At 35.2% G+C, this 72,089-nt stretch overlaps 3 protein-coding genes across 3 annotated transcripts; 1 reads left to right on the top strand and 2 right to left on the bottom strand.

The window, feature by feature from the left end:
* Positions 1-38,252: 38,252 nt before the first annotated feature.
* LOC104889444 (probable methyltransferase PMT7) lies at positions 38,253-47,928 on the bottom strand. The gene is made up of 7 exons (XM_010674667.4): positions 47,617-47,928; positions 45,153-45,567; positions 44,347-44,636; positions 42,971-43,354; positions 41,063-41,309; positions 40,817-40,955; positions 38,253-38,846 (listed from the first exon to the last, which is right to left on the bottom strand). The coding sequence occupies exons 1-7, from the start codon at positions 47,768-47,770 to the stop codon at positions 38,688-38,690; spliced, it is 1,788 nt and encodes a 595-aa protein (XP_010672969.1). The 5' UTR covers positions 47,771-47,928; the 3' UTR covers positions 38,253-38,687.
* A 2,895-nt stretch (positions 47,929-50,823) lies between these two features.
* Positions 50,824-56,772, bottom strand: LOC104889443 (pentatricopeptide repeat-containing protein At5g27110). The gene is made up of 4 exons (XM_010674666.2): positions 56,691-56,772; positions 56,166-56,339; positions 55,506-55,839; positions 50,824-52,738 (listed from the first exon to the last, which is right to left on the bottom strand). Exons 1-4 carry the CDS (start codon positions 56,770-56,772, stop codon positions 50,824-50,826), a joined length of 2,505 nt encoding a protein of 834 aa, XP_010672968.2.
* Positions 56,773-59,345: 2,573 nt separating this feature from the next.
* On the top strand, positions 59,346-62,507 carry LOC104889442 (hypothetical protein). Its single transcript, XM_010674664.3, has 2 exons — positions 59,346-59,965; positions 61,997-62,507. The coding sequence occupies exons 1-2, from the start codon at positions 59,579-59,581 to the stop codon at positions 62,156-62,158; spliced, it is 549 nt and encodes a 182-aa protein (XP_010672966.1). The 5' UTR covers positions 59,346-59,578; the 3' UTR covers positions 62,159-62,507.
* Positions 62,508-72,089: the final 9,582 nt, after the last annotated feature.

Genomic DNA, 72,089 nt, shown 5'->3' with positions numbered 1-72,089 from the left:
GAAGTAACGTTCAGAAAATGTATTAGTATATATAGAGGGGGAAACAATCTGGGTAGCATAAGCTTTTGCATTGCTTTACATTCATACATTCTCTTCTATACTTGCGACATTCACAAGTGTACTTAGTACAAGCTGCTAGCTGCTAGCTATAAATTGTAATTCTCTCACATAGTGGATTTGGTGGACTCAATTCCACCAGCGGTTTTTACCCTTTTCCTTGGGGTTTTCCGCGTCACCATTTCTTGGTGTCTTGTCTCCTTTTTGCATTTGTTTACTTTCGTAGCTAGCTTCTTTTATTGTTCCTAGCTGCATTTGCATTAGCTGTAGATCCTCAGCTAAGTTCTGCCTGATCAGAATTTGGCATAAACAGTCACCATCTCTTCACTAAAATACCATTTGTAGTTGTAATAGTCCTCAAAATTAAGCTACGTAATGAAATAGGGTATGGTGACTTATGTGTAATTTTTTTCCCGCATGGTCTAGACTCTAGATGAGTTAAAAGCTTTTAAAGTGTTTCAATGATACTTGAGGTTGCTAACTATAATGCCTAAAATATGAAGGGAACTTAAAAAGTGTGAAATTATGTGGTTTGAAGAGGTCTGAATTGAGACTATCTCAGTAAACGAGTTCTGTCATTTTAATTTATTGGTGTTATCAATATATGTATAATAGTTATCAGTTTATACATATATGTCATCAATTTAATCATATATGTTATTTGTTTATAAGTTTATACATATTTTTCATTGAGTTATAATATTTCATATCAGTTTATATATATTTGTTATGAGTTTATATATATGTATCTTATATCAGTTTATGAACTGATATAAAAACAAGTATAAACTCATATAAAATATGGATAAACTGATAGCAAACATGTATAAACATAAATATTAATATAAAAATATATAAACTAATAGCAAAAATGTATAAACTGATATAAAATATGTATATACTGATATAAAAATATGTTTAAAGTGTTAACTTATACATGGATTGATAACATATACAAATAATTTGAAATTGGTAGAAATCTCACTCAGATATTATCTCAACCTGCTTTTTCGATGTTGGCCTATGACGGTTAGAATGTTTTTTGTTAAATCCAGAAACCCATCCCACTAACTCCTAATCAATTTTGTTTTATTGGAACTAAACTTATATAGATCTAATTCGCAAATCGCAATTGTGTTAAGAAGGAGCTTCAATTGATATTTTCTTTAGCTAAACAAGTTGCATAGCCTTTTTAGATATCAAAGGCATGAATTATTACTACGCAAGTACGCAAGGAGCTTGAAGATTACTCCCTTTGTCATTAAACCAATGCCCCCATCTTCTTTTTTACGATCTCCAAAATTAAAATATATTTGACCATTAATATCACTAAATACATAATAGTAAAAGTTATAAAAATATGATTTCTTTTAAACGGTAAGTCATGAGAAATCTAATATATATTTGTGGGTTATATTGTCAAAAGTTGAAATTTCATCCGTCCCAAAATATAATTCTCAATTCTATTTTGGCTGTCTCAAAATATAGTTCCCATTTTTCATATTTAGTTTCACATTTTTTTGTAATATGTCTAGAAAAAATGTGTCCCATCATTTATTTGCTTCTTGAATTTTATTTTTTTCTTTGTTTATGCGACCAAAATGTTACAATTAAGGCTCTTTCACCAATTATTCTTCATTCTCTCTCCTAAAATCATCTTTTTTCATACAACGATTTAAATAAGCAAAAAATCTTTTTCGTAGATTCTACTTGCATAAATTACCGTAAAAAAGGAAAATGAGAACTATATTTTAAAACGGAGGGAGTAAAATTTAGCTCAAAAAGATATGGGGCATAAATTCACAGATGGAGGTACTAAGAACTAAGGGAACAATTGTAAATGTTTATATCAGGTGATGTTGAAGACTAGTTAGACAAAAAGCCATAAAACACCTCTTCATAAGTGTCTAAGGCTATGTTTAGTTCACCTGAAATTTTCTAATGTGAACTTGTCTGATCTGAACTTATTTTTTCTGATATCATCTGATTTAAAAGATCTTATCTTTTATAAATATATTATTACTATTATATTATTACTTTGTAATTCATTTTTATGCAATAAGTACATTATAAGATCTTATTTATCGTATTACTATTATTATCATTTTATTTCTATCACAACTTTTACACAACTTTTATTATTATTAATAATAATAATAATTATTATTATTATTATAATAACAAAAACAATAACTATAATCATAATAATAATAATAATAATTATTACTAAAAATAATTATATAACCCTAGTCATTAATTTATAAGAGCACTTATAAAATGTTTCACACTTTCCCTTAAAAAAAAAGTTTCATACTTGAAAAGTTGGCAGACTCAACTCTTTTTTTTTCATATGAAATAAAATAAGATATACAAACAACTATGACTTGCGCAAGAAAGAAATGGATAGCGTGCAACTTCAAATAGCTAGAGAGCTTTGGAATTCGGTAGGAAGAGGTATATCGGATCTAAATTTATAATATGTATCTCGCACTTAGCTTGTTTTGAAATGTAATCCGAACTTAGTAGTTTCGTTGTCATGAATTTGAGCTATCATAATTTATATATTTTTTTATTTTTGCGCCAATCTTATGTTCTTAACACGTGACTTTTAATTTTCTATTATTTAATAACAACAAAATAACTTAAAATAATGATAACATTGACATTTATAATAATAACAACAAGATTAATGATAATTACCAATATTATTAATTATTAATAATTAATAAGTACAACAACATCAATAATAATCCTTTTGAACAAATGTACTAGTAAATTATAGTATTAATAGTAATAATGAGTTTATATATATAAGCATGATATGATCTGAACTTATTTTTTCTGATTTGATTTGATCTGATCTGATTAGATCTGAAATAAGCAAAAATAAGGTGAACTGAATATAGCCTAAGTGTAAGGACTAATTAGGAGTTACGACAGACGTTTAAACGCAACCATAGTCCTATAATTAGGGGTCTTCGTAAATATTCAATTCACCCCTTTGAAATTCGGATATTTCGAATTGGATATTTGAAAATTTTCGAATATCCGAAACATGCGGGTATTTTTGATATTTTCGAATTTATATAATATTTGGTCTCATAGCCGCATATTCGAAAATATCCAGTTTCATGATTGGATATTCAAATATCTGATGATTTGATTCGAAACTTTTTTTCGAGCATTTCATAGAAAAATTGAAATTTCTTAGTCATCGTATATCTGACCCGATCCAAAATTTCGATATCCGAAATCTTTGGATAAGATCATATTTTCTCCTATCTGAAATGAGTACCCCCTACCTATAACGCTATAACCATCCTCTTTTTCTCTAATTTCGTGAGACATATAAGGAAGAGCCTGGAAGATAACTTCTCTTTTTCTGATTACCACTTTGGACATTTTTGCTATAGTAATTGAACTTATTTTTTGCTTACTTTATTTTACTTCAGTTCTGTCGTTCAATTCAATTCAACTACTCTCTTATATTTAGTTCATCTCAATTCAATTCAGTTCAACTCGTCTCGATTCAGTTTCTTGTTATCCAAAAGAATGGGGACTAAATTGTCTATTATTTAACTTTTTTGTAATGGTAAGATGAAGTCCCTTGTAAGGAAGGGGGGTAATTGGGAATCCTTTCTTGTAAGGGGTGAGACTCGATCCCTTGACCTTTAGAATCGGAGGTGATACTAATACTACTAGGCTATCACCGGTTGCTCTCTATGTTATTTTACTTAATCTTCTAGTCGTTGATAGCCTATGATGTTTGTATGAAAATTGATCTTCTTGAAATTTTATAGTTTACGTGCAGAAATCGCCTCATTTGGCGGTGTAGTTTAGACGTGTGGTCACTGTCACTCTCCTTTGGAATATGTTGGAATTATGGTTGAAAGCTCGGTTTTATCGTTTAGTGTTTTCTACTACTATTTCCCTGGCCATTTAATTGGAATATTGGCCAATATGGTGATAGGCTGATAGCTTCTTAGGGGGTTGATCTTATGAAAGTTTTAGGTGTTTCTAGTAGAGGCTTAAGTGAAGGATGGTCAAATTAGTAAAGTAGCTTCCACTTTATTTTGTTAAACTTGTTCCCAATTGTGTTCTATGTCAGCAAATAACTGTGATAGTGATGGTAATTATCTTTCTAAAATACGTATAATATCTATGAAAAGTGGATATTCAATCTTATGAGTAGATATAGGTAACTCCTAACATGATTAACTAAAGGGCCAAAATTCTGTATTAGATATTGTATTAATTGGTAGTCTAGAAAAACTCTAGCCATTATTCACTCCTCTCCTCCCTCTTTCCTCTTCACAGAAAACTCTCTAGAAGAATTGCCGTGGATGTTTTTATCAGTAAGCCCCCTCTTTCTCTCCTTTTTGCAATATCTAATTTATTTTCTTGCTTTTTTAGTTTTTCTACAATTTTCAACAAGTCCCATCTGTGCGTGCCTTTAGTTTCCTCTTTTCAAATTTTCCTTTATGGGTTTCTTTCGCCTCAGTATACGATCGTGTGCAGTAACTTGGAGTCCCGGGATTTGAGACCTTGTATCCTGTTGAAGGTTGATTTGTTGATAGGATCTTGTACAGAATTGCAACGTTGGTCAGTACTTCACGTGCAATTGATTGAATTAACTATAGTTCTACATCAAAACTGGGTTCTAGGCCTGTCTAGTTCTCTTGTGTTTGTATGTTTGTGGTTTTTGTTGATTCTAATCTTACTTACTTACCAAAAAAAAAAAATTGTACTATGTTATTTGGATTATAGTCTTCTTGCCTTGCAATTTGCATGTGAAAATGCATTTCGCAATTGGTACTGCACATACTTCATATCTTAGAGTTATGGGCAATTGAAGATAGCTTTATGGATTTTTATTAAAATATGTTGACAAAGTTTGGTTGGCAACCAAAGCTTGCTGATAAACTTCACTTGTTGTATACTTGTATTCCATAACTTATCATACCAAGCTCTTGTAAATTAAATAATCATATTCTCAAATGCATTTTATATTTGCATTAATTAATTCCTATTTGTAATTATATGTAGATATCCAATGAAAAATAAAATTATATGGATTTTCGTTTCATGTGGACGATATAGATATGGAGAATGTTTCAAACTGCATAATTTTACACCATGGTGGCAAATGGGTGAGCACTCAAGAATGGTCGCACGTCGGCGGGAAAATTGAAATCTATAACGATATGACAGGACAATTGATAACCTATGATATTGTCAGTTTGGTTTCGAGGTTGGGCTATGATGATGTAATCAGACTTCATTACAATGATCCTTCAATTACAAGGGAGTTCTGTTTCACAAGCTTGTGGTATGATTCTACAACATTCTCTAGGTTTATTTAATAAGTCTCTCGCTTAATTCGAAATATGGAGTCATGGATATTGATGTTAAGCATGCTAAAGAGGAGCACAATGACAATGTAAATGTTGAGCCAACTCAATCTGTTTTAGTGGATCATGTATAGTTAGGCGACGAAGTTGACATAATTGAAAAGTTTGCATATGGTGTGGATGATTCTAGTAGTTTTTTTGACCTTAATAATATTCCATGCAATCCTAATTCTAACCATATTGATTATGATGAAGAGGCAACTAATAATGAAGATGAGAAGGTTATTATTGCTAGGCAACGAAATTATACTTGATAAGAAACAGGATGCTAGATTACCAACAAGGGTTAGGGTTATTACAGAGGGTAGCTGATAGGAAGGGTGTCAATATTTCTTCAGATTCTTATGATGATGTGGAGTGTGGGTACCTTTTGGACACTTCACAGCTTAGAAAAAAACTAATTGAGGGAAACACCTAATACAACTTCCACCGTTGTGGGTATGCATGATGATTACTGCTACTTGGGGCAACAATTTCAGAATGCATTTGAATTTAGAAAAGTCGTGACAACTTATTGCATGTTGAGGGGAAGGGATGTGGATTTCATAAGGAATGATAAAACTAGAATATCAGGGAAGTGTCATGATACTGATTGTCGTTGATATATCTGGGCTAGCTTGGATAAAGGTTCCTTTATTGTCAAAACCTCTGTTCCTACTCACACTTGTGGTAGACTTGCAAGAGTGAAAAAATTGAGAGCAAAATGGATAGCTGAGACATACCATAAGAAGTTTAGTGTCAACCCTTACCTTAAACTCAGAGAGATAGTTGACACCTTGTGGGATGAGTATAAGGTAAAGACATCACTAGTTTTAACATTCAGGGCACGGAGAATAGCTCAGAACAATATACTTGGATCTACATAGATATGTGTTAGAAATTAAAAAGTCTAACCCTATAGAAACAATGTGAAACTGAACAATGGTGTATTTTAAAGAATTTACATTTGTTTTGATGCTATAAAGATGGGTTATTTGGGTGGATGCATGCCTTTTTTTTGGCGTTGACAGGTGTTTTCTGAAAGGCCCTTTTGGAGGATAATTATTGGTAGTTGTTGGCAGAGATGGAAACAACCAAATGTTTCCAATTGCATGGGCCTATGTAGAAGTTGAAGATATAGAGAGTTGGGTTTGGTTTTTGGAAAACTTGGCGAGTGATCTGGAAACAAGTGATGGAAATGGGTTTTTTTATAATGTCAACCAACAGAAGGGGTTCCTTGCTACTGTTTTTGAGGTATTTCTAATTGCCTGAAAAGAGATTATGTGCTAGGTATGTATACATGAACTTTAGATCGATTTTTGGTGGAGGATTAGAATTCAGGAGGATTTTTTGGAAAATAGCTAAGAGTACCACTGGAAATGATTTCAATACAAACATGGAAATATTTAGTGGTCTACCAAAGTTAGTAGAACAAGATTTAAGGAAAATAAATTATAGAAAGTGGGTGAGGGAATATCAAAAGCCTTTTAGCAATTGTGATAACATAGACAACAACATGAATAAAGTTTTTAATTCGTACATTCTTTTTTCTAGGCATAAACTACTTATCACTATGTTGGAGGACATTCGAGAAGGCATAATGGAAAAGATTCACAAAAATAGGGATTACATTGCCAACAAACAAGTTTATTTATGCCCTCGAATACAAGATAAACTTGAAAAATCAAAGATTTTTGCAAGGGGGTGGCTTGCATTTTGGGATGGAAATTTCTCGTATGGGGAAGGCAAGAATCGACACAAGTCAGGTATGCTGTGAACTTAGGGAACAAGACATGCAGTTGTAATGCTTGACATCAGTTAAGTGGTATTCCATGCAATCACGCCATTGCAGCAATTTGGAAAGCAAATGAAATTCTAGAGCACTATGTGGCAGATTGCTGCAAGAAGGTTAATTATTTGAAGGCTTATGCATTCCCGTTGGAGCTTGGTCCTCAAGTGTGACCAGACTCTCCTTATACCCCATAATTGCACCTCCTTTGAAGAAGTTGAGAAACAGACCAACAGAAGACGAAGCCATCAATTGGGGAAGTAGATGCTATCAAGTTGAGTACAAAGGGTCAAACACATAAATGTGAAAATTGTGGTGGACAAGGCCACAACAAGGAAAACTGCCCAAATCCACAAAAGGTGGTCCAACTAAGACTGCCACAACCACCAAAAGGAGCCAAACAACCACAAGGACGTTGTATATCAACACAACAACAACAAGCAAACAGACCAATGCACAATACAGGAGTTAGTATGTACACTTATGAAAATAGATATCATAGACAAGCTGTGGTAAATTCAATTACACACTCGATTTTATGAATAATCCATTTGAGTGTATGCAAATACCTTTTTTTTTGTTTTTGTTGCAGTATGCGAGTAATACTACTGTCACAACAACACAAAGTTGAAGAATAAACAATCCTTTGAATCTCAATTTGTGATTCAGTATGTCTTAAACTTATCCGAAAAAAAGTGCAAATTAATTACACACAATAATGTAAATATAACTACTTTTCGAAAATAAAACCCTTGATTATCGATAGCTAATTCTGATTTTTGTGAATATTGCAGGGGTTCAATGGTGGATTATGAATTTTTGGCATTATGGATAGAACGATTAAAAGAGTATAACAGTGGCTTTCGGATTTTTATGGATTGATTGTTGTTTTGTGAAGTAGTTATTTTAACGGAAGGAGATGAATTTTTATTTTATTCTTTGGATGAAAACAACAATTCATATGTAAAGAACTTTTTTGTGTGTGTTTGATTAATGGATGAAATTGAAAGAGATGGAAATGATTTTTTTTTCAGATGAAAAATACCTGCTCAGAAGCATAATTATATTTTATTAGTTATCAAGCATTAAAAAGTTAATCATGATTAATAAAAACAAACGTTAAGAAATGAATGTTTAGCTTTTATACGTTAGTGGACAAATTAATATTAACAAACCCCCAAACATTAGGGGAAAAACGTATGCTTAACTCTGATCTAACTAGGAAATATGACCATTTTAAGTTCCATAAGTAGTTATACTTCCTCAATTAGTCAATCTATCTTAAATTCATTGTTTTCCTAATACGAATAAACTTACCACCAATGACGAACATAGAAGGCGGGCCAACGGCTCGAAAGAATGTCTCCTACGTCCTAAATAATAAATCGGGGATTTATAAAGTTGTTACGAATAGAATATTTATTTATTACAGAGAAAATTCAGGAGGGACTAAAATTTCTTCACTTTAATGAAGCATAAGGGGGTCCTATTAAAAGCAAGTTGCACCTTAATCTTCAATGTCGATGAATCAGATCAATTCCATTAATATCCTGGGTCCAGCCACATTCCCCACCCCAAAATGAAATACTATTAAAATTCGCGTCAATGATTTGCTAAATTTGGATTATAAGAAAAATAACCCATAACAAAAAAAAAATGTGAATAAATTTGGCTCGTCATAAAGTTGATATAAACAACCTAGATCGATTAATAACTTTGGCCTATTTCTAAATAAGCTAATCTCTCTTTATGACTTTCTTGAGCTGTACTATTTCGATTTTAGTATGTGTTATGTAGATCTCATTCTTTTATTAGAGTTGTAAATCTAGTTTTTTTAACTACAATAATACAAACTGTTGGTAGTTCTATCACAATAATTCAAACTTTTAATTATTATTTAATAATACAAACTTTACATCAAAATTCTCTCAATAGGTAAAAAGAATTTTAAAAACCTCAAAATCTCCTTCTATCTCCTCCCCTCCCCTACCAACAGAAACCCCATCCCTCCCCCTCCCCCTCCCTCCACAGAAGAAACCACCAGTCCACCCTCATCACCCCTCCCCCACCACGAAATCACCCTCCTAGTCACGACATGTCCCTCAAACAAACACAACTCCTCTTTCCGCCGCCAAAGCTCCCCCACAACAAGAATCTACGCTTTTACCGTCCGAACTTTACCGTCCGTCTATAAAACAGACGGTAAAACACAAAATGTTGTCCATTTTTAATCTAACGGTAAATAGCATCGGAATTCCTAAATTTATCGTCCGAACAATTTTCCGACGCTATTTACCGTCCGCTCCATAATATTTACCGTCCGAAAATCGAACAATAAAGTGAGCTATTTACCGTCCGCTTTCTGAAATTATCGTCCGAAAAAGCGGACGGTAAAAGAATTTTTTTTCATTCATTTATTAGCCTTATCTGTCGTTTCTTTTTCATTCTTTCACTCCCTCCTTATCTCTAACCTTAGTTGATCTTCTCTCTCATCCCTCAACTTTAACTCTCAGTTCTCTCTCTTTACTCAATCATCTCTCCTTCTCCTTTCTTTTTCTCTTCTAGATCTAGAACGACATCTGCGGTTCGTCCCAACGCACCACCTCATCGCTGCTTTGTCCCCCACGCACCACCACCACCGTTTCCTCCCCATGCACCACCATCTCTTAGATCAAAGGTTAGTTTAGTGCAATTTTTTTAAAAAAATTTATTTTCCTTTCTCAATTTCTGTTGTTTTTTTCTTTTTTTTTCTTTTTCTCCTTCCTCAAATTATGAAATTCATTATTTTTATTTTTTTCCTTTCTCAAATTCTGTTGGCTTTTTTATTTTGTTTAAATTCGTTTTCAATCTGTTTTTTTTTTTTGTTTAAACTCTTCAAATCTAGAAAGTAAGATGGGGGTGGTGGGGCTGGGACTTTGGAGTTGTGGTGGGGCTGGCGGTGCTTGTGGGGTTGGGCTGGATGGGTGAGGGTTGCAGGTTTGCTGGGTTGGAGGTTGTGGTTTTTGGTTTTGATTGTTTTTCATTCGATTTCTATTTTTTTTTCAATTCGTTGTTTTCAACTTTTTTAGATCTAGGTTTTTCTGGATTTGGGTGGGAAAAATGGGTTTTTTTTTTCCATACTAATTCTGAATTTTTTTTGGAGGGTTTTCGATTTTAATTTTGATGGTTTTTGGTGTTTTTTTTTGGGAAATTTTGATTTATTTCTTTCTATTTCTTGTTTTTCGATTTTTTCTCTATTTTTTGTATTCAACTTTTTCAGATCTGGTTTTCTTTTTATGTTTTATATGAGAATTGATTTGATTTTATGTTGTTGAATTTGTTAGGACAGGCGGCAACGGTGGTAGGGCAAGGGCAGCAGCGGTGGTTGTAAGGTTGGGCGAATTTCTGGGTTGAAGTTTAGATTTGTAAAATGTAATTATTTTTTATTTTTATTTATATTTGGTGTAAAGTTGTAGATTTTAGTTTATGATTGTATTTATTTTAACTTGTATCAAATTCAGAGTTAATAAAATTGAAAGTTTTATGTTTTATATGAGAATTGATTTGATTTTATGTTCTTGTTGTTGTATCATTATCAGGTTAATATTAATTTGTCAGCAAAAACTGCAAAGGAAAAAAAATCTGTACAGTATTTACCGACCGCTAAAATTAATTAAAAAAATATGATCAATTAGCGTCTGCTACACTACCTGTAGCGTCCGTTTCCTCGGACGCTAATTAGCGTCTGATATCAGCGAACACTATTTAGCGTCGGAATTTGCGGACGTAAAATACCGTCCGACACATGTGCAGACGCTATTTACTGTCTACTTATATTCGGACGCTAAAATCGAAATTTCAGACGCTAAATAAATTGGTAGGCCACCTTTAACACCTTGGAATTCGCCTACTGAGTAATCTCCGCCTAAAATAACCAATAGAATTTAAAATCTATACTCTAAATAAACTCCATCAACTTTAAAATACTTTAAATTCCCTTTAAAAATATTTAAAACTTGTTTTTATCATCAAAACCTCAATTACTTATTTTACCTAGCATAGTACTAATATACTAGTCATTAAAATCCATAAAACTCCATTAATAACAACCTTTCTTAAATTCCAGCAACTTATAAATTTTTAAAACTCTCTTTAAACATACTTAAACATGCTTAAATTCATAAGTTAAATCAATTTCATAGTTTATAACATGCTATTATGATTTTCCAATTTTTAACACCCTAAAAATTCATGCTTTGATAATTAAAAACTCAATCTAAAGATAATAATCAAATCTAAAATTTTATTCTTTCAATACATAATTTATATAATCATAGACTCATCATTAAAACATTAAATTATAGTAACTAATCATAATTAGTACTAAAACAAAACATGAAAATATAATTTTTAATCAAAACTTAAGGAAGAAGAAAAGAATTAAACCAACAAAATCAAAAGGAGCAAGAAAGGGAGAGGCGTCGGCCTAGGCATCAACAGCATCAGCGCAGCAAACAGTTGGCGATGGTGTGGTGATTTTGGTGTTGTGACGTTTCTTGATGGAGAAGAAAGTGTTTCTTGAAGAAGAAGAAGAAAGAAAATAGGAGAAGAACAAGAAAACGTGAAAGAAGAAAGAGAGAGAAGTAGGGCATTGGTTTGGTGAGTGTGAGGAGAGAGAAAGTTTATGTGGGTAAAATAATTGGGTTCAAGATATTTATATGTAGGCTTTCCTTTTAGGATTAGGAAAATGCAATTGAGTTTTAGTAGAGTTTTATGATGAGTAAGATTGATGATTTAAAACTCCTAACATCAATAGAAATCATTTTCCTAATTTACTTGGAATTTGGGTTCCTCAAGCCCATTTAAACTTCTTTTCCAGATCCAATTAATATTTCAAACATTTTTCAAAGCATGCCTTAACAAAACATTTTAACTTCCTTAAATCCTTAAAATAATTCCTTTGACTTTCAAAATTTGTCAACATTGCTTCTTTAAATTAATAAATCATTTCAACTAAATTATATTTAAATATAAATATATAAATACTATAATATATTTATAAAATTCATAAATTTACAAGGTATTACACATATCTTTGATTTGAAGGTCATGAGTTTCGGTGTCTCTCACTCTTCTCGGATGATCTTCCATTTTGTACTTACAGTTATCCGGATGATCCAAACTATGAGAGGGGTGCTGATTGTGATGGAAACCGCAGATTAAGTCCCCGATATGACTCTAATAAACTTTTTGATGAATTTTCAGTTAAGCTAAGGATCGCATACTAAACCCTAATTATCGAAGATCTTCAAACTGTTTACGGTGGTGAATCTGAGAGTACTAAAAATGGTGATGATGCTAGAGGTACTTCTACCGTTGTTATTATTGAGGAAATTGAAAAAAATGATGTTGAGGACTTTAAATGTGACACTTCTGATGCTGAGTCTAGTAATTAAGTAACCTTTCTTTGTATTTTGATTTTAATGCATGTTATGATGATATTATGATCAAATTGTGGTGTGAGTCATGAATAAAAGTATCCCCTGTTCAATGAAATTTGCCTTGAAATGTGATATTATGGTGAAATTGTGGTGCGATTCATGAATAAATCCATTCCCCTTTTCACTAGTAGAAAAAGGACGATTTGCGTCCCCTGATTTGCATCGCACAGACACGGAAACGACGCACAGTTAGGATTTGCGTCGCATGTAGGGAGCTGTGCGACGCAAATCACAAAAATTTCTCCAGCAGGTGCGCAGAATAAGTGTCACACCATCCTCACATGCGATGCAAATTAACAATGTGCGTCGCTTGTTGCGTATGTGCGACGCATATTCCACGCACCAGTTGGAGAGATTGGTTCCCAATGTGCGTCGCACAATATAAAGGTGCGTTGTAAAAGGCTAATGTGCGTCAGACCCCTTGGCCCATCCGACGCACATCAGCCCACCCAACTCAATTATAGAGCCTCTCCCTCTCCTTTTAATTTTCCCAAACCCTAAAAAGACTCCAGCCGCGTCTAACATCTTCCCCTCTCTCTCTCACCCTCTCGCGTCTCTATCTCCCTCAAACCCTAAAAAAACTCCAGCCACTCTCTCACCCTCTCGCGTCTCTATCTCTCTCCCTCTCGCGTCTTTCTCTCTCCCACTCAAACACGCAGCTTCTAACATTTGTGATACATCCAGTTCTGAAGTTCCTATAACAAGCAGAAACTCTGCTCGCCATTGCAACTGTTTGAAGAAATAAAAACCTTGGGAAGCAGCTAACCAAGCATAGAGTAGATGACTCAGTAAAAAACACTCTTCGTCGACGGTTTGGACAACAAGCCCAAATAAGGTAAAAAAAATTCCACAATACTAAACTGAAAATTCCAAAACATAATCTTTCTACAGAACAAACAGAGCCTCTTCGTCGACGGCGTATAATCAACTTCGTCGATGGCGTATAATCAACTTCGTCGATGGCGTACAACAGAACAACGAACTCTCCGGCGACTTGGCTTTTATGGATGAAACTCTCCAGCGACAGGTTCGTTTTTTTTTCAAATTTTCAATCTGATTTTATAATTTCCACGTCTACAATTTTCTTTTTTCAGATCTACATTTTCGTTTTTTCATTTTTCATTGTTTAGATCTAATTTTTTTTCAGATCTACAATTTCTGTTTTTTTTTACGTTTTATATCTGATTTTTTATTGACTTTTTTTTTCTTATTTTCATTTCCAGTTCTGTTTTTGGTTTTTCTGGAAGTCTTCTTCATCGAAAATTGAAGGAAATTGAAGTTTTTGGTGCTTTTGTCTTCCATAATCAGTTTCGTTTTGTGTAGGAGTTGTAAATTATGGAATTTTGGTGGTTTATTGTTTTGTATTCGAGTTATAAATTATGATATTATGGAATTATATTTGTTTATTCTGTTGTGTTCGAATGCCTTCTTCTTCTGTTTGAATGCAATATAGTTCGAATTTTGGTGGTTTATGGAATGCAGTAAGCTTGTTCAATATTTTCATTTCATTTTGTTAGTACGCAGATTCTTGTAGTTTGAGATCTCATTCTTGTAGTTTGCACCTCATTCCTAGTTTTTTTTAATTAAAAAAAATTTTTTTTAAAAAAAAAATGCAATTTGTGTCGCACTTAGCCCAAGGTGCGACGCAAATCACTCATCTGCGTCGCACCCTAGGCGATGTGCGACGCACATCTCCCTTGGCTGGATGGAGTTGGGGGCTGGCAAGACCACTTGCGTCGTACCGTATAAAGGTGCAACGCAAATAGCTGAACCATCTGTGTCGTTTCCGCATACGACGCAGATCGTTTCTGAGTCATTTGCGTCGAGGGCTTTGGCGTCGCACCGTAGTCCGATGCAAATTGCCTTTTTTGTACTAGTGTTTTGGGATTCACTGAAATTTTAATATGTGATGCATTTGTGATTTTTAGGCCCCTGTTGTGATCAAATTGTGATGAAATTCACTGTGATGTTGGTCTTACATCTGTAAACACAAATTTCAGTTTTATGCCTACAACATCCTTAATCCTGTATAAGCCACCATTCATGTAAAGGACTGCTAGAGGTTATTTTGGGTTTGCTGTTGAGTATGATGTCAGTTTGAGCATATTGTGCACTAATTCATGGGGACTTCTGAGTTTTTATCACATCAAATCACTGTTACGTCATTTCAAAACTTAACTGATTTTGTCTCGTTTACTTTAACTGATTATTCCCCATTTCAAACCTTTGTTTTTTTAAAAAAAAAGTATATGATGAAAGCTTTATAGTGACATACAAGGCTCTCTCAGAGTTTAACCTCATCAATCTTGCATATGCCAGCACTAGTCCTTAAAAGGACTGATTGAGGCTATTTGTGTTCGTTATTGAATGTGATGTTGGTTTGAGCATGTTGTATACTGATTCATGGGGACTTCAAAGTTTTTATACTTAATTTCACTGTGAGTTCTTTTTAAAGCTTAACCGATTTTGTCTCATTTACTTCAACTCATTCTTCTTTTTTTCAAACCTTTTTTTGTGTTTAATTCTTTGTTAATGTTTCACTTTTAAGCAAACTGAAACAAATCTATTCATTCAAGCGCAAAAAATATTACAACTTCTCTTACAACTTGATTTTCAACTTAAAAAAACAACACACACAAAAAAGTGATTGACTGATTAAAGCACCCTAAAACACATACCTAAAACACACAAAAACACAAGTTGTCCCCCTTTTGATGCTCTATTTTGTTGCTCATGGTTGTTGTGATGTTGATGCTTGTCCATATACTTTATCCCAAGCATCCATAATTTCCCAAATTTGTGCTTTCACTTGATCACTTACAATTCCTTGTTTTTCCAATTTCTTATTCACATGAGGCAAATCATAATCATTGCCACCACCAAACTTGAGGATTTCATTCATCACATATTATAGTGACATTCACATATTGCTTAGTGTCTTGGGATCCAATTCATGAAATGCTTGGTTCACAGCTTTAAGCATTTTGTCTTCATCTAATGACATTTTTTTATGCGTTAATGATTGAATGCTTATGAAAAGACCAAGATCAAGTATGTTTCAATTAGGACTGTTTGGAGGTTGTTGAATTAGAATGAAAGTGAACCCATCTTGCTCATGAATTAACTGCAATTTCTGATCTTCTTGAGTGATATATGCCTTTGCGTTATCTTGTTCTATGAAAATGGTCTTTTGACCTCCATCTCATGGCTATTTCTCCTTTGTTGCTGGAATTATTTGATTAATGAGCATGTTTCTTGTTACCCTTTGATTATCATGGTCTCCTTATCCCTGTTCTTTGACGTTCTATTTGCTGCCGCTTGGTATGTGAATGAGAACATTCCAATCTTCCCATCAAATGTGCATACCCCTACTGAGTTGTACCTTGGTCTTATTACACATGTTGTGAACATCACCTTTGGAATAAACTTGATGTCCTAAATCTACTCCTTTCATTCTTTGCCAAATAGGCCCTCTATGATCTGGTAATTGGATAAAACCATTTTTCATCCAAGTGAATGAAATCATACACGGGATAATACTCTTTAATTGTTTCCGGTATGTTCTCCATTAACAATATGAAAATCCATTTTAATCTATCAATCTTTTCTGGTCCTTTTAAACCCAGATGAAATGGATTAGTGTATGGTTTTATTAGTCTCCTTTTTATCATTCTATGAGTCGTGCTCTTCATTATGTTAAGCATGTTGCTAAGTCCCTAATACATGTCCTTTCACCCATTTTCAGTTTTTAATTTCATCTAATGACACCAGAATTCTTAGTAGAGAGTTAGAGACATTATACCTTTGCATAGCTGTTCTTTGTTTTCTGGACGTGTTCCAAATGTTACTGATGCATCTAACTGATAAGATAAATACAAATATTGCTTTTTTGATTGAGCCCCTTTTCAACATACCTGAATTTGCTCTATTGAGGAGCCAACACCTATTTGAAGCTTGTCCTCTGTACAAATTCATGCCTTGAAGGTTCGTAAAAGAGGAGTTGTCGTTGGCCCGCCGGGTCAAGTTGGGCAATGTCGCTCGACGGGCCGGGGTCGAAGGGCTTAGCAGGGATTAAAAAAGTAGGGAGGTCGATATCATCGGGCTTCCTCACTCGATCGGGCGTGATCACTGAATCACGATCGGGAAACCAGCACGCGATCGGGCCTGAGACCAAATTAGGATTGAGAAAATTAGTCGCCCGATCCGACGGATGTAGCCCGACCCGATTGAATGGTGGCAAATATGACACGGGGAGGCGATTTTGAGCAAGGTTATAATATGTTATTTAACCTAGTTTGTTTTAAGACGTCATTAGTGTGAAAACACATCTGTAATCTGGAATTTCTCAAGAGCAATAAAACTATTCTCTCTCTCTCCCCGTGTACGTAGCTAACACACCATTGGTGAACCACATAAATCTGTGTGTTGTTTATTTCTTTTCTGCATTCAATATTTGTTCTTTCTCACATCCGTTATAACAAATTAGTATCAGAGCTTTGATTTTTGATGTGAGTGAGAAGGAAGTATGGGATGAATGATAAAATCGATAAATTCACTAGGAGAAACAGTTTTAATTTGTGGCAAATCAAGATGCGGGATTTACTAGACCAACAAGGATTGTGGACACCGTTGGCAAAGAAGTCAGCGGATTCAATTACCGATGAGATGACCGTTTTGGAGGAGAAGACACATTCAACAATTATGTTGTTTCTTGTTGACAACTTAATCACTTAAGTTGCAGAGGAGAAAATCGCATCTGGTCTGTGGTTGAAGTTAGAGAGTTTGTATATGACAAAATCTCTAACCAACAAGTTGCTTTTGAAGCAACGTCTGTTCAGTCTGCACATGAATGAAGGTACACCTCTTAGAGATCACCTAGATCAATTAAATACAATTTTATTAGAATTGCGTAATATTAATGTTAAGGCGGAGGATGAGGATGCTGCTTTAATTCTGCTTGTTTCTTTACCATCGTCTTATGAAAATTTTATCAATCTTTCATTGTTCGTAAAGATTCTATGTCCCTAGAAGAGATTAGATCATCTTTGCATACTAGAGAATTGAGCCATAAGGCATGTGGTAGTACAAGTATAAATAATCAGGCTTCTAGATTAGTGGCCAATAGTAGTAAGGGACATGAGAATTATGGGAAAAAGAATTTAAGGAAATCTGAAAATTCCAAATGGTGTCCTAAACCTAATGAAATATGTAATTACCATAAGGAGAAGGGGCATTGGAAAAGGAAATGTCCTAAAAAGAAGCATCATCAGGAAAATAAATTTGGGTCTGGTTCTGCTGCTATTGTAGAAAAAAATTCGAATTCTAATGATGATCTTGCTTTAGTTGCTAATGAACAAACACATTGCAATGATGTGTGAGATTTTGATTCTGGAGCGTTGTATCATATGAGTCCTCGTGGAGAGTGGTTCACTACTTATGAGCAGGTAGATGGAGGTAATATTTCAATGGCTAATAGTGCAGTCTGCAAGACAGTTGGAATACTCTATCAAGATCCGGACACATGATGGTACATTATGCACTTTGAATAATGTTAGGTATGTTCCAAGAATCTGATTTCACTTAGTCTGTTAGACAGTGCGGGGTTCAGTTTCAGAGGTAGGGGTGGAGTTGTCAATGTTGAAGGGGATGAAGTCTTGCACTTTGTATGTTTTGCAGGGTTCTACTCTCTCAGATTCAGCTGTTGTTGCTTCATTTGAAATTCATAAGGAGGATATGATCAAGTTATAGCACATGAGACTTGGGCATATGAGTGCGAGAGAAATGAAAATCCTCTCCAAGGCAGATCTTCTGTGTGGCCATAAGGTCACACATCTTGAGTTTTGTGAGCATTGTGGTTTTTTGAAACTACATCGCAGCAAGTTTCCTAAGGGCATTTATAGAACAAAAGGTTCTCTGGATTATATCCACTCTGATTGTTGGGGTCCTTCACGTGTGGAATCTTCGGGAGGTCACATGTATTTTGTATCCTTCATTGATGATTTTTCAAAAATGACTTGGTTGATTGTTATAAAGTCAAAAGGTGAAGCTTTCAAATATTTCAAGCAGTGGAAGGCATTGGTGGAAAATCAAACTGGGAAGAAGATCAAAAGGCTACGAACTGATAATGGTCTGGAGTTATGTTTTTCTGAGTTCGATGAGTTATGTAAGAATGAAGGGATTGTAGGCATCATACTGTCAGGGTTACAACACAGCAGAATAGGTGTAGCTGAACGAATGAATCACACACTTCTGGAGAGAGCTCGATCGGTGCATGCTCTCTAATGCTAGGATGTAACACCCCCAAAATCCACGCGCGCCTACCACTGCTGCGTCGCGTCGACCTCGGGGGCGTTACCGCCGCGATGGAACGCAAGGCATAATAAGAGTTAACGATAACTTAAAACATTAACTTAAAACTAAAATGCAGCGGAATTAAAATATAAATACAACTCGGGAATCATCAATGACCCCTTTCATTCAAACCACAAACCATATATAAGTCTTAGAAAAACCAATAATACTTATTTAAAATGCTTTAAATGTAAATACCAAGCCTAGTCCCCGTATGCTCGAGATTATGCAGCACACCAGCACACCTAGTCTGCTCCCCATTGTAGCATCAATGGTTCATCGCAGTTCATCAAACACATAATAACACACAATCAGCTATGCTGAGTACGTAATGAACCATTGAATACATGTAAACATAAATGATGCACACATGAACAATCTTAAGCATGATGCTACACTATGTTACATCCTTTAACCTTTAATCTTTAATCTTTAATTGGCATCGAACGGGCACCGTCATCTTACTAGAATCATACGGGCTACTGAATCCTTAACAGACACTAGGTCTGTTAGATGAAATGCAAATACGGTTTCGAGCCGTCTCACACCCATCACCTTAGTATGCATACCCCCAAGATCGAACGGAACCTTCCGCCTACTTGAGTGTCAAAAATATAAGGACACTACTGTCGTCACAGTAGGCCTGCGTAGGAGCGTAGGACAAGTCCCACACTCCCCCCATTGTTCATCACTTGTAGGGAGTCCAGCTACAAGATATTGCCATAATTCATTTTAATATTAACCATTCATTTCATAACCACATTTCTATCTCTCTGTAACACTCTTGTTACACTATGGATACATAGAATCAATTACCTGTTCTCTTCATTAAAATGCTCAAATCGTATCTCTTGTAACAACCTTGTTACACTATGGATACATAGAATCATTTACCTGTCCTCTTATGCTCAAATCATATCTCTTGTAACAACCTTGTTACACTATGGATAGATTAAAAATGCTCTCTTTGAATACTACGATAGAATTACGCATTCCATGCAACATATCAATTTCAATTACAAATGTCTAACCAGACAATCTCAATCAATCAAACATCCTTCATCATGCTTCTAGGTTCCAATAACATAGATTGCAACCTAATCATGATACTAATACTTGGGATTAAACTGTACGCGTACGTACCTTGTAACGGAGAATTTTCGCTGTCTTAATCGAACGTTCCGCTTATGAAATTGGGACCTAAACCGTTAAATAAAAGCTTTAGTGCTACGTCGTTGGTAATATTAACAACTACTACGTAACTAAGACTATACGGTTTAATAATTCGAAGTAAAGATTACTAAACCCCTTAATTAAGAATTTTCGTTACTTTTCTATTATAAAGAGTTTAACGTCTTTTAGGAGTCAAAGCTAGTGAACATACTAATATTGGTTAGTGTCATTAGTCCACTATCTTTACCAAACCAATTAAATATAAGTCCAACCATGTTTTATGTCCAAAATCTTATGTCCAACACTCTTAGGTCCAATCCAGTATTATGTCCGAAAGTCAGATCCGCAATTATACTCAGATCAATAAAATAAACTCATTAACTTGAATTATAATTTTACATAATTATGAAACATAATTTATAATTAAATTTATAATAATATTCAATATATAAAATGTTTTATACCGTTGAGCTCGCCGGAAATCAAATCCCGGCGACCGATTTCCGGCAACGGCGCAACAACCACACTCGAACACGAACGCACAGCAGCACACAGTACTCGCGCAGCCCCAACACGCTCGCAGCGCCTTCGCGAAGCCTCGTCCACGCGAGCCTCGCACAGCCTCGTCGCTCGCAGCTCTCGCACCGGCTTCGTCGCTCGCAGCCTTCGCACGAGGACCTGCTCGCTCGTCTCGCGCACACTCGTCGCACGCTTCGAGCCCCTCGCACAGCGTCGCGTCCAGCCCTCACTCACACACTCGCTCGCACCCGAGCCTTTGAGCACCTCGTCCACCCTCGTCGCTCGCAGCACACGCGAGCCTCGCACAAGCACCGCACTCCTCGCGCAACCTCGTGCGCTCGCCCGTCTCCGCACGCACAAAATCGATTCAGCCCTCGACTCGCACTACCCTTCGCTCGCGCCGCTCGTCACTCCGCACCGCAGCAGCGTCACCCGTCACGCACCTCGACGGTGAAGCGTTTAGGGGGGCGACAAGAGAGCGAGGGAGAGAAGCTGAGGGACGAGCGAGAGGGGTAGGAGGAACAGCGAGAGAGGAAGGAAGAACAGCGAGGGAGAGGAGAGAGAAGAAAAGGAAGGAGATGACGGCTGAAGAGGAGAAAGGGAAATTTAGGGTTTCACAAAGCTTCTCCTCTTACTTTCCCTTTTATACCCTTCTAAAAGTGGTAACCCTAGATTGAGTGAACTCGGTTTAACCTTTATAAATCCGAAATTAACACAACCGACTCGTATTATTATTATTATATTCTTATTATTCTTGTAAATAATACTAAATCCTTTTTATTAACTTCTTTATATTTTATTAATTAATACAAATTAATTCTCAAAAATACGGAGTATTACATAGGATGACTAGAATATTTTAGGGAGAAACCATTAGTACAATATGTGATCTGATCAACCGTGGACCTGACTCAAGAATCAAACTAAAAACACCATATGAGATGTGGTCATGTAAGCCTGCACATTACTCAAATATGCGAGTTTTTGGTTGTAATATTTATTATCATGTAAATGAGGGTAAGTTGGAGCCAAGAAGCCAAAAAGGGAATATTTGTAGGATATAGGGATGCGGTGAAAGGTTATAGAATTTGGTCCCCGTCTGACGGTATGGTTATACTTAGTAGAAATGTTGTATATGATGAAAATTCCATGGTTAATCCTACTGTAAAGTCCATTGTTGGTCCAGATATTGTTAGTGTTAAGGTGCAAGTGGAGCAGCAAGTCACTCATGTTGAGAGTGATGAAACACATGAAGATAATCAACACAGGACACGTTATAAGGAATGTAATCACTATATAATAGGACAGATGAAATAATTGCTAACCTTTGCAATCATAGGGGCATCAATTTCTTAAGCACATTTTCATAACCTTGACCCAAATTTATCTTTCACTCAATCACCCAATTCTTTAGTTCTTTTACAATGTAAACATCTAAAATTCTAAATACGCTCAAGACAACATAAAGGATGGGTGTGTATCTAAACAAGGTATCATGAGTTGTTTTTCCATTAAGGTAGTAATTTGTAATAAGGTTGATAACATAGGCCACATGCATGGCACGTTCCCCTTGAGAAAGGATTGGGTCAGTCCGGGCTTGAACGATATGGGGGTCATATACTGATATAAAAAAATAGGCCCCTATGTATCAAAATCCAAAAGCAATTGTTTTTCAACACTCAATTTCTTTTTACATTGTTCATGCCCAAAATCATATTTTCTAAATTGAAAAGGCATAATTAAAATAACTAAATAATTCTTTGACTTCCTCTTGTCGAATCTGGACTCACTTAACTTCTCTCACTTTATATCGCTACTTCTCTTTTCAAATCCAAATTTTTTCCCCAAAATTATACAAAAATAAAGTGATACTGATAAATCAAAAATTAAATACACCAACATCAATAAGCAAAAGTTATAATTCCAATTTTCAAACGAGTTTAATAAATAAAAATTAAAGTAAGCGAAATAAAATTTCCTGAAATTTTAGATGTGAATTTAGAAAGGATGAAACTTGTAAATTTATAGCCATTATAGAAATTATTTTTTCTTGTTGGAGAAGATAGATTTCAGTGAAATGAAATTTTTAGCTTCATACTTCATAGCTTGTAAGAGTTAAGTTGCAGCCGCCTAGTATTATGAAATTCTAATTTTTGCTGGTTGAGAGAGTACGAAGAAAAAGTCCAGTGATTAAAAGAGTCTTTGAGAGAGTCAGAGAAAAAGTAGTGGTTGAGAGAGTCAGAGAAAAAGTCTAGTTGTTGAGGAGAAAAAATTGGAGAGAGATAGATAAAGTAAGTAGAGAGAGACAAATCTGAGCTGATCAGTTTAAATTTTTTTTTTTAAAAAACTTGAGGCCCCCTCTAATTGTGAGGTCCTGTGCTAATTCCCACTTTGGACCGTCACAGGTTCGGGCCTGGATTGGGTGATTCGTTTAGGAGAGAAGGGGACGAGCCAAATCAACAAAGTGACCATAACTTTCGTTCAACTCGACTATTATGGTATCCTCATAAGATATTTGACACAAAATGTTATGGTTTACATATATTGAACCTTTTTATACGAGTAAAATTATACTCTTTAATCTAATTATAATCGTTCTTATATATTGTAAGCAAGTCATTGAAAATTGATATTTGAGACATTGAGATGGATATTCTAAGGCCCCGTTCTTTTGAATTGGGAGAACAATAAGTCCAAAAGAACAGGGCAGAGATCGTTCTTTTCGACTTGGAGAAACTGAACTGAATTGCAGATAGAGTAACTAAACTGAACAAAACTCAACTGATCTGAACTAATATGAATTGAAAATAAGTCCAAAAAAATAGGACCCATCAACATCTAAAAAAAATAACAACAAATAATCACATAATAACTTATCCTATAAACTATGTGACATGCTAATTATTTGAACTAAACTCTACTTGTGAGAGAAGTAATTCCTTTTTGTTCAATTTCTCTCATTACAAAAGAATAGGCCTTATATCCCTTTGATTGAGAGATCAATCCTCACCAAATATAGCTATGAGGAATTCCACTTAATTCTTCTCATAAGAGTATCAATTGTGAAGTCCTAAAAAGGACAATAATCCAAATTAAAAATCAAAAACAAAAGGAGGAGGCAGCATAGTAAAACAAAGGGATGATATGAGATAGATAGATAGATAGATGGAAAAGATGAGAGAGAAATGAAATGACAAGACAAGGCGAAAAGAATTGGGCATGTGAAAGGAAGAGAGGGATATGGTGGAGACCCATGATCTGACCTTTCATGGGTCATCCCTTCTTCTGCCTATCTCCATCTCATTTTTACCCAACCAATATCAGCTTTTCTGACTTTTTCTTTTTCATTTTTTCATCTCTGCCACTTTCTTTCAAGTATTTGAGATTTCCACCATGCAAATTTCCTTCATCATCAACATCGTGAACAATCACTGACCGTTGGATCTGCTTCTGCTGCCTTCCTACTTATCATTAATGAGTTTTAACTATACAAATATGTCGAGTATTATGGCCCCCCCAGGCTCCATGCACCACCACCATGTCATTTTTCCACACGTGTCTCTTACTATGATTGGCTGTCCTTGTAATAAATTCTGTATCAGCTACTATTGTAATTTCTTCATTCGACTGTTTTAATTCACCTTAAAGTAGAAGATTTAATAATTCTCATAAGATAAATAGAGTATATAATCATAGTACCCAAGGGGAGAGCTTACTAGGCTGTTGTTGCTCGATTAAGTTGCATTCTCCTTATCCTTGAAAAATAATAATCTAAGGGTTAAATGAATCTAGTTGAGACTGATAATATTCGATCACTGATAGAGTATAAATCTATTCCTGGAGTCTCAACCATCAGTTTAAGCTTTTGGTTGAGTTGATCATTTGACATGGTATCAAGAGCCAGTGTGACATAAAGGTCACGAGTTCGAATCTCATCACCCCCTCATTGCTAAGTAGAATATTTAGCGCCAGTTATGAGGGAAACTTGTGCTGCATCCACACTTTAAGCCCAAAGCGCTCTTGCGTGAGGGGGCGTGATAGAGTATAAATCTATTCCTCGGACCTCAACCATCAGCTTAAACTTTTGGTTGAGTTGGTCCTTTGACAATCACTTCTGATTAAAAGTGAAATTAGGGTTAACTTAAAGTGAGGAGCACGCACCACTTGTCTCTAATCCGAATCTCGAATTTGAAATGAAAACAACGAGGTACCCAATGTTGACCTTGTTGCTATTGGTGGCATTGCAGATTCAAATATTTTTCTAACATCATACAACCAAGATGTTATGCACATATTAATACTGACAACAATAATTGTTAATTTGTTATACAAATTCTTTCCGCGACCCCTCTACTTAAAGAAAGAAAAGACATGAATCCTACTAAAATGCTAACAACAGAGACTGATCAGATATTGACCTATGAGATTTATACACATATCTCTTGAAGCATGAATACCCTTGCAAAACAAGTGCTTCACTACTAAGTATGAATATTTAGGGCTTCAAGCACAATCCCTCTACTTAGTTAACTAAATAATGAACGAGTCCCAAAGGTTGTTTGCTATAACAAAGAGTAAGAAACTTTATTTGTCTCTCACACTTATTAGTGGCGCCGATAAGGAGGAAGGAGTATTAGGGTTTATTTTGCTCTCTATAAAATAAGACATATTTTCTTAAAAGATAATCTCTTATACAAATTATTTCTTCTTCTCATCCTAATAATACTTGTTATGTGTGATGTAATACCCTTCATGATTGCTTTAAAGGCATTTAGTAGGCTACTCATTCCAACAAGATGCATCTTTGTTTAAGGGAGCTTATTTCCTTAGTTACTCTACAGTTAAGTGTGCTTGGCTGGGAGTAGTCTAGGGATGGGTGACCTCCTATAAAGTTTCTTAGGATGCACATGAGTTATGACAAAATGCGTTTGAAGAACTTGTGTTGGCTATTGAGGATAATGGTTGGCCTTAGATGCGCATTGGTGACGAGATACTCGACTCCGTATGGGTTAGGAGTTACAGTGACCTTATAAGATTTAGTTTTAATTAGAAACAAGAGTGATCTTATTACTCACGAGTTATAGTTGATTTTCCAGCAAAACACTACAACTACCTCAGGGCTTCTTCGACATTACTGTCCGTTTTTTATTTTTGTTTTTATTAAAATAAAAGTCATATGATACAAGAAGTATAGTTCACTTAAACTTAATCACACTTATGCTAAATATGACAATTTTGAAAACTGACAACAAAAATATGAAAACTACTTTTTTTGGTTTCCATATTTTTGTTTTTGATTAAAAAAAACTAAAAATTGAAAACAAAAAACGATAAAGAACGAGTACTAAGATATCTAAATGATCATTCTCCATAATTAGCCTATTGTATTATTAATAATTGCTAAACTTGATTGAATGATCAATTCTTTCAATTTTACCAAACAAGAGCTATAGTTAACAATATGGTGTTTAATTTTGTTTTCTTGAATAGTCCTTAATGAACCGTATAAGATTTGCCCTATGAGAAGTAATATTCCTCGAAGAAATACTAACTAGTAGATAGAAACAATACGACAATATATTGTTAAATTGTCACCCTATCTTGTAAACAAATGAATAATTGGGTGGTGAGTTTTTAAAAAAACAAAATCCGAACATCATAAAAAGTGAGGGTGACGAAGTAAAGTTACCTCAGAAAATTATGAGTAGTGTGATATTACAATGGCGCAGACTGAGACTAAGCATATGACTGCCACTGCGACTGCCATTGTTACTGCCATGTGTATGTTTTTCTCGTCTGAATTATCTGCTGGGTAACGTGAGTGGGAGGTGGTTGTTATTTTTGGGAAGAAGAGGCACTGATTTCCATGTGCCATGTCATCACTGACACCTTAGCTTGTTGCCCCCCCTTGAAATTGGATCCTCATACTTCTTTTTCTTTTTAGTATCATTATACTTCTAGAGTTCTAGTCATAGTATAGGAGAATTTTTTTTTTTAAAAAAAAGAATAATGGTGAGGAGATAAATCTTGATGAAACCTCAAATTAAACTCATGGTTTTAGTATTTAAAGCCTTGTATTCAACTTATCTGGATTTATAAAAAATTATCTAAATTTATTAATATTGAACTTTATAATCGTTATTAGATCGACCTTATTTGAAATTATTAGAATATCAGACCTTATTTTGTGAAAGTATTAAATCTTATTTTGTTGAGCTAAACTTATTATCTAAACTTATATTAGATTTTAGAGTTTTTTGTCAGAGACAACTTTTTAAAAACTCTTTTTTGCGAAAGACAACCTTTTAAATTTTTTTGGGCAAGTTCAAACCTTAATGAAATTTTTTTTTGTTGAAAACAACCTTAATCAGTTTTCCGACGTTGACTCACCGGATTCCGGTGTTGACCCAACTTAATGAGTCACGTGAGGTCACGTGACTTCATTAAACCCAAATTTCCCCCCCTTTTTTCCCCTCCTTTTCCCCTATTACTGCTCTTCCCAAAACATCCCACCTTAGATGATTCACCCCCCTGCCATAACTGCTCTTCCAACTTCCCTCTCTCGCCATTACTGAACTGCAGGTGAAGGAACTTTGAATTAATGCACTCAACCACCCAAAAAGGTACAGTTCACTTAATTTATGTTTTTCGTACTTTAAAAGAGGATTATGTAAAAAAGTTTGATTTTTAAACCTAATCTAAACGTTGCTATGGGTAATCTGAAACAGAGAGGTGAGTCATCATCATCCAGAACAGCAAAGGGGGGGGGGACCAATTACAAACTCATTCAAAAGGCAAGGTACATTAGTGATATCCCTCTGCCAGTCAAGACACTCTTCATCAATCCACTCAAACTTGTCACAACCTCTCTACACAGTCTCATGATTGTAAAATTTGCAAGCTAAGAACTTGCGTCCAGGGTTTTCATGAGTCCAAGAGGTTCTCTTTGCAACCCGTAAACCACAATGACATCTCATCTCAGTAATTGGAGTCATTTGCCCTACAAAACACTCATCACCATTTACATAATGCCAAAAAACCCTAATTTGCGAGAAACTGAAAAATTGGAAGTTAAAGAGTATTTGGAACTTACCTTTAATTGAGAGCTCACAAACCAATCCTGTTGTGCAAGAATTTTACCCAGACAGAAGACGAAGAGTTTTGATTCTTCTTTGAGATTAATGGAGAATGAGGGAAAGAGAGAGAAAGGTGAAGAATTGGGTTATGGGGGAAAAGGAGGGGGAAAGGGGGGGGGGGGGAATTTGGTTTAATGAAGTCACGTGACCTCACGTGACTCATTAAGTTGGGTCAACACCGGAATCTGGTGAGTCAACGTCGGAAAACTGATTAAGGTTGTTTTCAACAAAAAAAAATTTCATTAAGGTTTGAACTTGCCCAAAAAATTTTAAAACGTTGTCTTTCGCAAAAAAGAGTTTTTAAAAGGTTGTCTCTGACAAAAAACTCTAGATTTTATTAGTCTTTTCATTATACTTTATTTGAACTTATTGAACTTGTTAGAACATATTTTTTGTGGTAAGAACTGAAAATATATGAAGTGAAAATTTATAAATCTTTATTTGAACTTAGAAATAGAGGAAAAAGGTATATAAGGGCTAAGGGGATGGATCCCAACCTTACTTGGTAAGATTCAATCTGAAACAATTTAGTATTTAAGGTAAGTTTCTTATCAAATGAGTCAAATCTTGCTTAATGTAGGAGAATCTTGTAATTAACTAATTATGTATACTCATTTTTTCCTCTCCAAAAGTTTTTTGTTGCAGTATCGTAAACAATATGCATCTTAAATCTTAATTATACATTAATACAATTATAGAAAGTTTAGACTGAAAGTTATACATTGAGACAACTAATTGAGAAGATTGTACATGTTATTACTGTTTATTAGAAGTATATATATATATATATATATATATATATATATATATATATATATATATATATATATATATATGTATGTGTGTGTGTGTATGCTCCATGTATAATGGAGCTAAGCTAAGCTTTTAAAACCCTTCTATACTTATACAATCATCAAGTGACATAAGTCCAAGAATTCCTTTTACATGCTTTTCTTGAGCTCAATCTTCTCATATCTCTAATGTTTGGAAATACTCCATATCTTCTTTAGCTTTCCACCTTCTTTCCTTTATATTGTCTTTCTACAAAGCTAGCGTCTGTTTAGGTAATCCGTAAATACATACGCCCTCGGAGCTGATTCTTGCAGGATTGTTTCCGGCCCCCCTATACATGTCTTATGTTGTCTTTGGCTATTGTTGTTCTTATCTATATACTCTCTCCGGTCCCAGAGGTCAAGAGATCGAGTCTCACCCCTTATAAGGAAACGATCCTCAATTTCCCCCTTTCTTGTATAGTTGTATGGGACTTTCTCTTACCTTTAAATATATATATATACTACTCTCTCCGGTCTTTATTAGTTTACCCGTTTCTTTTGCACAAAGTTTTAGTGGAAACAATGTTGTGGGACATAAAAAAAAAAAAGAGAAACTATTATTTCATATTAAAAGTTGAATATATGTGTGATGGAAAAGTTAGTGGTCTCATTTCAAAAGTAGAAGCAAAAGAAATGAGTAAACTAATAAGAGACATCCCAAAAGAAATACGGGTAAACTAACAAAGACCGGATGTAGTATTAATTATAATATAAATACCCTATTTTCTGGTTTCAGAAAGAGTAGCACACATATCTCATTAAGGGTGTTCATGGATGGTTAACCGTCATGAAACATTTCGATTCGCTCTTTTTGTGAACTATAACCGTCTAGACCGATTACCGCCTAAGCGGTTAATCTTTTTCCGGTAGGATTTTCCGATTAACGTAATTATTATTTAAGTTATACTATTATGTTTTACTTTTTTTTTTTTTTGAAAGACTATTATGTTTTACTTAATGTGTGTGTTGTGTGTGTGTGTGTGTGTATATATATATATATATATATTATATATATATATATATATATATTCATATATTTTAATAATATATATACTCAAATATAGAATGTATTATAAGTGGATAATAAATCTATTGGAAAACATAACTAACAATAATTATAGTGTTTATGTTAGTATTAGAGTTTTCAAATAATCACATACTTTATCTAATTTTTGTAACTTAGTAACAAATATTAGAGTTAATGTAATTGTTTGAAAATGTTTCACAATAATTAAATATAGAATTTTTTTTGGTATTTCGGTTAACTGTTCACTCAAAAATCATAACCGTAATCGTATAGTTTAACTCTTAATTTTATCGGTTCGGTAACGTACTATTAAAACATTTTTATCAGTGTGGTTACCTCCCATTTTGACCGGTTTTTCGGTATTTCGTTGTGGTTTTTTCGGTTTTAGTTTTCTATGAACACCCCTATATCTCATAGTTCAAACTTGGAGCCTCATTTTTTCTAAGGGTTTAGGAGAGAGAGAGTTTGTGGGAGATTTGCATGTTCACTATTGTTCTTCATTGATTCCATAGTACAAGTTTGTGGGGGATTTTCTCCCAGAGTTTGGGTTTTCCACGTTAACCTTAATGTGTTCTTTCTTGTTTTCTTTCCTCTTTACATTACTTCGTTAATGCTTCATTTTCGTGTTTATTCTTGATTATTGTTCATTACACAAACTAGTTAGCACTTGTTCCTAAATCATAGCATATATATATTTAGAAATTAGAATGTATGGTGAATAAACATGTCTAACCCCACCCTTATAAAAGCACACAACTCCAAGAGCCTAACAGACTAATATACTTCGTCGTCCTAACCAACCCCTCTTCGGAATCGAGCTCATATACACAAATTTTCCACATAAAGCTTTTGAATTTAGGAGAATATTCATTTTCCATTTTCTTCCATAAGGAAAACTTTCTCCAAATGGACAATACCAAAATGTCGTCAAGTCACTGCTGCTACAAATTTACAACACTTTAGTATTCTTAAGGACACATTGACGAAGCTGACTTTCCGCAGTACCCCTATGTTGTATGAGCAGTCGTCTCTAGCTAATTAACAAAGTTTAGGAGATATGATATGCTGACTTACATTAACCAGAAAGTGATTACAAATAAACTTAGGCCCCGTCCAGAAACTATTCCTATTATAAAGAGGAACAATCAAAAGAAGATATACATGCCAACTAACAAAATACTTATATATGTATACTTACACTATTGACTTTTGCTAACAATTCACTTACTTTTAGTTATAATTTATGTTGCAATAGTACACTTAAACTAATGACTTTTTAAATATAGGGCCGTTTCTGACATTTTGTAGATCCAAGGCAAAACTAAATCTCAGGGCTTTTATATCGAAAATTATTAAAAGAGACGGTCTAATTTTAATATAAACTTTGACCTAGTGAATAATGGATTAAACTAGTCACCTACAGAAATTAACCTAGTCATTATCGGGCTTATTTTATTTTTAATATTGGACTTACCATTGTCTAATTTTAATTTAAAAGTAGGTGGTCTCTTACAAGACAAATTCCTTTTATATATGGTTGCAGAGCTAAAGTTATCACCACTAATTAGTACTTCATCTGACACTTACACGCCAAAATAAGTACACTATGTTTTTTTCTTATACACGCATCAAAAGAGATAGTAAAAGTCATGTATATATCGGAATAATATTAAAATCAAATTGGGCAATATGTTAAAATGAATAGCGGGAACTTTTAAAATGAATTACTTCCTTCGTCTAAAATCACTACTTATATACCTACTAAGGGCCTGTTCTCCCCAGCTTATTTTCAGTTCAGTTCAGTTCAGTTAAGCTCCAATAAGTTCAGTTCAGTTCAGTTCAGTTCAGCTCCAATAAGTTCAGTTCAGTTCAGTTCAGATCAGTTCAGTTCAGTTCAGTTCAGCTCAACTCCATTCTTTTATAATTATTTTGTTAAATATTATTATTATGTTGGTATAATTTATTTTACTAATTACTCTTATTATTATTATTATTATTATGATTATTATTATTATTTAAATATATATCATTACTATTAAGTATTCTTATTATTATTATTATTATTGTTGTTGTTTCTATATATTATTTTGTTTATTATAGCTTTACTCATTATTATTACTATTATTATTAGGAGGAACATGATTTAGGTCAAAGCACAAATAAACCCACTTTTTTAGCCCATAAACCAATCAAATCGCGTCAAGACGGTTTATGATGTAATTTTTACGGTCCAACCCAATCATTATTTTTATTACTAAATATTTTTATATTATTAAATCTAATTATTAAAATAGTAATATTAATTTACTTCTTAGATATTATTGTTATTATATATCATCATCAAGTATTAATATATTAATACAAATATATAAAATAATTATTATTAATTATCATTATTATCATTAATTATTATTATTATTAATTTATGATTATTAATATTATATATTTATAACTATTATTTAAAAATATCCAAAATACTATTATTATTATTATTCATTATTATTACTTATCTTTATAATTATTATTTAATATTCATATTATTCTTTTTTAAAATATTATTTATATATTTATTACATTCAGTTTATTTCAATTCAATTAAATTCAATTCAGTTCAGTTCAGTTCAGTTCAGTTCAGCTCTGATAAGTTCAGTTCAGTTCAGTTCAGCTCCAATAAGTTCAGTTCAGTTCAGCTGTTTTATGCCGAAGAGAACAGGCCCTAAGATACATAACTTCAGAGGATTAGTATTATTTGTTATTTTTGTAAAGAAAAAGATAAATGTGATACGAGGTTTCAAAGTGGTTATTTTATTTGGAGGAGAAAGAGTGATGTTTTACATTTGTTGAGCAAAAAAAATATTAAAATAACAATATATTGTATCTAAAACATGTGCAAATAAAAAAATTGTTAAAAGAAGTTTAATATAGGAAAGCAAACTATCGCCAAAAAATAAAAAGGAAACCTTCTATTCTTGTGGATTTTGAACCCATGTTCGCTGCATTACCAATTGTGAGACATTTGCTAATCAATGTCTTTAGCAGTAGGGAAAAAGACTGCAGTACACCTTGTTTAAAAATTCTCTCCATGATTTCCTGTCTTTCGAAAAAAAAAAAAAAAAAAACCCTTCATTTTTAGCTTATTATTATAGTTGTCCTACATTTTGGTATAGAAAATTTTAAATTTTTGATTAATTTAAGAATGTTTTGGTCTAATGGTTAAGATTGAGGTGTTGTAAACGATAGATTACGGGTTCGAATTTCCCTTCCATTCTTTGTTCTTTGTTATTTGTAGTGCCTTCATAGCTCATATGGAAAAAAAAAAAAAAAACTTTTGATTAATCTCTATGAATTCTCAAAACCCACCTTTCATAGGAAAAATAGAAAAGTCATTATCCTACATACTAACCAAAGAAAAATTTAGTTCTCTTAATATCTCAAATAAATCCATCTTCTAAAAACCAAAAAACCCTCTCCCTTAGGAAACCTCTCCTTCTCGCGAAAACCTCACCGCCCTAAGCAAACCCTATGGGGCTCGACAGCCGCCTCGGGCGCATCAAGGTGGATGTTCCCCTCCCTCCCTTCCCCTTTCGCATTTCTTTTTCCTTTTTTGCGTGGTTCTGTTAGTAGCTTAGTTTGTGGTTTGCCAGCGTAGCCCCACTGCTCCACTGCGAACGTGGTTAAGAAGTGGTCATGTGAAGCAGGTGGTCGGATGAAGCCGCTGTGAAGCAGTTTAGTGTACTTTACTTTCGGTTGATCACCACCTCAAGCAGAGATCCGCTCGCTGGTGTTTGGAACTTATTGGACATGAGTGGAACTTATCAACCTGATTGGACTTAAACTGAAGTGAACTGTACTGAATTGATTGGACAATATGGACATAAAACTTAATTTAGGTGAGGAGAACGCATCCTTAATCTATTCTTTGAAGGGGTGATACTCCAATCAATTTTAATATCTAGAAATTTTGGATTGTCTCTTCAAATACCAATAATTAGTTGTAGGCTCAAACAATAAACAAAACTCATTAAAAGCAAAAAAAATTTGGAATAAGTCGCGACATTTAGGAAGTCTTGTTAGATCTAGCCTCAAACAATAAACAAAACTCCTTGAAAAAGACGGTAATAAGTCACGATGTTTAGAAAGTCATGGGTTTAAGTCTTTTTTTTCATCCATATGAAACACGAATGGAGTACAAAGTGCAAAGATGATTTTAAGTCTATTATTGGCAAGTCTATTAAGTTATTGGCAAAAGCCAATAGTACAAGTGTATTAATAATTTCCCTAGTAAATATTCTTAAAACAAATCTTTCTTACAATATCTCATAATACTATTTCGTGCTTAATGTAACAACCCAAATTTCAGACCAAGTTTACTCATTTAATTAGCAATGGAAGTACTTTGGGCCCTGTTTAATTTTTTGGTACACCATTTCAGTTCAATTCAGTTCACCTAGTTTTTCTCATAGTCGTTTCAGTTCAATTTAGCACAATAGAACAGGGTTTTAATCAACTAAACTCAAACTATTACCATGGTAATCATCAAACTTAATTGACGAGTATTACTCCATCCGTTTTCTTTTATTATTGTTCTTTTATTTTCCCTATTAGGAAATTTCAATATGTTGTTTCCATTTTGAACTTTCTCTTATACATTGTGTAAGTTTATGGCTTAAATTCCGCATTCGTTTTAAAACTGTAATAAATGTGTTCACACTATTTATTAATCAATATTTTACCCTTTAATCTTTTTTCTCATTGGTTGCCTAACAGGCTAACATAGAGTAAAGTAAAGGGTAAAAATCTTTATTTTTAATTTATTTTATTTATTTAAAATAGTGAAATATTACCCTTTTTTAGTTGCATTGATTTCTTCTCTAATTTCAAATAGTAATAATAAAAGAAAACAGAGGGGAGTACACTCAAATGAAAATTACAAATCTAACTTAGGAAAACTATTACAATATACAAGCAAAACATGGAAAGATCTAGTAACAAAAAAATTACAAAAAAAGTAAATCCAACGTTCTTTTCTAGTTGTAACAATTTAGTTATTGCACTATAATTATATAATTTATTTTGATTATATGTAAGGAATTCATCCCTCTATATCTTACAGATATGAACTTTCTACTATTTTCAGTATAGAAGCTATTGGTTAATGTGTCACATTATTGGCAAATGCACTAGTTGCAATTGGTAATATGAAACGGAAGTAGTTTTCATTTTCTTTTAAGATATAATCTTATTTATAGATATTTTAATATATATTAGCTAAAAATTATGATAAAAAACATGTAGATAATATTAAAATTAAAGTTTTGCAATTATTACAAAACATAGTAAATTTTCATTTCCTTTGAAGATAAAATAAATAATCTTATAATATCTCTCGATTTTTCTCCCACGCCACATACTCTTAGGGAAAACTGATATAATTTGCCATAACCTTACTTTTTTTTTTTTCTTTATCTCTTTCTTCTTCTAAATCCTTATATCATAATCTTACGTTTTATCTAAAACAGAACGGAGGAATTAATATCTCTACTTTCTCCCACGCCACATACTACTATCAACCTAACTGATACAATTTGCCATATCTTTACATAAGAATTGGGGAATTGTGGGGACAAATTAGGAGGACAAGTATGTAGTTGTCTAGTCAAATCAAGAAGCTCTTTTATTGGGCCATGACCCACACTTGTTATGCCTTTTTCCACATATTGCTCTTATTGTCTTTCCTCTTAAATTTCTTTCTAAACTACACCACAACACCAGTACTACTCCAAATTATTCCCTATCCAGAAATTCCAAAATTCTCCAATTTGGATATTTGATCTAATACAAAGGTACCCAAGTACTCAACTTTAATTTTTATCAGCTCGGGTAACGGTTGGAAAGTTTGGATATGGATTTGGATACATGCAAAATTTTACTTAACAGATAAATTTATACTAGTATTTCTGTTCTCTTTCTGTTCTCAGCTAAATTATTTTCTCAAGACCCTACTACAATCCTTTAATAATTACTTTTTCATTATGAACAAATTGTAGGTCTTTGTTAACTAAATTAATTGTAATTATGTGCTAATGTTGATGTTTTACATTGGAAGTTGTTTTAACCTATCCGGTTGAGTAATAATAAGTACACATAAATTTTAGAATAAGATACTTGATCAGATTGTCGAGGCTTATGCAAAAACTTACTTTACATTATTATATGTTACTAATTACATTTGTCTCTAAGTGCATATATAATTACAAAACCAGCTACCTACTTTGATATTAACCGTTTGGTAGTTGGTCATAAATGGTGGTAATGGAAATGAATTTGTGTGTAAATTTGTGAAAAATATTATTGTCCTCCCATGGTAATGCTAATTTATCCTAAAGTGTCCACTTTCCTACTTGAATTTTCATTCCCATCCAATACCACCTTGTAGGTGGTAATGAGTGGTAATGAAAATTGCTTCCCCTTGGAGACAAAAAACACAAGTTTTATGGGTGAGATTGCTTGCTCATGGAGAAAAAAATACCTCCTCATGGAGATTTTAAGGATGCTTCCCTAATAAAATTACACTTAAAATTCATTCGCATTATCGCAATTTTTTAACGACTACCAAACGAGCCATAAGTGTTAAAGTCTTTTTAAATCTTACTTCATGTTTATTTCAACTTAAACAAACTAAGGTAATCCAATTGGTTCTAGTATCTTATCTCATTGATTTTTTTTTTTAAAAATTATTATTGTTTATAAATATTTCTGTGAAATGAAAAATACATGTAAGTATTCAACTATATTACTACTATGACAAAAAATCGAGTATTCAACTATATTGATCACCCCTATTTATCATCAAGTAGTACAATGTTAGGAATTGTGGCCAACCTAATTGAGTATTCACAAGAGAAAATGATGCGGAACAATAAATCAAATGCTTGACATTTGCTTCACTCTAAACCCCTCTCAGCAGGTAAATACTTTTACTAAGTATTTCTCTCGGAAAAACAAAAGAAAAGAGATTACAATAACATAATTATCAAATCTAATTTACAATAAAATATTAATGCGTTGTTTGGTATAGAAAGATTGGGCATAAACTAGAGTTTTAACTTACTTTATAAGATTAACAATTAAATCCCTGAATGTTGGTTTTTCGATAGGATTAAGCATATTGAGATGAAATGTTAATTATGGTAAAGTACAATCAATTATAAGCTACATACCAAACACTTGTATGAAAATAGCTAAAAAAAAAACTAATATGAACCCGGTACACACTAACTTAGTGTACAATTTATCCATCTCACGTGAGTTTTAATGATTACAACTTTCCATTTTTGCCGCGTTCAGTCTTCCGCTCTTTTCTCTCTCCTGATAACTTATCTCTCCTCTGATAAATTCACTCTCATGATAGTGTATTTTTAAGTTAATATAGTGTATTTTAAAATAATTTAGTGTATTTTAGAATCATAGTATTTTGCTGAGTTTTTTGGCATGATAGTGTTGCATGTTATAGTGTATATTGACATGATATAGTGTATTTTGAAATGATATAGTGTATTTTGACATGATAGTGTTTGCTGTGTTTTTTGACATGATAGTGTTGCATGATATAGTGTGTTTTGACATAATATAGTGTATTTTGAAATGTTATAGTATAGTTTATTTGTATATTACACAAAATTATCATAATCGGTCGTTATAGTGTTTGATGATAGTGTATTTTGACATGATATAGTGTATTTAAAAATGATATAGTGTATGCTTGTTCTGAACAACTGTTTTTGTTAAAATGTTAGGGCGAGAAAATCTTATTGAAGAGAGAGAAAATCGCGCGAATTTTGAAAAGCGGGAGTGACTAGTTTGTAGTGGGGCACGTATCTAAGCCTGGTCCACACTATTTTTAATATAAACCGGGTCTATACAAGACGGATTGAAATAGTTAATACCATCAGCTATTATTTATCTGCTAATTTTCATACATAACATAAAGATAATTGCATATAGTTTCTATACTATAATCTTCAAATCTTCAATGCACCATTCGAAATTTGTAATTTGTTACCCTGAGACTCAACCTATCCATTTACTACTCCCTCCTTCTCATAATATAATGCTTGTTTCTTTTTTACACAGTCTTCAAGACGTAAATTTGACCTTTAATATCTTTAATTCCGTATTAATAAAAAAAATATAAAAAGTTGATATTATGAAACTAAACATCGAAACGAATCTAACAAGATCCCACATGAATATGCTTTTTAATATGTACAAATGAGAATATTCAGTCAAAGATTTTTAAGTTTAACGCACCAAAAATGAAGTAGGCACTATATTATGGGACAGAGGGAGTATATTAACAATTTACCATCATAGGTCATGATAAAATGATTAGGAAAAAGTACTAAAAAAAGTAATTAGGAAACAGTTTGATATGGGAAAAATAGCATTAAAAATTACAATTCTATGTCATACGTCAGGCATACGATACTTCCCGATAGAAAAAGATAAACAAATACACATTATTTATGTTGATTAGGAGATACAGATATGGATGGAGCCATAAGATAGATATGAATTATCTCTCATATTTTAAATTTGCGGGAGTAATAATGAATTAATATCATGCAATGAGCTAAAACCACCTCATGTGCCTTGAACAATAATATACAGAAGGAACTACCATAAGAACAACATACGAGAAGAAAGAAAGCTAAGACAATTTCCAACTACAAAAATCGCGCTCTTTGCCTCAGTTGCTTCTTCCTCCGCAGTCCACACCCTGGTTCTGCTCCAATCTCCCATTTGTTAGCATGGATATTTACTTCCGAGTATTGCATGAAAGAGTGGAAAATTCCAGGGGAATATGGGGATACATGCATAATTGCATATATGAACCAATGATGCATTCGTATTTCAATAAGTGTCGAATCATTCAGGTGATTGCCCAGAATCTTTTCCTACAAATGAGCACGGTCTTCTCCTCTTGTTGCTTGTTCTGCAGCTGATATGAGCTTACATCCCAGAGAAATTTTGGTGCAAGATCCTTAATTTTGGACAAGATTGGTTCTTCATCCCTGATAATGATGAAGCCCTGCACATAAAACAAAAACGATCAAACGAAAGAAAATACTGCAGGTTCTTGAACTGTTTGTGATATGCAGGATGATGATCCAGTGCCATTTAGCTGGGCATGCTCAAAACACTTATCACTGGTGTATGCGCGTTTTTTGGTTTAGGCAGGGTTACATTTGGCTAGGCGGACTATCCTTTTCAAGGAATTTGGTTTGCAAATTCTCCTCTGTTTGGTTTGAGGAGAGTATCATTTGCTCAAGATGTAATACTTTTCCGAAGCAGGTAAAGGTTACGTTATTTGATAAAGGCCAAAGTTTCTAGATTTATACCTGCAAAAAACTTACTCCGATGTTTTCCTTTGCTCTAAATTTTAGCAAGTCCACTCCCAAATAGTCCACTCCCAAATTAATAAGATACAGTGCTACTGATTTTCCAAGTTCCCTCTAACACACATTTTTCACCAGTGACACTAAGATTTCACCTCCAGTATCCCACCCCCCTCCCTTTTTTATATTACTAGAACAGCTCATATTAGTTCCCCGTCCAATAAGGGGTTGTTCTAGGGAAAGGAAAGTGTTCACAGAATTCTCTTTCAGAGTGTGATTCAACTTTTTTTTTTTCGTTCCCCTTTCTCCAGTTCCGCTGAATTGGTTCATCCCATAGATTCTGATTCCTCTCTCTCCCGTCCTTTCAAGTTTTGGCTTCCATGTGAGACATGAAGAAAACAGCCACTTCCACCACCCTCCAAGTCACCAGTGCCCAATCCCCCACCCCTCTCTTAAGATCAGCCCACCACCCAAAGTCACCACCATCACCAGTGCCCTCATCAATTAGCACATACCATCCCTGTAAGTCAACTTTACCATCACCATCACTCCGAAATGCACCACTATTTCCATCACCTACCACCACCATCAAGCCCATAAGTAACCACTCTAAATCACGGAATAATAGCCAACTACCTTGATCACAAACATAAGCCATAGTCCTTGAGTCAACACTATTATCTCAATGAGCACCACCAGCCATATGCCAAGGTCACCATCTCAGTCACCCATTCCCACAAACAGAGAGATGAGAGAGATTGGATCTTCACTTGTACTTGTACATACCAGACAAAAAAAAGTCGTAGCAAGGAAGGCGTTTAGAGGTTAAATTGAACCTCCAAGTCTGCAGAAAGCAGAAGTTTAGTAGGCCAAATTGGACCACTGAAACCAATCTGGAAATTCTTAAATGCTGGAGGAAGAAATTAAGGTGACAATAATGTTGGCTGGATGATTATGAACTTTGGTTGTGATGCATGGCTAATGATGGTGATGGAAGTAGATTTTTTGGGGAAGAAGGATTTAGCGGTGATGGGCTCATGTTGTGAGATGAAAGGAAGGGAGGTTGATGTTGTTGAAACAAACAGCAACTAAGGAGATGATATTACGTTCCCCACTCAAACTAAAAATTAACAAGTTTCCTTTGTTAATTTCTAAGCCCCATTTTCCCAATCTTAATTCCTTTTCCTTTCTATTAGGTGAACCAAACAACCCCTAAATTACTTTCCCTTCTCTCTCTTCTTCCCAGGCTATCTCACATTCTCACCTTCTCCTTTCTTACACACCAGATCCCATTCATTTTCCACGTTTAATTATCATCTCAGAGATCCAATAGTACAACAAATTTCATTAATCACCACCCTTTAAAATTCCAATCTCTATACTCTCAACCAAGAGATTTTGTCTTTCATCACCACATCACATGTTATGCATGCTTTATATGTTTACCTCAATTGCTAATATCATCCCACTATCACTAAAAAGATATGATCATAACAAAGAGTTCTCAAGTCAGTCCATAAAGTAGGATCAAACAAAATAAGGATATCTAAAATATGTCAATTACTCACAACATTCAGAATTCAGAAGGGTGATTGAAAAGTTCAAGCAGGTAAAACTGATGACAGAAATGTAGAAAATAGGACAGCAAGCATGTAGAAACTACCTGAGGTCTCAGCATACGATCCATCTCCAGCATGATATCCTCCAACAGACAATTGTCATCACGATCATGGTAATGAGAGAAAAGATAACTCGCATGCAAAAGATCATAAGATCGGGGATACGTCGAAAAAGCCTCACACCTAAACAGAAAAGCATTCATGAATCTTGATTGAATATATGGTGGAGTATGAACTCACCATTTTGTTGGTAAAAGTAAAAGTAGCAGCTGAAGAATGATGTTTCTTACCAATCATGGAAAGCACCTAGCAAGCCTCTGCTATAGATAGCAGTCAAAGTATCATCCATGGTTGAAGGAACCACATTCATAACCCAAACAGGATATGAATTTAATGCTGCAGCAAACCCACCCCAGAGGGCATTCATGTCCATGACATTCCTAATCTCTGTCTTGCTAACATTCATCAGCATCCAATACTGCTGAACTTGATGCTGCCAATAAAGTGTGTCTGTAGCAAATTGCTCGCGGCTGATACCTATTGAGACCATGCAAAGGATTAACTTAAACAGACAAATGCATAAATTATTGTAATGAACTAGCATCACTAAGGTAGATAAAAGAAGAAGATTGAGTAAAATGATATTTGATTGAGAATCGGAAGTTGACAATAAGATAAAGATAGTATCATAGTAACAAGCATTCAAGAGGCTTGTTTCTCTCCCAAAACTAAACTACTGAATCCTCCATAATTTTCTTCATATCTTTTTTTTCTAATTACCCCTATATATAGAGAATTTCAATTTATAAACTACCTCACTTATTTCCCAAGCTACCTTCCCTCAAATCAATTCATTACAATTATGTCTTGTCCTCACTACCACGGCAGAACGCTATTTCTTTTCAATCAACTAGGAGTATAGTCTTCCACTTTCCCCTTGAGACATGGAGTATCAGATATAAAGTGAATTATTTTAAGAAAAAAGTCATACTAATAAACCACTGAAGGGAACTTGTATTGCATTTCAATTTTAAGCTTTCAACTTTAGAAGAAAGATAGGTTATGTCAGTTGGACAGCTCAAGCATAACTTAACTTGGGGTTATTTATGTTAATTAACATAATAATTAGAGCTAGTTTGAACTTTTGAAGAGTTTCAATCTCATCTCCAATATACATAAGCTTTAAAGAGGAAAAGAGATTACTCTTCATTTAAGTTCTTGTAGCTCCTTCACTGGCTTGAATAACATGTTCATGTTTTTAGATTTTTTTTTTTTGAAAGGGCTTGTTTTTAGAATCTTAAGAGTGCTTGAAAGAACATCAGCAAATCTACTTTGAACAATCGAGTACAAACACATCAGTCTCAGAAATGAAGAAAATAAATTATTTTACCAGAAATTGGGGCTAAGTAATCTTCAATCATGTATCTGACCCTTGTAAAAATCTAAGAGTAGCTCCACACTTAGTCCATTCCATACGAATAAACATAAACTCTTATCTGGAAGTTTCATATTGATTGCAACAATACCTTACCTTACCTAGTAATGTATTCTCTCTATCTCTCTCCTATCACATGGGTCCGTCTTTATATGTATTTCTATATCTCTCCTCTTCACATGGCTTCCTTAAAAAGTGTACCAAGAATAGATGTTGCAATAATATAAAACAGAGGAAGTTTGTAGCTAGTTGTTTCTCAAACATTAAGGTGCTAACAAATTTTGGGAGAGACGATTGTATACATGAGAAAAGTTCGACAAGTTTTTTCTACTTGATACTTCTTACACTACTTCGATGAAACATTTCAAAAAGCAGCTAAATCATGAACCAAGTTCCCACACATATTGTTCAAAAACAATCAGCCCTAGAATTCAATAACGAAAATTAAGCTGGTCTATAAGCTTTATTCAAAGTCAAACTAATGACTGCAATGAACACCCCACCCAGTTCGCTAGGATAATCATCCTGACTCTCCAAAATGAACATTGGATATAAAACCAGGCAATTCACATATCCATGGCCTTATAACATGGGATGGGTGTATAGTCCAGGTTTCATCATAAATTTGACCCATGCAGCAGTATTCACGCATACGTACAACTTCAGCCTTGCTAATCCCAAAACCTTGTTGAAAATCTAAAAAGGGACAGGCTAAAAGCAAGACATCATGAAATTGATTTCTAAAATTAGATCAATAACATACCTAATCTGATTAAACTCTCAGGATACACTGAAAGACGCTCTGGCCGTGGAGGAAGTTTATCAGAATTTGATAATTCACCACTTAAGGTTACGCAATCCTTTAGTGGTTTATTCCATGATGGCTTTGAATCATTGGTCACATCACATACTTGTACTAGGTTCTGCTCTGCATTCTGCCGGACACATGCTTCATCTCCTGGTTTAACCCAGATTGCTGTTTGAACCTTTTTGGCTATGAGTTTCCAGCACATGGCTGTCGTCAGATTCACTAACTTATCCCATATCACAGGATAATCTTTATCCTTTCTGTATGCTGGTGGAGCAGAGTAAACAAAGTACCCATTCGGTCTTAAAAGACGATCTACTTCTCTCAGAAGGATGCCATCTGTGTATTGCACATAATAGAATATTTTCATTATACAGGAGAAACGGTTGGGATCAATGAGTTGAAATTGACAATATTCAGTAGAAAACATAAACTGGTGTATAAATTAAAAATCAAGCACAGTCAGAACATTTATCATGAGTCGTGACAAATTAGATCCAACAGACATTGATGCAAAATTCTGGGGCAACATGATTAATTATATAATCATAGAGAACGAGAAACAAACAAATACTTTAAGATAGAATGTTGCATGGTACACGGTGGGAAATTATTGGTAGATAAGTGAGTTATGTGATCCAAATGGAAGGTGTAAGAAGAAAAGTCCCACTTTATACGCCAAGCTTACTATTCAAAGGGGAATTTGTGAAAAGAAATACCAAATAATGCAATTCTCACTAATCTTTCAAATGAAAAACTAAACAGAAAACCTCATTATGTGCTACTAAACAAAGAAAATCAATGAATATCTTCCAATTCTTTCACCCAAAGAACATTCACTTGAAACCATCACCATGTGTAGTTGAATACTCCCTCCGTTTCCTAAAGATCTTCCCTCTTTCCATTTAAAGGTGTTTCCAAAAGATCTTCCCTTTTTTGTTTTATTCCTTATTTGGCAAAACAAATTTCCCTATTTACCCTCTCATGTCACTATCATATGGTCCACCATTACATTATTAATTCAATTTTACTCCCTTTCTCTCTCCTACTTTAACCCCTTTTTACTTGTTTATTTATCTTAACCCCTTTCTCTCTCCTACTTTACTCACACCATGCCCCACACAACTTGATTTTCCTTGGTATCTGTAGGAACAGTAAGTGGGAAGATCTTTAGGAAACAGAGGGAGTACAATCCAATTCCAAGTACATTCACTTGAAACCATCACCATGTGTAGTTGAATACAATCCAATTCCAAGTACAATGTAGTTCCACACTATCCATCAGATATATGAACCAAACGAAATTCGAGAGCCATAAAAATAGTACTAACCATTTTCATGCCAATCAACACGGCATCTTGAACAATGTACCATTTCAAACGAACTCGTAGGATAAGGAAGCTGCTTTGTGGATATGGCAGCAATCATTGCGCCGATTCCTCGTTCTAAAGCAAACTGAATCTGATTCTCATGTCCGTCTTTGGGTGCAAAAGACATTGTTTGTATATCCAAAGGAAGTAGATAAGCTCCGAAGCTGGCAACACCACAGCCAACATCTAGAACCTGAAACACCCCTGCATTACGGAGATCACCGGTCTCATTAGTTGTCATATTTCCTAACCTGCATACAGAATTCAGTCAGCAGATCAATCATCTGCAAGAGGATACCAAATACTTTGGAACCATTACATAGGCATGATATAGTAACTTTGACAGATGAGAAGCACAAGAAATACAAGGACGCGGAAACAAAATGACAACAGAGCTAAGAAACTATCCTATGCTTGATTATATTGTCATATAGCCTATCATATTAATATCAGAATCACAGCATAAACTTACACAAGGAGATGGTAACTCTCTCTCTCTCTCTCTCTCTCTCTCTCTCTCTCTCTCTCCTCTTCTCTCTCTCTCTCTCTCTCTCTCTCTCTCTCTCTCTCTCTCTCTCTCCATTTCAGTGATCCCAAAAGAGCAAAAGCTAATCATACTTATAACAATCAAACAATAGTCAACTATTACTTGGATCTGCTCATGGAAGTCATACCAAATAAGCTAGAAATCCTAGGGTAGGAATGATATAGCCCAAATTTGATCTAGTTGCTAGAGTCCAGACAACGCAAAAAGTAAGGACGCTTACCTTTGAATGTATTCAGAGGCTCCATGCTTGAAATGTGTGCCGCCACCTGGGAACCACCACAATTGGTCATTCTCATGAACCCAATTTTGACCTCCTTTCACTTCTGCAAGGTGGGTATGATTTATATTAGTCCGCCAAACATAATCCTTACTGATTGGCCATCGAATAGGTAATTTATAATCCTTGGGGGGTGGCACCAAACAGAATAAACGCTTCTCAAAACGGGGGCAGTGCCTCTCCAGTTCCTCCTTTCTCGAAAGATCTAGAGTTGGAAGCAAATCTTTCACATAAGAAGGATCATGACAAGGTATATATTCATTGAAGTTGATTGGGCATACGTTAATCCCTGACTGAGGGATTACCAACGGTGTGCTTCGATAAGTTTGAGCAACTCTATTTGTAAAGCTTGAGGAGCCTGCAAGTTATGCAGTAGTGTCATTAGCTGAAAACCCAAATCCATGAAGAGCAAAATATATATTAGGCAAAAGCTATTGCAATCAATTCATCATTATTTCCACAGTTTGGCAATCCTTTTTAAATATGAACTGTTAACTAGTAGTTGACAAACTATCACAAGTGTCCAAATATTTCTTGTCGAAATTTTTGTTTTCTTAGGCAAGGGGGGGGGGGGACGGGCGGAGACGGGAACGATGTCTGCTATGATGGATCTTGTTGACAGATTTAGTAACCACGAACATTTGCTGTAATGACATTTATGTTGCACAAGTCTTCCTGAATTACACTAATAAGTTCAATGCATGATTTCAAACAGGTTATCCAAATCAAAGGGAAGAATATAACAAAGCTCTAGCTTATAGTTCAGGGGATCAACTATCCAAATCCTATTGCTTACCATCTAAAAACTGATTCTCCTCTTTGAGGAATATCTGTCAAAACACTCCCATTCATGGTTCATATGGTTGTCATTTCCAATATTGTATTGCAGGATTCACATAACACATCCTCCAACCAAATACCCCATTATGTTTGATACAGGAAAACTCGTTTTACACTTTAAGTGCACGTTTGGTTCATGAAGTTTGAGCTTCAAGAAACGGAATACAATTACCGATTCCCTTTCTTTTTGTTTGGTTCAACCTCTCATCAATCTATTACCATTACTTGGTGGTAATGGACTCCTCCAATTTGTTACCTTTCCCTCCGAGTCAAGTAACAAAATGCTTTATTTGGTAGTAATGGTTACCATTCTATTTTCATTGCATGACTTGAACCAAACACCTAATAAAGGTAACCATTATTGTTGCAATTCCTCTCTATTTGTTTCCATTCCCTTTCCAATCCATACCTTGAACCAACGACCCCTAAGTATATGCTACAGGTCAATAAAGTCAAAGCAGCTGACACTACACTAGCCGTAAAGTCAAGAAAGAACATCATTCACCTGAAACTCTACTTAGCTAGGGGTAGGGGCCAAAGACGATGAACCAATTAACAAGACAGAATTGCATCTGAGACAGGACTAAAGTTAATCAAGCTAGCGAATGGAATTAGTAATTGAAGAAGCTGCCAAATACGCCAGATCTTATGCAAAATCATTGAGAATGGGGGAAGTTGCGGTCACTACCAGGCTCTAAAATTCATCTATGATTCCATGTGACAACTGTATATACAGCTCCTCGCACTCTATCTCCCAACTAACTTAAGCTTATATCTCACTCCTACTTACCACCACGAAACATAATAAATCAGAAGTTCAGAGGCCTGTCAACATTCCATAAACAATGCTACATAAGTAACCGGCTTCCAGTAACACCAGAAACCATGAGATATCCATCAGGTCCATTGAAGAGGTATTCATACAATTAAAGGGAGGAATTGAACGGCTAGAACTCGAGGATACCATCTTCACATGCTAAGTTGTTCAACGCCTCAACATTACACAAGAATTAACTTCAACTACTATTTAAGCTCATAATGGAACTTCATATATGGATTCAAATACATCGATGACCGATCACACTTTGCAGGTAGCCAACCGGCCCTCAGAAGTACAGAATCAGGTATTAATATGTAGCATTGCTCATATCATTCACAAATCATTACAGAACTTAATTAGTGAAGGTCACCCCATTTTTTGACCTAATAAACTACCAATGAAAAAAATAACTTTATGGAAGCTGCATAATTTTGTCTAGCAATTAAAAATAGGAGTACTACATTCAATCAAATTTTCAGGGTATCTCTTCTACTCTAGCTCTTAACACAAACATCTTACATCAAAATCTCAGTAAAAAAAAAAATTCATTAACAAACAATAACAACAACAATAACCATTCAATGACAATGATGAAATTGGTCTAGAACTTTTCTAAACACCCAAAATAAATAATCATACCATAATAATCTACAGTCCACTTAAAATGAGAAAAAACTATGGAAAAACAAAAATAGATAACAAAGATTGAAACTTGAAGCAAAAATAAAAAAGAAGAGAGAAAATTACCAAGTGAAAAATTAGAAGAGGAAGTGGGTATATCCAAAAGAGGAGCATTATTGGCAAAGAGGGTGCCACCATAAAACGAGGCTGCCATTAAAATCAAACCCACCATTAACGTTTGGCCCCCTTTTGAATCTGCTAACAAACCATTAATTCCCATCTTAGTTTCTTCTTATGAATTGGTGCTGTTTTTGGCGTCGGTGAGATCTGCTGTTTGAGTGGAGAAACAAGAGGAAATAAAATTGGAGTAAGATCTGGCGTAAAACACGAAGAGGAAAAAAAAAAGTTCAACAATATTCATTTATGTTTCTCTAGTATACAAGTACCAAGTACCATATTCAAATGCACGCAATGCGTGTTTTAAATTAGGGATATTTCATCAGGTATCCCTGAGATTTGGCGTAATTCCCAAATTACTCCCACATTTGGGGAATTCCTCAGATACCATTGAGGTTTGTGTTTGTGCTCAAGATATCCTTACTATGGACGGAACCCTAACGCCGTTAGGTTTTTCCTCTTCCTCTCCCCAATTTTCTCTCTCATCCCATTCCCCCACCCACTGCCAAACCCCCCTCCCTTACTCTGGCGCCGGCGACCCTACCCCTCCCTTCCCTATTCCCGATTCCCTTACCCTCGGCGTCGCCGACCAGAACAGCAGAACGGCAGCCTAGGATGGTTTCGAGGGCGAGTTTAAGGGTTTGGGGGCGGCGTATCTGGGTGGGGAAGGGAAGGGGGTCGACTCACGGTGTGGGAGATAGGGAATGGGGGACATTTCCGATAGGGGGAAAGGGGGGAAGGGATGGTGTCGGGGTGCTGCTGTTACGGCCGACGAAGGGAGGGCTAGGGTGGGGTGTTGAGGGTGGGGAGAACGGGAGAGGGTAGGGTCGCCAGGGGCGTTGCTGTTCTGGCCGGCGAAGGGAAGAGGTAGGGTCGCCGGGGGTGCTGCTGTTCCGGCCGGCGAAGGGAGGGGGTAGAGTCGCCGGCGCCAGAGTGGGAGGTGGTCGCCGGCTGTTGGCCGCCGACTGGAGAGGGGTGTTGGCGATGGGTGGGGAGGAGAGAGAAAATTGGGGAGAGAGGGGGGAAACCTAACGGCGTTAGGGTTCCGTCCATAGTAAGGGTATTTTGAGCCCAAACACAAATCTCAGGGGTATCTGAGGAATTCCCCAAATGTGTGGGGTAATTTGAGAATTACGTCAAACCTCAGGGGTACCTGAGGAAATTTCCCTTTAAATTATAAACAAAAATATAATAATTATATTAACATTAAGGTAGTGTTTGGGAATGAGCATTTCATTTGAAATGATTCATTTGAAATTTGTATTCTTAAATCATGGAATCTAAAATCAAATTCATTGTTTGGTAAACTTAAGAATTTCAAATTTAGGATTTCAAATCCATCTTCATTGTTTGGCTTACCATAGAATTTACAGAGATGAGATGGTATAGTTAGAAGCTAGAGATTCATTAATGAAGGAAAAAAAAGCTAAGAGATTTATAATTGAGGAGAGAAAAAGTTAGGAATATGTTGAACACTTAAAGAGGAAAGTAGAAAATAGTTAGGGTTTAGAATTTGTAAATGACACCCTTGCACATGGAATTTGAGAATTCTTAAAATTGGGCTATTATGATAAAGGTTGGAATTTGGTTGGAATTGGGCCAATTCCAATTCCAAATTTCTGGATTTCCCAAACATGTCATTTTGCCCAATTTCACATTTAAAAATGAAATGTTCACTCCCAAACATAGCATAAATCGTAATTTTTTAACAGATAAAAAACATTTAAGGTATTTTAAGTGAACACCGAACTCTTCGATCCCACTATTTAGTACTTGTACAAGTGCCGTGATAAATTACTGATTCACGGGATAAGAAACTGAAAGTGTAATATCTTTACCATTTCAAGTTGATCAGGAGATTTTACTCACAAGTCACAACTAATTAGCTAAAACATCCTCCTTGCAATACCAATTCTTAACTTATAAACTTTGACTACAAGTTCTCAAAATTACATATGGAAAATAATATTTATGTAAAATTTTGTTAGATTCATCTCAAATTTAGAGAGTTTGTCAGCAATTCAATTGGCTTTCCTTAAGGAAGGAAATCAGGGCATGTGTTCGTGACACGAAGGAATTGTGCTAATTCAGTTGGTGAGAATATAGGGAAAAAAAGATGGGCAATGGGCAAGGTTGAAGCTACAAGGGGGTTGGCAGGGACCAGCTCCAGCAATCCATCTTTGCAATCCATATATTTTTATAATGACTCCTATAGATTTTTGAGATATAATTTATTAAATCGACTATTATAATATAAATACTCTTATTTGAGTAGTAAGGTGGGGATGATAAATATTTTTTTTTAATAAATTTGCTAAAAATATTCTTGTCCCTATTAACTTTTTATTCCCCCTGCCAATGGGTGGCAGGGTGGTCGTGTCAATGGCACTTGGACTTGTGCTAATGGCGGTACCTTCTGATCAGCTCCGGTTGAGCTTAAAATTTTATGTGACATTTATATCTCCCTGATCATATCAGAATTTTTGCATTTTCCGACAGCTCTATCCCTTGGTTTATTATTTGTAACTTCCATTCTATCGTATTATCTTTGCATTCTCTTAACCCTTTAGGAGGGAGTATTGGAATAATAAATGTCTTCATGAGCTGTATTGCTCTTCCTTACCTGGTTTTACCTTCATTATGATTTGCAGGATCATTGTGCTAATCTTAGGGAACGAATCAACCAATACAATTATCAATTAGCATCCCGAAAGCGTCGAAGCTCATTATTAGGCAATGATTTTGTATCAGGAGATAATAAGTCTATTACTGTGACTTGCCTTTTGAGCCTTTCTTATCTTTGTAAGCCTTGATGACCACTTAATTTCCAAACACCCATTGCCATCCCTAATTACCAGAGTAACATATAGAAGTATGGTTTACATGAAACCAAAGCGAACTGTTTGTTTTCCAAGCGAAACTGAGGATACATCCGAGAACCTCATCAACACATTGATGATATAAAAAAGAACATATTAGTCTAATTATTCCAGAAACTCACAGCTCGAATATTGGTATTTCAGTTCATTAAGAAATCAAGATCTGCATATCTAGTAATACCCAAAGAAAGTATATCCTTCAAATCATCAAATGCCAACTTTAGATGCTTTTGAAATAAATATATGGACATTGTACACCAGTTGTACATCTTAAGTCTTAACAGTAAAAATCTGCATCCTTTATTTGTCTACTCAAAAATCCTAGTAGCTCATAGATCTCTCCTATAAGACAGTGAGTTCTATCACCTGATACGAAACCTTGAACTTGCCCATTTGCTTCGACGCAACTCCATCCTGGTAGCTTGCTTGTATTTACTTCAGTTGCAGTGGCTCTTAATTGTTCGACTTCGGTCCATTGTTCTGCACTAGCTTGCATATTACTCAGCACAACGTGATACCCAACATTATCTGGTTCTAACTCTAAGATCCTTTTTGCAGCATACTCCCCTAAATTTCTATTCATGTATGTTCTACAAGCTGCAAGTAGAGCACCCCAGATCCTACTATCAGGGAATGCCACCATTTTCAAGATTACAGAAAGAGCGCTCTTAAGCTTTCCTGACCGCCCTAAAAGATCAACAATGCAAGTGTAATGATTCAACTCAGGTTCGATACCAAATATCCACTTCATTGCATATAATAGTTGGCAACCTTCATTTGTCAGCCCACTGTGGCTACAAGCAGATAATGCACTCAAGAATGTGATGTCAGTAGGTTCAATACCCTGTTTCAGCATTTGGTCAAAATAAGCTAATGCTTCATGACCAAGACCATACATTCCTAATCCTTCGACCATTGACGTCCATGCCACAACATCTTTCTTAGTTACCAGAGTGAAACACTGTCTCGCAGATGAAAGGCTTCCAGATTTGAGGTACATGTTGAGGATAGAAGTCTCCAGAATGGAATTATCTTCCAAAAAACGCTGTGAAAAATTTCTAATGTAGTAAGCATGAATTTCTTTACCCATATGCAAAGCTCCCGTATCAGCGCATAGATTAAGTAGAGTTGCCATAATCTCGGATTCCAGTTTAACTCCGGAGGATTGTAGTTGCTTGAACAACTCAATGGTCATCTTGTAATGACCATTTTTGTTGTAACCAGACATCAAAGTGCTCCAAGTCATGCTGTTTCTACTTCTACTAGGAATTTCGCTCAGCAATTGAACAGAAGACTCCAGATCGTTGCACTTGGCATATAGATCCATCAAACATGTCAAAAATATATGATCACATAGATTAGCCTTTATGGCAAAACAATGTAACTGTTGACCCTGAGAAAAATATCCACATTTAGACAATGAAGATGCTACTAATGTTAAGCTCTCCACACTAGGTGCTACTCCTCTTAGCATATCATAAAAAATTTCAAGCACCCTTTTCGTATTTCCTATCGCAACATAAAACGAAATCAAAATATTCCATGTGACAACATCAGAAGCAGACTCAGAAAAGAGAATTTCAACATCTTCAGAAGTTCCCTGGTTAGAGTACACCTGCAAGAGTGCATTTTTAACAGACTTGTCATTTAGAAACCCTTTTTTTAGTATATATCCATGAAATTGCTTCCCAAGTACAACAATCACACTAACATTGCAGCCCTGCAACAATGTGATCACAGTTACAGAATTAGGTTCTACATCTTTTCTCATTTCGCCGAACAAACGAAAAGCTTGCACTACATTTCTCTCACTAACATAACCCGAAACTATCGAAGTCCAAGAAACAAGGTCTCTGTGAGGCATTTCATCGAACACCTTATGAGCTAAACTGATACAGCCACATTTCGCATAAAAACCAATCAGGGTATTGCAAAAATACACATCAAATCGAAAACCCAACTGAATTCCAACACAATGCATCATGTTCCCAAATCTCACATCATGCCCAAGAACAAGAAATAATTGGTTAATTATTGGAAGAGTGAAAGTATCATGTTCAACACCAATTTCTCTCATTTTCCTATAAATGAGAATACCCATTTCAAATTTCCCCAAATCAAGTGAATTTTTCATCATCAAATTCCAAATTCTGGTATTGGGTATTTGCAAGGAAGATAAAACTGATAAAGAGCTGTAAAAATCACCAAATTTAATGTACAAATTGACAAGTTCAGATGCCAAATTTTGATACTGAGAGGAGACAATAAGATGGGCATGTGTCACTTTGAGATTTCGAAGATTTCCGCAAAAATAAAAATGCGAAGAAGTAAGAGTGCAAAAAGATGAAGTGTTTAAGTTATGGGAGTGAAGAAGTGGTAATCTGAAGATGGATGGAAGATGAAGAAAGCGAGGGAATCCATTAAGAAAAGAGAGAATTTCTTGCAACGAAGCAAAACAATGAGATTGCACCAAATTGTTAAGGAATGCAGTCTTTCTTAAACACAAAATCTGGAATTAGATAGACCTTTTGTTAGTGTTCGGCGTGCGAAGATCCAAAGCTTCGTTACTGACTGAAATAATGTGAAAATGGCGGTTGATCTTCGATATCAGTTTGTCGATGGTGCGCACGGGTACATTGGTTTACAAGGCAAGTGAATTGAAAAAGTTAAGAGGAAAAAGAAATTAAGGTGAATCCCACAAATATTCATTTCAAATCTGCAAATGTTTATTGGAAATCGTGCGCAATGAAGGTGCTTCTGGCACGCTTTCGAATTTTCGTCTCCGAGATACATCAAATGGCTTTTTCGAAAGAAAATTTTAGTTAGTTTTTTCTCGCAATTTTCATCCAATTATGTTAAGTTCAGTTTAGTCCAAAAGAATAGAGTCTAATCGTAAAAGTCAAATTTAAATCATTATTTTTATCATTTAAAAAGTTATAGAAAAAGAAAAATCACGATTTAATATTGATAACATTTATTTTCAAAAATATAACTTGATGTATAAAATTTGTACAACTTCAAGATAAACTAACAATCCCTCTCAAATAATAAAGTCTGACACAAGTGTACTTTCTCAGAATTAAAAGTTCATCCAAAAAATAAAGTGGACTTTCTTGTAATTGAGTTTCAAATTAGTTGCGATATTATTTTATTTGATTATATTTAGAATTCTTATATACATGTGATGATTGTGAAGATAAATAAATTGTTAAATTGCATAATCACATCTGTCTAAATCCTCATTTTAAAATAAAGAACGAATATAAATGTTGATAAATTGCATTGAGATTTGTCTTTTAATATACATGTTGTGTAGTTTGGTCTCTTTTTGGTTTTATTAAATTGGTAAAGATGAATTTGATGATTGTTTATTTAAGGATATATTTATGTATGTTCTTATTGTATGGGTTCTCTTTTCTCTATCTCTTTCATCTTCATATGCACTTGCTAAAAATTGCGTCTACCATCCATGTTGCAACTAATGTAAAACGAAGAAAATGTTGAATTTATTTAGCCCAACTTAACAATAAATTTTTACATAACTATATGATTCCTTTGGTAATTAATCTTAAAATTATTTTTGGGATTATAGTGGATGTCATATATGTTAGGAATATGTATCTTAGGCGCTAACAAATCAAACAATAAAGTATATAATATATGGAGAAATTAAGATATAAAGCAATAAAGAACGCACAAAGATTTAATGTGGAAACCCTTTGAATAGGGAGAAAACCATGAACATTGCACTAGGAATTTTAACATGAGATGATGATACAAGGAGAAATCTTTAATCTCTTTAGACTCTTTAACCTCTCTCTAGGTTCTCTAGTCTCTCTAGATTAAAGAATAATTCTCTCTCTTCTCACATATGGCATCACATAAACAATAACAGCCTCAAAAGTTTATAATAGGGTAGCAAACATAATCCTAGAAGACCTAGGAAAAACCGAGCACAAGAGAAAAAACACCCTATGCGGCAAAACCTGCGTGGTGGCAGATTCTTCGCATTCTTTAACTCGCCCAAACCTACAGGCACGAGTTTTGACGAGACCAAAGCCTGCGGGTTGCTGTGAGTATAAAGCCTTCGTCCATGCTTTGTCTCGCCACAAACATACACCACACCTTCTCCATCTATGCAATGAATCTCATGCCACTTAGTTTCTTCGTCTTCCAATTACCATCTCCACACCCAATACCCAACAATCTCCCACCTGGAGATCGGTATAAGTGAAGACACCCTCATCATCAAATATATAGCCACAATCTCAACTTGTCATCATCATTATCCATACATCACCTAGTGTAGAACCACATCCTTCTCATAAAGGAAGCAACACCGAGGCCTCACTCGACCCAGAGTCTCCATCATCACAACGCGAACCATAAGGACTCTTCATAGGTCTACGAGCATCCCGACAATGCTCTCACCCAAAGTTATTAAAATCGCGATTCAAATCTTAAAATCTTACGATTTTACGATTCAAAATATGGTAGACGATTCGATTCGCGATTCTAGATGATTCTATACATTTCTGTTGACTAGCGAAAATCTCGCAAGTTTAAATCATGCCAACAAAGAAAATAAGAGATATATATTGTTAGTTTTTTTTTTTGAGGGGATATATATTGTTAGTTATTGCCAATATAGTGGGTAAACAACTATTTTTTCGAATTTTTAGGTCTTTTAACTTATAATTTTAGCATATTCAATGAAGATTGAGTGCAATATCTTGATTATACATGTTTGTAGAATCTTACGATTCCACGCTTCGATTTTACGATTCGATTCTAAAGGTTGTTTTCGATTCAAACTAGAATCTCGATTTTAACAACATTGCTCTCACCCGAACAAAACATCATTCTCGCTCTAGGCTCAACTTCTCACGCACCACATGTGTGCCTTCTTCACCTTATTCGTCTTGTGATCGACTTTAGCCGAAGAGATATCGACTTTACCGGCCACCACGGTTCTTCTTCACAGACCTACTGTATATTGACTTTTGATCGAACGACACTCTTTGTGAAGTTTTCTTCATCCCTTCCTTAACTACTTTATTTGTCATGTTCCCCATGGTGTACATCGTTCCACTTCTTACACCTCGAGCTACTACCATAGTACCCTTTGCAACTTTCCAGGAATCACCCTCGAACACTATATTGTAGCCGGTTTTGTCAAGTCGACTAATTGATATGAAGTTTTTCTTCAAATCAGGGATAATCTTGACATCCTTCAACTCAAACATGTCACCACTTGCAAGCTTCACGCTCACATCTACCTTGCCTTCTACCTCTAATTAATGGTTTATCATCTGCAAGGTACACTTTCCCGAGTTTCTCAAATTTCATATTTTGAAACAATTCCTTACAGGGCAAAGAATGAAACGAAGAACCCGAATCCTAGATCCATGAACTAGTTGAGCTCTCTACAGTACATAACACCAAATCATTAGAAACATACTCCGTTATAGAGTTCGTCGAAGCATCACTCTCTTCATCGCTTACTTGATCCTCATTCTTCTTTTTCTTACCCTGATCAGTGTCTTTGGAATCTGGACATTGTCTCCTATAGTGACCTTTCTCGCTCGCCACATCTCCAACACTCCACTTTTGCCTCACCAACTCTTCCACTACTCAATTCCCTGGACTTTCCCCGCTTAGATCTCCCATGTTGTCTCCTCCCTCTACCCTCGGTGTTGTATGCTCCACCGGATGACTCCCCGGAATCCTTACGCCGAGTACTTCCACTCAACACCAAATCCCTAACATCATCCAACTTTAGTGCTTCCTTCCCTGCAAAAATTACTAATAGCAGCAACAACAGTCTCCCACTCTTTTGGTAAAGAGGACAACAAAATCAAAGCTTTTACCTCATCTTCAAAGGTAATTTTCACAGAGGCCAATTGACTAATAATTTTATTAAATTCATTAATAAATTCAGCAGCAAATTCACCATTAATCATCTCAAGTTCAAACAAACGACACATTAGATATACTTATTCACAACAAAAGGCTTTTCGTACATGGCTGAAAGAGTCTTGATCAACCCCGTTGTTGTTTTCACGTCCTTGACATTAAAAGCAACACTCTTTGCTAATGTCAATCGAACCACACCTAATGCTTTCCGATCCAATGTTATCCAACCTGCATCTTTCATTGCAGCAGACTTCTTTTCCGATAGAGGTTGGTACATGTCTTTCTGGTACAAATCATCCTCAATCCACATCTTCCAGAAACTGAAATCCTTACCATCAAATTTATCGATCCTCACCTTTCGTCATCCATCATACCTATTCAACATGATCTACCAGCACAACGATACAACCTAGCTGTTGATATCCCTTGTTAGGAACATGTATCGTAGGCGCTAACAAATCGAACAATAAAGTATAATATACGGAGGAATTAAGAAACAAAGCAATAAAGAACAAACAAATATTTAACGTGGAAAACCTTTGAATAGGGAGAAAACCATGAACAATGCACTAGAACTTTTAATATGAGATGATGATACAAGGAGAAATCTTTAATCTCTCTAGACCCTCTAACCTCTCTGTAGGTTCTCTAGTCTCTCTAGATTTAAGAATAATTCTCTCTCCTCTCACATATGGCATTACATAAACAAGAACGACCTCAAAAATATTTATAATAGGGTAGCAAATCCTAGAAGACTAGGAGAAATCGAGCACAAGAGGAAAAACACCCTAGGCGGCAAAACTTGCGGGCTGGCAGATTCTTCGCACTCTTTAACTCGCCTAAAGCTGCGAGCGTGGGTTTTGACGAGGCCAAAGCCTGCGGGCTGCTGTGAGTACAAAGCCTTCGTCCATGCTTTGTTTCGCCACAAACATACACCACCCCTTCTCCATCTACACATTGAATCTCACGCCACTTCATTCCTTCTTCTTCGTCTTCCAATTACCATCTCCACACGCAATACCAACAATATAGACATAGTTGATTAGTTGGTGAAGTATTGGGGGTTGGCATAAAATAATTCAAATGAATTCAAATGATATAAATTCGTTTAGTCTCTATCTAACTTCAAACATATCATTATTAGAATTAGAATCGTATGATTGTACTTAAATTTAATATATTAGTATGTGAAGTATTTTAATACCATTATGTAAACTACTCTCTCTGTCTTTTAATAGATAATCCACTTTGATTTTTGCATAGTTCATAAACTCTACTATAACCATATTTTTTTTGCACGAAATCATATTTTGATTATTGCTTCTTACGTGATTATAGACAATCAAACATGTGTGACCGGCTAACCGGTTTCACTTAATTAGTTATAAGAGCACCTCCAATGGTATTTTTTACCCTCCCCATATACACTCTCTCTCCTCAAATGGGGCTCCCCATGAGTGGGGTTGGTTCCCCATTTAATGAGGTGCTCTAAGTTTTAGGGGAGGTGCCCAAGTGAAGAACCAACCACATCCTTACACCTGGCGGAGAGAGAAGGACCAAAAAATCTGACCAGCTGCCAAAAAATCGAAAAAAAAAACAAAAAACTGCACGTTACAACTGACGCGCGGCAGAGAGAGAAAAAAAGAAGGGGTGAGCTGGCTTGTTGGGCCTGACGCGCGCCCATTTGCCCAATCGTTTGCTGCCACATGTCACATTCCCCTTTAAAAGCAACGGTTATTTTTTAAAATAGCCGTTGCATAATTTTGCCATTTTAAAAAAAATCTGCTAATTAAAAAAAATAAAAAATTATACCAACGTTCATATTTTTTTATTGTCTATAAATAGAGACCAATTTTGCCATATTTTAGATACATTCAAATTTCTCTACCTTTTCCAATCTTCAATTTCTCTAATTTTTCTCATCTTAATTATATATTTTATTCCTCTACTCTTTAAATACTTCCAAACAAATTATCCATAATTATGAATCCTAATAATTCTAATTATGGAAATAGGCCTCAAAGAACCCCAAATTATCAATTTAATCTCAACCACCCACAAAATCCAAATTTCCCACAAAATTCTAACTCCCCACAAAATTCTAATTTCCAAAGTAATCCAAATTTCCAACAAAATTCAAATTCCCCACAAAATCCAAATTTCCATCAAAATTTCGAACAAAACCCAAATCGTCAAAATACTAATATTGCTTTTGATCCAAATATGCTCAATATGAGCATAAATTAACGATTTATCGTTTTAATAGCGTGATTACCAATTTACATAGCGTAATTAGCAACTACCGAATTTAATTAGTGTATCAATTATTTATTGATTAATTATGAAATTAATGAGGATAATTACGATTTTTTTATTTAATTACAAAGAAATCATGTTACATATGGAATATATAATCAATAGATAAAATATTGGTGGGGTATGGGAAAGTAGGAGAGAGAAAAGGTGGTGGGGTATAGGAAATAAGAGAAAGAAGATAAATGGGGAGGTAGATGAGTGGAGGTATGTGTTTCAAATTTGAGTAAGGTAAAATGGGGAGGTAGTGGAAAATGAGGTGGACAAATAAGGTGAGGAGAGAGAAAAAATGGGGTGCCCCATGGATGGAGGTGCTCTAAGCAAGCAAAAATGTTCCACGGAAAGAAAATTGAAGGTAAGTTTCCTTCCTTCCATAAAAAGAGGAACACATAATATATGAAGCTTTGTGGAAAATGCTCCCTTTCCTTTCACAAATGTCGTGTCCCTTGGGACATTTCTTTTAAGAAAACAGTTAAACAGTTAAACAGTTAAACTTACATAGAATACTAGGCAAGAACTTTCTCTATTTGACAAAAAGTAGCACAAACAGAACTACTTATGTTATGATCATGTGCCGTAAAAAAAAAAGGTTATGATCATGTGCTACTTTCATGTATCATGTCCCGTCTATAAATAGTCACTTGCTATGATCCTCAATGCAGCAATAAAGCATCCCCAAGTTAAGGTACACTCTTGTACGTTTAGAGAATTTGTTGATACTTATATATACTCGACTTAGCTTCTACAACAGTAGGCTTCAATTTTTTTTTGACAACTTTATTACAAGGTAAACAAAAGGAATAATGTCAGAGATTGAAGCAGAGGTGGAGCGTTTGGAGAACAAAGAAGCTGACTATGAGAAGCTGAAAATAGATTTAGATGCCAAGGCGAAGGCGAGGGCGGAGGCGGAGGCGGAGGCGGAGGGTGGTGATGCTGAGCTGCGTTCCGGGGAAGTGGAATTGCAAACCTATGTCATAAACACTACCAAGGGATTCCTGCGTATGATTGAGAGTCATTTTTGGGTTGGTCGTACGGTTACGAACATCCCTAATCTGGCCTCCTGGACTTACGCCATTCCTAGGCAGACAGGCAATCTTCTGGAAGCAGTGAGGTGGGGCGTTGTCTATGCTGATGGTACTGACTCCACTGCTCGTAAGTGGGTTGTGGCTTTTGATTCTGCTGCTCAAAAGGTTCGTTTTCCCCTTAATCATTATAGAGTGGATTTTGTTTGGCTAAGTGCCCGGCCTGAAAGCCTAAACATAATTTAAGTTTTCACTAACGTGCAAAATAACATGGACTAAGTAACTATTTGTTTTGAATAAATATACAGATCTTACTATCAATTACGCAAAAAATATCTCCGATCGAATGACATCCATACAAATATATTAAAAGGCGTGCGTGACAATGTATATCTCTTGCTACTATACATGAAACAATTACCATCTCCACCAGATTATTATATTTGTACCTTTTAAATGTTGAGTTTTCCTTAATATATTCTAATGGGAATGGAAAAAAATGCATATCAAGTTCGGAAAACAATACCAACCCGGGGCAACACTCGAGCCCAAATATTAGTTAATGTTATTCCATGCATAGAATGTTGTAAGGTGTACAGTATATATAAACAGCTCTTAGTCTGACAACTGAAAACAAGGGTAACTTTTACCACTTTTAGGGTAACTTTATATACTTTAGGGGTAACTTTTGCCTGTTTTAGGGTAACTTCATTATATTAAGGATAACTTTATATATTTCAAGGGCAACTTTATATATTATAAAGGTAAGTTTTAGTACGTTTAGGATAACTTTATTATGTTATAATTAATAATTTTCATCTTTCTAGGGTAACTTTGAGTATTATAAGGATAACTTTGAGTATTATAAGGGTAACTTTAACTAATAGTATTACAATAACTTTTAAGTCTTGATATCCCCCACCTTCTTCTTCAACCTTCATATTCTTCAACCTTCTTTTTCTCCCTCAACTTTCATAATAAAAAACCAGGATACGAAAAATCAAGAATAAAACCTCTACAATTTGAAAACAGCAGCACTATTTAAACAAGAGCTAATTTCCTCGATTAATTGGTGAAAACATATCAATTTCATCAAAATAAGTAAGAATCAAAAAATAAAACAAGAATCAAACCTCTGCAAATTGAAAAAAAAGCCGAGAAAACCTAATATGAACAATCAATCAGACACAATAATAATTGAATAAATTCGCAAATGAATAAGAGATAGAGAGAGAAAAAGAGGGGAGAGAAAGCGTACGAGAAAGAGATCGAGAAGAACGTGAGGAGGAAGAGGAGAGAGATCAGAAAAAGAAGAAAGATGAAGAAGAGCAGTGTCGATTGTGAGAGAGCTCGTTGTTGGTGTTCTTCGTTTTTGCCATTGGTTTGTTCAACCCAAAACCCACAAGTTTTCTAGGGTTCAAATTCAAGCATTAGAATACATTAATTCATCCGAAATGGCAGATTTTGCCTTTGAATTATGCATACCTACCAAGAATTTGCTTAAGTTCTTAGAAATCAAATGGTGAGAGGAGAGAGAAAATGTAGATTCTCCATTGTTGTATGATGAATTTGTGGTCCGGAGAGAGAAAGGGAATTGCAAAAGTTGGGTCCTGGTCTTGTGCATGACAGTAATGACACACAATAATTCCCAGCCGCATGATCATCTAATTAAGTTATTCAATGACCTAGATCTTCTGTTTTTAGTTTTCAGCTTTATGGGTGTTTTCACAAGATCCCATTCCTTTATATATATATATATATATATATATATATATATATATATATATATATATATATATATATATATATATATATATATAATTTATTTATTTAGAGAGTTTATTTTATGTATTTTTATAATATATTAGAGTATTGTCTCATCTTAAGCTCCATATTCTTAGCAGAGTATTACATTCTCATGAGACTCATGTTAACACAAGTGGAAAAAGGCCCAACTGATCTGGTGAATTTGCGCTTAGCTGATGTGAGATAAACCAGATCAGTCACGCTAGGAGCAGTTGACGGATTTCAACTAATCCGCTTAAAAATCGGATTAGATAATCCTCAACTATAAATCCAGTTTGTATTATTTTGCACATCTTAGTAAAGTTCATATTGCATTTTAGAAGTATTATTTCAAGCCAGTTTTCCTTCTATAATAGTCCTTATGTAAGACTTATGTTTTTATGTCTTTTTCAGGCTTATGCTGAAGCTGGACCTTTTGGTCCAGTTGATTGGAATGTTGTTGAAGTTAAACTGGGTTTGTCCGAAAGCAAAGTTGAGTATGTTGACTCTGCTCTTGGAGGAAAGACAGTGGCTGAGATTAATGGTCTAGTAGCACGTGGAACTTTCAGTAATTAGATTGGGATATCAAGCTCATTGATGATCGCAACCAAATAATGTGTGTGTGTTATAACAAGTCTGTTGCTTTATTTTATAGAAGTAATAAATAAGATGATCTTGTCATGATTATATATTATATTGTACGGCATATGCGTCAATATGTAATCCATATATATAGATTGATAAGATAAACAATTTCTGGACAACCTAACATAGTATCCGACTCAAAGACTCAAACACTTGCAAGGGGAATGGTATATGTCAAGGAAAATCTTCTTCCAAGTGGTCATAAGATGAACTCCCTATCATGTGAGCCAATCTAAACTTAGTGTGTCAATATGTAATCCATATATCAACGGAAATAAAACCTTTTTGTTAAGTGAACTAGTCTTTGAAATGGGGCGATGCCCGAATCCTTTTGATTGTATGTTTCATCGATTTGTTGATTATATACTTATTATCATAAAATGGTAGTAGCTTTAATAAAGTTGCATCTTTTGTAACTTAATTTTATTTAAGTAGGCATCTTATAACAAAATGTTGATCTCTTCTTGCAATTCTCTCTAATCAGAGGATGGAATTCAGGGATGGAATTAGGGAGAACTTCAATCACAGATGACTAGTTGCCTAATTATCTTCCCAAATGAAATTGATTTGCATCGGTGACGATATACTCGATTTCATATGGGTCAGGTGTTACATTTGTTATCAGTTTATTGATGAGTGAGATTTATCTCACTCTTAGGATAATATTAAGGCTATTTTTGTAACGCCTCGACCTCTAAGTATCTATACTAGGTTAATTAATCTTGATTATTAGCAGCGGAAGACCTAGCATTTGGTCGGTGCATAGAGTGAACTTTCATGTAGTTAAGGTGTAGCAATAGTGATTATTTCATAATATATATTATACTATCATTTCATGAAGTAGAGTGAACTTTCTAACATTAAGTTTAAGTGAAATCCACTTGATTTATTTATTATACTACTCCCTTCGATCTTTTTTGTTCTTCCTATATTTTCCATTGGAAATTTCCAAAAATTTCTTCTTATTTTAATTCTTTCCAAATTTAGCTTATATTTTGGACAAAAATGACCTTACTGAAAAAGTTAATGACACCATTGTCCCTACTTTTTTTACCGAATTACCCAACCTATTTACTACCCCTCCTCAAAGTTTTCATTTTCCACGAAAAATCATGTTTCCTTCTTCTCTCTCCTCCATTCTTTTTTAATTTGTTTCCTAACTCATCTTCATCTAAGAAGCCTAAAATTACACTTATCTCTCCTCAATTCCCTGAGATCTTTGCTGATATTTTTACTTAATGTCTTTCAAATTTTCTTACATTCATGTCAATCTCACATTCTTGTAATTCTAATAGCTTGACCAAACCTAGACAAACTAACACCATCACGCCCCCATAGCTTGAATAATTTGAAGAGAATCACTCTCAAAAGCAAAGGTGTGTCACACTGCACCGTCCGGGCTATGTCCCAGCCCACTCGGGCTCTGTCACACAATCCCGCTTGAGAACTGTCCTTTGGGCCATTTTTCGCATTTCTTTTCCTTTACAACATTTGTAATTACAGGAGCTATAAATACTCCCCTATCCTATTTTGGAAAGAAAGCCAGATTTTTAGAACCCTAAACTTAGCTTCTAGGGTAGGAGAGAGAAAACTTGGCTCAAGAGGTGTAATTTGGAGACTGAAATCAATGAAAAAGTGACAATTTCTTTAAAGTTCTTGTTTACTTAGTAATCCTCTTAATCATTTCTTTCTTTCTCATTGTCTTTATGCATCTCTCGTTTGTTAGTTTCATGCTTTAGTTGCATGTTTTCATTGCTTAATGTTCATGTTTAATAGTTAATCTAGTTAGATCAAAGTTTCCATATTCTCCTAGTTTATTATTGTTTGTTCTCTAGATTTTGTTTTGTTTTTGCTTTAAAGTCTTGATTTTTAGTGTGTGTTATTTTTGGATAGGTGATTTATTGCTAGTTTTTCCATGTTCATGATGTTTGCTAGTATGATGGGTAGTGAGTGGTTCGATAACTAGTATTTGGAGTAGCTTAATCATATGGTTCTTACAAAGTTTGACATCAAAATTTGATGGACAAAAGTTTGACATCAAAAGTTCATAATTTGGTTCGATAACTAGTATTTGGAGTAGCTTAATCATCGTTTTTATATTCTCTTTTCTTTGTCTATCTTTGTAACACCGACTTCTCACTTAAGTTACCATATTCCGTTAATAGGATGTATGTTAGTTCAATTTGACACTAACAAGCCATTAATATTATTACTCTCGCTAAACAAGATATACATTGTAACTTAAGATATGCAGCATCAAAAATACTCAATAGCAAAATTTTCTTGACATATGCCCACAAAAGTTAATGACAACAAAATTATTACAAATACCCGTCAAAAAAAATAATTTCAAGTGACAATCGTCATTTTGCAAGATTAGCAAACAAAAACACGTTCGGTTCATCTTATTTACAATTAAATTCGAATAAAGGAAACAACTTGATGAACACTACCAAAGTTCAATTAATCGCGAAAGACATATTGAATAGAAAGAAAAAAAGGCGCAAAATATCAATAAAAATCAAAGCCAAAAAAACTGCATGATCAAATAATCTACCCAAAAATATCAGCAGAAAATCTAAGACCTTGATCTGGTCTTCGATAAACAACAGAAATCCTAGACTGAAACACCACTAATACGGGCCTTAATGATTGAAAAAACTAGCACCACTGCTTAATGGTCAATGAGGCAAAAAAATGGTTTTTCGAGGCTTAAACAAAAAGCATTGCAAGATCAAGTACTTGCTTGATTGAAGTTTCAAACATTAGTCTAACTATACATAATTAGTTTCAATTTTTAGTATTAATGTTAGAGCTTAATCGCATATTTTTAGCGATTATCCAGCTGTCTTAAACTATTACTATTAAGAAAAGAAGTTTCATTATTCGAGAAAGATGTTTCAACACCAAATAAATTGGAAAAAAATGGAGAGGAAAGAAGATATGGATGAAATATAGATGGATGGAGAGAAGAAAAAAGGGAGTCAACACCGAAAAATGAAAGACAATGGACGAATTTCGATCAAAGGTTTCAACTCCCCTTTTTCTTATGGACCAAATGCTATGCTATCAAAACAAAAATACAATGTCCACAAACACAGACGTAATAAGCATTTTCCTCATCCCACCCTAATTATGTTTGGAAATCCAACTCTTCATTTCTACATCTCTCCCAAAATCTGAGGAATGAACTTCGAACTCGGCAAAGGAAAACAATATGATGATGTGTTGAAGTAAAAAATAACAAAGCAAAGAGATTGAGAAGTATAGAAAATCCACGAAAACTACTGCATTTTTTGTCACTAATAAAATGAATAGAAACCAACCTTTTATAGTAAACTAAGCTACATCATCACTTCTAAAATATTGCAACTAATCTAATTATGTGGGATGCCTCCACATTACTAAATAACTTAGTGCATTACTTCCAAGTGCTAACTGTAGTAGCTAGAAATAAGGAAATAAATCTCCACTAACAACTCAACTAGATATCCCATGACTCACCAACTTAACCGACATAGTAGAAACTAATATTCCTAAAATTACTCCAACATCCTCCCTTGATTCAAACTTATACACAATTGTTGAACCTTGCTACTAACTTCAACAATCCATATTGCGATGGACTTGGATGAACTTGAACTGGACACACTCAACACGAACATGCAACCACGCACACAATCACGACTACGAACAATTAACTTTAACGAACACATGCACACTCATAATTTTAGAAGAGCGTCTCTTCTTCTTCAACTTGAGCAAAATTGGTTTGTTCACCTTGCTCATCCCTTTGCTCATCCCAACACCTATTTTCTTTGTGCCCATACCTTTTGCGGTAGTAACATTGGATGCTACTCATAGATTGACGTTGTCCTACGTATTGACCACGCCCTCCACTTTCTTCATGACCTCGACCTCGACTACTCATACCACGACCCCGACCACGACCACGCCATCTTCATAATGCCATTCATTTGACATTTTTCCCTTGACTTGGAAGGCTTTCTTCTCGACATTTTCATCCGACCTTAAAATTCTATCTTCATGGGCTAAAAGGGAACCCATTAGGGTCTGTTCTCCCCAGCTTATTTTCAGTTCAATTCAATTCAATTCAGTTCAATTCAGTTCAGTTCAGCTCTGGACAATACTTTTACTCTCACATATCACTATTCATTTCAGTTCAGTTCAATTTAGTTCAGTTCAGTTCAATTTAGTTTTATTCAATTCAGTTCAGCTCAGTTGTTTTATGCCGAAGAGAATAGGCCCTTACTCATCAAAACTATAAGAGGACATATATTTTGACTCCTCAATTGCAGCAACAACTTGATTGTAATTTTTTGTAAGACTCCATAAAACTTTTCGCACCACTATTGAGTCACTAAAATTTTCGCCAAACGACCTCATTTGAAAAACTATATTTGACATTTTAGACAAATAATCTTGTACATACTCTTTTTCTTTCATTTTAAGTGATTCGAAATTACCATGGAGGTTTTGCAACTTGACAGAAATTACCTTATTGTCACCTCTATACGCCATTTTCAAAATTTCCCAAGCTTCCTTTGTCGTCTTAGCTGTTGAAATTCGAGGAAAAATACCATCATCTACTGCAGATTGGATAATAAATAAAGCTTTCGCATGTAATTTGCGATTGTCACGTACCTTTTTATCGGGTACCTCCGATGGCTTCTCCGGTTCCTCATACCCGCTCTCAACAATATCCCATGACTCCTGGGATTGAAACATAGTTTGCATCTTTATACTCCATAAATGATACTTCTCACCTTTAAATATTGGAATTTGGGGCGTATCTGAATGAATACCATTAGTGGCCATGACAAACACTTTCTCACAATTTGTTCTGATATTAAAAAAACCTCTCCTCCCTTTTTTTTTTTTTTTTTTTGTTTCGCTCCCTAGAATCTAACCTGAAACTTGTTGGAAATCTTTGTGTTAAAGTTTTGGTGTACTTAGATTAGAAAAGAGATGGTTTTTGTTTAAAAAAAGGAGGAGAGAATTAGTGGAATCTCCTAATTGGTATTGGTGAACAACAACTTCATTTCATTTCTTCGCAAGGAGTTCATACATGTATATTTATACAAGCTTGAGGTCGGTGACATGTGTTACTTATTTTTTCTTGTTTACTCTAGACAATTCTAGGCATAGAGAAGTCTAGGACTTTCCACTTAGAGTATTCTAGATTATAACTCTTCACCCTCTTGCTAGATGTTTCTAGATTATTTAAATTTTTATACATTACAAGATTTTTAAGATTAATATTATTTTAACACTCTCCCTTAATCTGAAAAATCTTGTACTCCGAGTTGTCTTCTGAACTGGATGAATTTCTCTGTTGGAATTGCTTTTGTAAATATGTCCGCGAGTTGCTCCCTCGTCTTGCAGAATTATTGAAGCTCGATCTCTTGTTTATCGACTAGTTCTCGAATGAAATGGTGTCGTATCTCGATGTGCTTCGTACGACTGTGGAAAACTGGATTCTTCGTCATGGCTATTGCAGACATGTTGTCACAGTAGATAGTTGTTGGTTCTTCTGTTGTATGTTGTAGATCATTGAGCGAGAATTCTTTTAAGCCATACCGTTTCACATGCTACACTTGTTGCTGCTACGTACTCTACTTTTGCTGATGACAGAGCTACTATTGCTTCTTTCTTTGATGACCAAGATATGGCCTTGGTTCCCAGCTGGAAGACGTAGCCCCTTCACTAGTAGAAAAAGGTCAATTTGCGTCCCCTGATTTGCGTCGCACAGACACGAAAACGACGCACAGTTGGGATTTGCGTCGCATGTGGGAGGAGTGCGATGCACAACGTGACCCATTTGCGTCGCACCTGCTTTACATGCGTTGCAAAAGCCAAATGTGCGTCGGATACCCTGACTTATGCGACGCAAATTGTCTCTATATTTAAAAAAAATCAAACTATGTGCGTCGCACATCTTTTAGGTGCGTTGCAAAATACCCAATTTGCAACGCACCTCTCTAATGTGCGACGCATATTAAGAATACCATTCCCATTTTATTTCAGGAGGCCCACTACTTCAAAAACCCTAGCTCACACGCCTCTCCCTCCCCTCAATGCTCAGCGCCCCCCTCCCCCCTCTCTCTCTCTCTCTCTCTCTCTCTCTCTTCAAACGCCCCTCTCTCTCTCTTCAAACTCCCCTCAATTCTCAGCGTCTTTTAGGAATTCTCAGCGCCTCCCTCTCTCTCTTCGTTGTTTCGTCGAACACCGCCTCCCTCTCTCTGTCTTCGTTGTAGCAGTCGTTTTGCTGAAAAACCGCGTCGAACACGCCCCTCAATTTCCGCCGATTCGTTTTGTTGTTCCATCTTTTAGGTTCATCGTCTTTTAGGAATTTCCGTCGAACACCGCGTCGAACACCGCCTGCAAACACCAACATCAGATTCGAAGAAGAGCAACGATGAAAATTGAAAAACCACCAACCCTTTCTCAAATCTAACGTTCTCAGGTATTTTTTTAGTTCAAATTTAATTCTGAATTTCTTTGTTTTGTCATATTTATGTTTATTTTTTAAATTTGAAGAACGAGATATCTTTCTGCTAGATCTGGTTTTTAGCGATTTGAAGAAAGAGATTTGAAGAACGAGATTGAAGAAAGAGATTTGAAGAACGAGATTGAAGAACGAGATTTGAGAAGAACGAGATCTGGTTTTTGGCGAATTTGTTCGTTCCATTTCGCGATTTGTAATTTTTTTTAAATATATTTAGTGAAATTTATGTTTGTTAGATCTGGTTTTTTTTTATGTTTAGTTTTTTAATTTCGTTTTTTTTGTATGTTAGATCTGAATTTTTTATTTTTGTTATTTGTTAGAATTTTTTTCGTTTCTTAATCGACGCAAGATTGTACTTTCTTAATCTAATTTATTATCTCGTTCCATCAACATTCATGACAACGAAGAGCCTCATTCTTAATCTAATTTGTCATCAAAATTGCGTTTGCACAGAGCCTCATTCTTCATAAAATTTATTTTTTTCCAAAAAAAAAAAAAAAATTTCAAAAAAAAATTGTAATTTGCGTCGCACGTAGCCCAAGGTGCGACGCAAATCAATTTATCTGCGTCGCACCCTAGGTAATGTGTGACGCACATTACCCTCTGAAGCTCTATGTTGGGCAAGGGAGAACCACTTGCGTCGTACCATATAAAGGTGCGACGCAAATAGCTGAACCATCTGCATCGTTTTCGCATACGACGCAGATCGTTTCTGAGTCATTTGCGTCGAGGGCTTTGGCGTCGCACCATAGTCCGACGCAAATAGGCGCCTCACATCCGACGCAAATTGCCTTTTATGTACTAGTGCTTGTACTCTTTCGATCATCAATGCTTCCGGCCCAATCATTTTCCGTGTATCCTGTAAGCTTGTGATTCTCCTCTATCTCGTACATGATTCCGTAACTTTTTGTACCTTTGACATACCTGAGAATCCTTTTTACTGCTGCTAAGTGAGCTTTACTTGTCTCACTCATGAATCTGGATACTATGCTGACAGCATCTACTATGTCAGGCCTAGTATGTGTGAGGTAGATGAGAGAGCCGACCAAACTTTGATATATTGATGCATCGACCTTCTCTTCGCCATCGTTTTTAGATAGCCTTTAATTAAGTGCCATTGGTGTAGCCAATGGCTTACATTCACTCATGTTGAACTTCCTAAGTAGGTCGTCTGCATATTTCTCTTGTGAGAGAAATATTTTTCCTGGGCTTTGCTTGACTTGCATGCCAAGGAAATATTTCATGGCTCCAAGGTCGGTCATTTCATATTCCGACATCATTGCCTTCTTAAATTCCTTAATCATTTTTGAATTAGTGCCTGTGTAGATTAGATCATCTACATAGAGACACAATATGAGAAAATCTTATGATCCTTGGGCCTTGAGATATAGTGATGGCTCACTTGGGCTTTTTATAAACCCATTTTGAAGTAGGTAGCCATCTATTTTGCTATTCCAGGCCCTGGGTGCTTGTTTGAGCCCATAAAGGGCTTTACCAAGGTGGTATACTTTGTCTTCTTTGCCTTCGATGAGATATCCTTGCGGTTGCTCAACATATACTTCTTCTTCAAGTTCCCCATTTAGAAATGCTGACTTGACGTCTAATTGAAAGACTGGTAATTTAAGTTGCGCAGCAAGAGCAAAGACTGACCTGATAGTCTCCATGCGAACAACGGGAGCATGTCTCGTTGAAGTCAATTATCCCTGGTTGTTGGGAGTAACCTTTTGCGACGAGACAAGTCTTGTATTTCTGGATGGAGCCATCTTCGTTATACTTGACCTTGTAGACCCATTTGAGATCGATGGCTTCTTGGTCTTCAGGTTTCTCAACAAGCTCCCATGTGTTGTTTTTCTTGATCATCTTGATTTCTTCATTCACGGCCTCGATCCATTTGTCTTCTCGAGCAGCTTCTTGAAAACTTTGGGGTTCGCTTGTGAAGAGAGCCATGATAGCTTGATTGCACTGGAAATCCTCCAAGTAGCTTGGAGGTCGCCGATCTCTTTGTGAACGTCACACTATTGGAGTTGAGCTTTGAGAACTTGATCCTGATGTTGGACTCACCAATCTCGAGGATGTTGTTGGTAATCTTGGCGATGATGGGCTGGAAATCGGTTGCATTGCTGGAGGAGTCGGAGCTTCATCTCCACTTGAACTTGGTGGAAGAAAATCTCCTTCATGTGGTTGAGATTCCTTCTCTATCCACGTTGCTGATAGAGACGATATCCTTTGGACTCGTCACTGTATCCAATGAAAATATATTTTTCTCCTTTTCCATCAAGTTTTTCCCGATTTTCTTTCGGGATGTGAGCATATGCTATGCACCCGAAAACTTTGAGGTGCTCCACTCTTGGCTTTCTTTTATGCCAAGCTTCATAGGGTGTCATACCCGGCCATGACGGCCTTCGTGTGAGATCGATTGAGAACGTAGATAGCCGTATGTACGGCTTTGGCCCAAAAACATTTGGGAAAGTTTTTGCCTTGCATCATACTTATTCTGGCCATCTCAGCAATGGTCCGATTTTTTCTCTTCGCAACACCATTTTGTTGAGGTGTGCGTCTTACTGTTAATTCTCTTTTAATCCCATGCTCCTTACAGAAGTTGTTAAATTCTTTTCTTGTAAATTCTCCCCCACGATCTGTTCTAAAAATTTTTATAGAATGCGCACTTTGTTTTTCTGTGAGGGTTTTCAATTGCATGAAGTGGGAAAATGCTTCTTATTTTTGCTCCAAGATATAAACCCACATCATGCGAGTGAAATCATCGACAAATAATAGAAAATATCTTTTTCCGCTAAGAGACGGATTTCTGGTAGGGCCCCATATATCTGCGTGAACGGCTCTAATGGAGCTCTAGCACTCCAAGATGAAGTGGGGAATGGCAATCTATGCATTTTGCCATATATACAACCCTCGCATATTTTTCTTTCATTTGTTATAGGTGGAAGCCCAATCACCATTTCTTTTTGTTTTAACAGTTTTAAACTATTAAAATTTAGATGCCTGAATCTTAAATGCCACAATGTGGACTCATCCACTATAGAACTCAGGGCAACATTATGCTCCAATTGCATTCTTAATGGAAATATTTTATTAGGAGACATTTGAGTAATGGTAATTAATTTCCCTTTTTCCTTATCAAATATGAGGCATTTATTAGCATCAAAATTCACCATATGGCCTCTTTGGATTAGTTGGCCTACACCTAACAAATTTTGTGCAAGCCCGAGGACATAGAATACATCAGAAATAAATTTAGACGAGCCGTTTTTTGTTCTAACGGCTATTATTGTCCCCTTGCCAGCAACCTCTTGGTTGCTTCCATCACCAAGAGTA

This window comes from Beta vulgaris, chromosome 3, assembly GCF_026745355.1.
Source record: "Beta vulgaris subsp. vulgaris cultivar EL10 chromosome 3, EL10.2, whole genome shotgun sequence".
NCBI classification, from domain to species: domain Eukaryota; kingdom Viridiplantae; phylum Streptophyta; class Magnoliopsida; order Caryophyllales; family Amaranthaceae; genus Beta; species Beta vulgaris.
The sequence above is the reverse complement of the archived record's forward strand: the minus strand, read 5'-3'. Positions and strand labels throughout refer to the sequence as shown.

Coding starts and splice junctions, on each gene's coding strand:
- LOC104889443 (XM_010674666.2), bottom strand. CDS start 56,772: ATGTGGATTGAGGATGATTTGTACCAGAAAGACATGTACCAACCTCTA. Junction 56,340..56,690: donor TGCTGCAATGAAAGATGCAG/GTTGGATAACAT, acceptor TAATTTTTGCAG/GGAAGGAAGCACTAAAGTTG. Junction 55,840..56,165: donor ATTGAGTAGTGGAAGAGTTG/GTGAGGCAAAAG, acceptor ACCATTAATTAG/AGGTAGAAGGCAAGGTAGAT.
- LOC104889444 (XM_010674667.4), bottom strand. CDS start 47,770: ATGGGAATTAATGGTTTGTTAGCAGATTCAAAAGGGGGCCAAACGTTA. Junction 41,310..42,970: donor TGAGAGTTTAATCAGATTAG/GTATGTTATTGA, acceptor TGGTCTCAATAG/GTATCAGCCGCGAGCAATTT. Junction 38,847..40,816: donor ATCGTATGCTGAGACCTCAG/GTAGTTTCTACA, acceptor TTTTATGTGCAG/GGCTTCATCATTATCAGGGA.
- LOC104889442 (XM_010674664.3), top strand. CDS start 59,579: ATGTCAGAGATTGAAGCAGAGGTGGAGCGTTTGGAGAACAAAGAAGCT. Junction 59,966..61,996: donor TTGATTCTGCTGCTCAAAAG/GTTCGTTTTCCC, acceptor TGTCTTTTTCAG/GCTTATGCTGAAGCTGGACC.